General features: G+C 34.8%; 1 long non-coding RNA gene across 1 annotated transcript; it reads right to left on the bottom strand.

Annotated features, from left to right (window-relative positions):
* Positions 1 to 18,413: 18,413 nt before the first annotated feature.
* Positions 18,414 to 45,672, bottom strand: LOC148651992 (uncharacterized). The gene is made up of 4 exons (XR_015925207.1): positions 45,477 to 45,672; positions 42,589 to 42,780; positions 32,536 to 32,673; positions 18,414 to 20,895 (listed from the first exon to the last, which is right to left on the bottom strand). It is a non-coding gene; the product is annotated as an uncharacterized LOC148651992 (long non-coding RNA).
* Between the last annotated feature and the right edge of the window lie 26,417 nt (positions 45,673 to 72,089).

The following is a 72,089-nucleotide window of genomic DNA, read 5'->3' as shown; positions in this document are numbered from 1 at the left end:
CACACAAGATGTTTCTGTACACTTCTGAAGTCATTCTGCTTCTACAATCATTAATAATTGCCATCAATATCATCATCAATAAAGATGAGTCATCAATAATATCATCCAGATGGATCATCAATAAAGATGAGTGAATCCGTTGCAGAGGTGACCCAGGCCAAGACACTGCCTCCACCATGTTTCACAGATGAAGAGGTACAGTATGCTTTGGATCATCTGCATTTCTTTCCTTTCTCCACGCTTTCACCTTGCCTTCACTATGGTAGAGGTTTATCTTTGTCTTATCTGTTCATAGCACTTTGTTCATAATCCAACTGGGTCCTCTCTGCACTTTTTAGCAAGTTTCAATCTGGCCTTTCTATTTTCGGTGCCGATGAGAGGTTTACATCTTGCCTTTATAATCCTGCTGTTGCAGTTTTAAGTGAACAGTAGATTGTGACACCTCTACCCCCTGCACTACAGAGGTTGTTGGTGATTGTAGCGACAGTTGTTTTTCTTTACAGATCTGATTTTTCTATCATTATCTGTCGTTGTTTTGCTCAGCTGATGTGGTCGTTGCCAAATGCCAAATCCGAAGTACTCTAGTCTTCATCATCTAGACCTACAGACAGTAAAAGGAGGACAAAAGGTTAAATCCAACACTACACATTCATAGCTCTTTTATGTCTGCACAATCAATGCAACAGGAAACATCCAACCAGTAAGAAACATGTGGCAGCCATTTGTCCCAGTAACACAAGAAGAGCTACAAAAATTCCCAGAAATACAAGTACACATTCTATATTTTTGCCTCGTATTAATCTTTTCATCTCAAATCTGAATTGCTTGAGTTTACACCAAAAATAGTCATTAGGACTTCACTGTCCCAGTACCTATGGAGGGCACTGCATATGGACTTTTTTTTTTATAAAAGGAGATTTTTATTTTGTAAGTCTAGGACACAGACAGAAGTTTTTTTTTTCCTTTGTCATTACAACACTCAACCAATAGATGGAGGAATAACACTACACTTTGAATCTGGGAATTTGGAAGTATGTTTTTACAAATGAATACAATACAAATGAATCAAATTCATGATACAAATGAATCTGTAAAGAAACACGGTTGTTGCCAGTTTTGCATTACATATAATGATCTTTTAAAAAACACTGCAGAATACAAAACAAAAAAAAACATAGAGACAATAATGGTAAATTTAAGAGACAAAAAGGGAGTTTGATTTTTGGAGTCTTATAAGAATATAAGAACACTTACAAACAGGAGTGTTCATCTAGCCTATTTGGTAGTTATTAGCTTATTGATATTATGATCCTCTCTAGCTGTTTCTTGAGAGAAGCCAGACTTAGCTTTGACAACATGGCTGAACAGCTTGTTCCAGATGCCTGCAAGGCTCTGTGTAAAAATGCTTTCAGTTCTCAGTTTAAATATACATACACTTCCTTATAGTTTCCACCTGAGTCCTCTGGTGTGTCCTATAGGGTTGATATTGTTAGTTCATTCAAGGACATTAATACTTGAACCAGTCTCCTTGTAGGTTTCTCTCTTCAAGACTTAAAAAGCTTCAGTTCTTTTAGGCTGTCACTACAGTGCATTCCCTTAAGCCCCAAAATATATCTGGTTTCTCTTCTCTTGTATGACTTTTGAGTAGCAATATCTTTTTATAACTTATTTCTTGATTTAAATTCTACCATTGTAAAGATACTGTATATCCTAACATCCAGTTTTCCTTAGTATTGCAGTCCCAGTTTGTCTAGAAGATGTAAATAGTTAATTGGCATAAGCATCCAAATCAGGGATGTCCAAACATGACATCTTGATTATTTGCCATTCAAAGCTTTTTCTACAGTTAATCTTTAATTGTCACAGTGTTCTGCAGCACCCGGATTAATTGAGAAATTAAGAATCAAATCTGTACTTAATTTACTGGAAAGTCCTGTACTGGTATCCAGGAGTCAAGGATGACCAGCCTTGTCATTCTTGTGTACTATCCTCTTTCCAGAGAGCAAAAATCTAAATATACCATGTCATAAAATTAACACAAATCAAGTTTGATATACAATATACAAGCATAAGATGGGCTTGACAGAGGCAGTATGAGCCATAGATCTGGAATCTCTGGTGTAAAACATCCTGGGGGCATAACAATTTCACAATCAGGGTCCAAGGCACATTTTTAATTCATCAACTTCCAACTGTCTGAATTTGCATTCAGCTGCCAGAAAGCATTATTCCCGAAAACAATTGTAATTCAAATATGCAGTATACTCCTACCTCCTTTTACCAGTTTTGAGTGGTTTATTGTTTTCTGTTATACTGTTTAGAAAAGTCAGAATGAATAGAAAACAAATACAATACAGTGATTTAACTTGTTAATAAAGGTAGCACAACAGATTGATACAGTTTTTTTAATTTACTACACAGTGTACTGTGATTGATGGAAGAGGAGCTGCATTTAGGCTATTCTATCCACAATAAAAATGCATATATCTTTCAGTCAAAAAAACGAAAAGTCCGCAATCAAGGAAACTCGGCTGCTGATCAGTAAGAGCAACAAACAGGAATTCATTGCATTTTTGTTTCTTCCCGAATGCAATTTGAATGTGATGAAGGTGCTTTAACAAACCATATTTGTGGTTGTCAATTCTCAGGAGATTGCTGACGTCTTGTATTTAATTTATTTCAACACACCTCCATTATTATGTACATTTCAAATTTATCTTGGATTCTTTAAAATGACAAGATTATTCCTGCTATCATTGCTTATCTTCAAATTCTGTCTCTGTCTCTCAATAGCGCCTAAATTATGTTGTTTTTTTTTTCTTAATACTACAATTATCTGTTTAGTACATGTTCAAATAATGGCACAAACAATGGAATATTTTTCTGTTGTAATTATCTAGACATAAACTTTCAACATAAATATTTTTTGCAGTGGATAGTTGTGTATTTCTGAATTAAAAATTAGGTATTTTATTTAGGAAATTGCTGTTTCTTTTAAGCTATAATTGGGTTGATACCTTTTGTAAGGACAAGGCTTAGGCAGATGAATGGTTGAAGTTCAAAACTAATTTTAGCAGTTAGGAATTCTGCTGTTTCAATGTTTTCACAAGCTCTTACATGTTCAGGCAAAAATGAACTAATTTCATTTTTGCACTAAAATAAATAATTAATTTAAGACAGTTTGAACACCTTGTCCTACAAATTTAAAATACATATATTGGGTGGTTACCTTTTGGAAAGAGCACTTTAAAGTTTCATTATTGACAATTCCAGCACCTAAACTGACAGATAATGAACAATGAAGTTTCAACATGCACTGAAAACAAGCATTCGTACAGTGTGTTTGGTGGCCAGTAAAAATAATGCTTAGCACCAATAATATCTTTTTTCACAGTACATTGGCTAACGGGACTCAAGTAAAAACCAATGTGTTTAATCTGAAGATATTCTTACAATGTGACTATTCCTCTGCACATACTAAAATAAAGCCATTTACTGTGTATATATATAAAAGAAAAATCTGAAAATATTATCAGAATTTCTATTTGAATTCTTCTCTGAATTAGCTTCTCTTAATTTCTTCCAACTTTCATTGGAAGTTTTCAATTAAATTATTTTTACTTCAGAAGCTGGTAAGGCAATTAACTATCATAACCGTAACCCTCAAGGTTTCTACTGCATTTTTTCAAGTCAGTAATTTATGAACATACAGTACATTGAGTTCTTTATATGAAGATAAAAAAGAGGACTTAAAAAAGAGGTGTAAAGTATTATCTACATTTTTGGTTGAATGACATGCTTTAGATTATCACAAAAAGCAACAGAGCAGATTAAGTATTGGTATTTAAAACCTCAGTAAATTAAAAGACTCCCCTGCCAGATTGTGCAGAGAACTGCACATTATTTACACTGTTCTGCATTTCAGAGGAAAATTAAAGTCACATTCCAGGCCGACTTGGTAACGCACACACAGCACATGAACGATTTTCAAAGTAAAGCAGGGAATTCGCTAGAAGTATTTGTGGTTTGGATTTTATCTCAGGAAATGCAGTTAATGTTGCTCTTACTTATTTAGAGCTACTAATAGCCTAAAGAAACAGATAACCTAAAGATAATTAAAACCCATCATATTGTATATTGTACTGAAGGTACTGAAGATGTTCACAATGTCTTTTGTGTGATGTGCTCAAACTGTGCCGTTTTAAAAAGCGTTTTATGTTGTCTAAGTTATTTCGTCTTGAGATGTTTCCGTCTAGTTAAATATATAACCCTTATTTTACAATAGAGGTTAACAATACATTGTTTTTGATGAGAATGGACAGTGTTTCTTAATCAATTTGAATTCAGAAATACTGTAGTTCCCTTGCTGATTCTTCCTAACATATGACACTGTTCCATCCAACCACCTATACAAAGAAAAACAATTCATAAGGACCAAAATGTATGTAACAATAATAATTCTTTATGCTTATATAGCACTTTTCTGGACACAACACAAAGCGCTTTACAGGTAATGGGGACTCCCCTCCACCACCACCAATCTGCAACATCCACCTGGATGATGCGACAGCAGCCATAGTGCACACAGTATGCTCACCACACAGCTATCATTGGGGAGGAGAATAGAGTGATGAAGCCAATTCATTGATGAGGATTATTGGGAGGCCATGATGGGTAAAGGCCAATGGGAAATTTGGCCAGGATGCCGGGGTAACAGGACAGTACCTTTTTACAGTCTAGTGTCCCTGTCACTATACTGAGGCATTAGGATCCACACAGACTGCAGGGTGAGTGCCCACTACTGGCCCCACTTATACATCTTCTAGCAGCAACCTTAGTTTTGCCCAGGAGGTCTCCTATCCGGGTACTGATCAGGCTCACACCTGCTTAGCTTCAGTTTGTGTGCCATGTGATAGACTGCCTTCCCATCAGGGTGTATCCTGCCTTGTGCATGTTGCTTGGATAAATGGATTGACATGCATTATACAGTATACAGTATACAGTATACTGTATATATAATTTACCAGTAACCTCACAGGGTTATTTGGTAAAAACAAAAAGACTTGCTTACCTTAATTTAATTTAATAGAGGATGATTGATTTAAACATTTTCTCCAGATTCCCTTCTGGAGAGAAGAGTTAAATGATATGGGATGCTGTTTTTTGTTTGTTTCACTGTTTTGCTTTAGTCACAGGATCTTTCCTAGTCCTATGATGCACTGCTGTTACTGTACATATGACACATAGGTGAAACACAGTGATGATCAATAGATTCCCTGACTGCAATGGGGCTTTTTGCACTTCTGTTCATCTCACATGTTCACACAGGGCTGCTGGATGTTTTGAGATGCCATTTCTACTCCAGACAGTGTCTGTCACTCTTAGTTTTGTTTTTTTTTAGATTGAGTTTGAGACTATGCTGAATATTTTTATTGCATGCCATGTGTCTTTGTATTGTCCTTGATACATATTTGGATCAATAAGACGCACATGCTATTCTTGCCTGTAATATAGATTTTATATGAAAAACATCAATACAACTGTAGCCACAAAAAGAAATAAAAACCAGATATTTTAAATATGAGCATCTTATTTGTTGTTCTAAATTCAGTCATTTTAAATTCATTATCTTCATATAGACAATCTAGATATGTTTTCACCTTTATGTACATATACTGTAGTACATACTGTGCTGTACGCAATAGTAGTATATACCATGCTGTACGCAATACCATCCTTCAGATGGTTAATTGCATTTACTGTACATATTATAGCAATTTACAGCCTTTATACTGAAATCCAGTACCCAATGGCACATGTTGGCCATTTTAAACCAAGAACTCCACTGCATAGCTGATCAGGGGAAGGAAAAACTGCTTCACTAATTGAGGGGGAACTTGAAGTATGTCATATTGTTTAAGCTCAGTGTGGAATTTAGTCAGGGCACTGGGGTGACATTCCTACTCTAACAAACATGGCACACCCCTTAACAAAGTGTTGCCATGTCATGATACTAAGGCATTGGTTGGGACATTCTGGGGTAGAGAGACGACAGCCACCTGCTGGTCCCCAACACTGCTTACACCTGCAACCACCTGCTTACAACTACTGTACCATCCTAGTATTGATCATGCTCTCTCTTGATTAGCTTCTGTGGAATGATGATATCAAGCTAGAAGATGGTAACACTGTTATGTCATTGAACCACAATTCTGATTACTTGTAGTCATTAAAGAGCTCATTCCACTGGGCTGTTAACACCAGTTTAGTGGCTGAATCACACTTAAGTCTTACATCTCTACCTGATCTGCTGTGTAATGAGGCTGCTGATCTGAAAAGAGTGCAGTGGGTCCTTTCCTACTGTATGTATAGAGACAGAAATGCAAGAAATTTAGTCATATTTGCAGATATAAGTAAGTTTTGTCTTCTCACAGACCCAGCAGAAATGCAATACTGGCGTCATATGCCAGCAAATCTCTACCGGCAAACCCACTGAATCTCAACAGGTGTGAGCCTGATCAGTACCCGAATGGGAGACCTCCTGGGCAAAAAAAACGTTTTCTGCTAGAAGAGTTTTAAGTGGGGCTAGTAGTGGGCACCCACCCTGTAATCCGTGTGGGTCCTAATGCCTCAGTATAGTGACAGGGACACTAGATCATAAACAGGCACTGTCTTTCAGATGCTAGTGAAAAAATACAAATCTTAAAACTTTAGATCTAAATCCATATGTCATAAAAGCATTTCTTTTTTTCAAAGAAAACTTCGATTCGTTTTTTTTTTTGCTTTTTTGCATTTCTTTTTGCACCTGAAAAACTAAAAGGGAACACATAACAATAACTAGATTAGCTCAGTTAATGTTATTTTAATGAAGTCATATTTTTATATTCAACTGTACAAACTCACAAAGGTCATTCTACTTGCAGTAGAAAGGGAGAAATTACAGTAAATGCATTAATCCCCAAATATATTGTACTTGAAGTACTTCATAGTATACAGTATATATAGTACCTTACATCTTAACCCTAAACATCTCAATTGAACATTTTAAATCTGAAAAATCAGTAATAAAAGTTCAGCAATATTTTTTCCCTTTAAAAGTCACATTTGTGGAAAAATCTTAGCTCTTAGTACAAACTCTATGGAGTTAACTTACAATTACACCAGGACGTTGCTTGTTTTACAGCAATACAACAACATAGAAGTTATCAAGCAAAACCTGTGTACTAATTAAACAAAAGTGAGATTATGTGGGCACCTAGTCTTAAACTTATTTTTTCAGTCCAGTTTTGTCAATATTATGGCAGTGCAGTGTCACAACGGTTAGCATTGCTGTCATATAATGCGGGTGCCCTGGGTTCAATTCCAGTGGCGCTATCTGTGTGGGGTTTGTATATTCTCCCTGTGTTCACGTGGATTTCCTCCAGATGCTCCAGTTTCCTCCTACAGTTCAAAAACACAATTGAAAGTTGACTGACTTCTGTAAAATTGGCCATTCTGCGAGAGTGTGTTTGTGTGCCCAGTCATGGACTGTTGTCCCATGCAGGGTTTATTCTGCCTGGTGCCCATTGCTTACCAGGATAGGCTCTGGTGTCTCCAAAACCCTGTACTGGATAGAGTGGTTTAGTGCCTATCACTGCTTTTTCTGGTCTTTGACTAGCTCTACACATGAACTCTCATCTCACATTTGGAATATTTCCCTGAATAATCAGTAACCGATTCATTACAAAGTCTGACATACAATTCTGTACAATCAAGGGAGACATAAGATATGAAATCCAAGAGTGCTACTAAATTTTAATAGTAGAAAGCATATTTTCTGGTTTATAAAATCATGTTTAGGGGTTTTTAACAAAGAAAAAGTAAGGAAATATGAATTGTAAAAAAATGCATCCGGAAATGTAGTTTTGTGATCGTATTTATGGGAATACTGTAATGGGATATTTAACTTAAATGCATATGTACAGTAGCAGTCATTTGCGAAAATATATGATAGGGACCCTAACATTTTAAAAGGTAACAACTGTATATTTATTAGAGACAAATGAGGAAGATAATTGCTTTATTGGAAGATAATGGTTTATTGTTTGCATCTTTTTTCAAGAAATAAAATTTGCTTTAAACAAACCTTGTATATACTGTAGCATCTTAATTTACAAAGCATATCATTTGAGATACATTTATAGATTCCAATATGGATTTTTAGTCTTTAAAAAAGAATTCAAGTAAGACGATCAAGTAGGATGAAGATTTTCTACTTACTGTATGTATAATTTTACCAAACCACTTTTTTATAGAATTGTTTTTTTACAAGAACACCAACAGCAAAATGACTCAAAGCATTTAAAGGGACACAAAAAGCATATTATCAAAGTCTTTCAACCAGCAGCCAATTTGGAGTAGTGTACCATGTAACACTGTGATTCTTATTCAGCTCTCTAGATTTCTAGTGTAAAGCATACACATTTGACATTATTGATGATTATTCAATATCATTGTGAACATGTAGTGGAAAACAAACATAAAATTCAGGCATAAAATAAAGTATGACTCAACACAGAATTCTCATTTATTTAAAACCTCCTTTATTTAAAAAGTCCCAACTCATGAAAGATAAATTAATTCTCATATACAGTACGTTCAAGTTTGATGGTGACTGGATTATGTGCCTGTATGAATTTGCCCCGTTTTAAATGCACTTTTTCAATTCAATTTTTATAATGAATGCACTCAATTTGCAAGCTTTTATTCTCTGCACGGCTACATTCAAAACACGTTCTTGGCCTAACTGACTAGATACAAGTTGACGTTATAAAGTACCATACAGCTAAAAGCTATAAAGGACTTTTGCTTGATAAAGACACATCATTGTAAATGGGAAAAAAAGCACATTCCAGATTTGAACTAGGTGGATATGAAATGGTTATTTAAATAAACACACAAAAAAGATTTAAATACAATATAAACAGACATTACCCACCTGTTATCCTGAACATATTGTATGTTCCTTACAGTATGTACAATGTAAATTGCAGTTCATCGAAGAAACATGGACTTTGACTGGTTGTTGACTACATGTCATTCAATGCAGATAATTTTGGTTGTTAATAACATTGGTTTATAAAAAAATATAAAAATATTTTACCACAGAATTATTTTTCAAATATATTTAAATATCTTAATTTACAGCAATGATACCTAATATATAGCAATACAATAAAAAAAATCTGATGGACATATCAAATATTTCAAAATATCCTTGGTCTTTCTGCTTAAACACCTTTTTTTCCAAACCACGTTTTTTTGTGAAGTACTGTGGGAATAAGTTGCAAATTCAAGTTTACTAGTAATGCACTGCTCACAGACATGCACATCAAACCTAAATGTATTTTATTGCCTATGAGGTATAATAAAATGTATTACCAACAATATTTCCGTTCAGTTAGTACATGTTGACATCATTTGGTCCTCAAGTAAAAGACACACACACATAATAAAAATTAAAAAAGGGACATTTTCAAATGATATACATGGTGTTTGTTGTTTTTCCAGTTTCATACCAAATACTCCCAACAATGATGATATAACAAGATCAAAATCTTATTATTTCCGTGTAGAAATGTAGATCATTGGAAATAAAGATCGGCACATCCACACATTACATTTGAGAAGAAATAAGCGGCTGAAATCTGGGACACAGTTGCATTCATTGTTCAGTGAGCTTTTCCACACAGTTAAACCCACCGACAGCAATGAATGTTGATTGTGACCTTTGCTGAAATTTGTTCGGGGGGGGAAACAAGGTCTTCCCCATCGTTAGTAGCTGTCCAGTCTCATAGGCTCCAGAGCTGAAAGTCACCGCCCGCGCACTTGCCACGAAGCACATGAAGGCTGGCCGCAGGGTACAATCAACGGTCGATGGTTTTCTCAATTTATCTCAAACTCACCGACAGCGTTGAATGTTCACTGAAGCAAACATCACATAAATACAAACAGATCTGACATCTGCTTAAAGATCCAGAAGAGACAAGGAACACAATTTGTATAATGAATTCAATCTTTTGAGCAGGATGGACAAACAAGGGCACTGCATCCATGTGAAACAACGTGCTTAGCGCTGCATGAGAAATAAAACCGTTCATCTTTCCCCGTTATGAAAATCAAGAAAAAAATTCAAAGAAAATCTTTGTAAGGGAAGTTGAAATCTGGCGGAGGCCTCGCATCTTTAAAGATAAACCAATTGGGTTTTGTATGTTAAAAATTATTTAAAGTGAAAAGGGTGGCAATTCGAAGGTTTCATCACTGGAACACATTTAGATTTTCAGATAACAGAAAAGGGTTTTGTGATAGTCGGAAGGGTTTAATGACTGAAAGTTGTAAAGACGTTTTTCATTTCTTACCATTTGCTGTACCATATGATGTTTAATAGACTGTGATCTGAGCACAGAGATAAACGTAGTGATTGAGGGTTAATGCTTTAAGTGTTTTCAAAGCATTCAATTCACAGCTGTGCCAGTGTAGCAAGAAGTAATAATTACACTAGTGGGTGTTCAGGGAAGCACAAGCAGGTGATGTTATTAAACTGATTCAAATAAAAGCAGCAACATTCTTAAGCTTGTCTGTTTTGCTCCTGTAATCTTCCATGGACACAGGTCAACTTTTTACACCTGCAAAGCCAGAATAAAATACGCACAGTTTTCAAAATCAGATATCACCAAAAATGAATTAAATGGTAAAACATTCCTACTTAATTGAAAAACACAGAGCCTTGATTTTCCATGAAAGTGTTTTCAAAGTGCCATATTCTGTGGGCCAGGGGCTCTGCACTGATCACAACACAAAAAAATATATTTTACATATCTAATAAAATATTGTACAAAATAAATAAATCTTAATTATCATGTTATCATGGAGGAAGTAATGTCTGTGTTTCTATATCGACTGTAAAAAATGTAATATAATATATATTGTAGTACACATATTGTATTTTGTAGCATAAATATTTAACTGAATGACAAAAAATACAAAAAATGAAGTAAACCAAACATGAAACAAGGGCAAAAGTTTGGGCAACTGAACCAAGCATCCTCCTTAAGTTGATATCTAAATCCGAGCATTTCTCATTCTGACCATGTTATTTCCTTTCCTAAGATACACTTAAGAACACACAGATGAAAAGTCAAAAGCACAATTGTCTTGAAAAATGAAATTTCTCACATATTTAGTTAAAGTACCAGATGCTCAGTCATATTCAACTCATAAAAAAGCATGGTCAGCACATTCTGTTATACTCTACCCTTCCGTTATCAGATCGGAATTTCAAACTGCCTGAAGGTGTGTCAGATTTCTCACTTTCAATCTGTCTCATGCTTTAAATTTATGTTTTAATTACCATGAGCGGCAATTGCTAACTTTTAGACAAACATATCTTGGAAACAAAACTCTAATCTTGGAAATGGTTTTTGGTTTTATTTAACAATGCTATGCCACATTTAGAAATAATTCAAAAGACCCTACGTCTTGACAAAACAAACTTTCTGCTTTGAAAATGATTTCAGTTAAACTTGAATTAAGGTAACCTATATTTAGGTCATGCACTATACTTGTCATAATTATGGACTGTAATAAATGTTTTCCCAGAGGTGTCCTTTGAAGAAAATAATAAAATATATATTTGTTTTTCTGGCTACTGTTGAGTCAGCTTGAAACTCCTGACTCACAATTTTCATAAACAGCTAGCTATACCTATTTCTGAGGATCGTCAATGTGGTATCTGTGGCATATTGATATACACTCCCTGCCTTGAATCACATAAATACAGACGTTGTAAAATTGCTAGTATTTGCAAAAAGGCAAGATAGATGCATCATTAGTAAATAAGTCTTAGCACAAGCCACATCATTTCTATAACATGCTGAGTCACAGAAGTGTTATATGTTTTTGTACCATTTTGTAGGGGTGGCTGAGTAAGAGATTGGGCAAGCTTAAGCTATTTTTCTGGAAAGGGTTATGTGGTTGAATGCTTTTGTTTTACCCATTATTATGTGCACATAACAAGAAAACCATTTTTATTAATAATACATCTGGAATTATAAAATATTATTGCATATTTAGCACTATTTGTTTTTAAAAAAGGGAATGGATGCAAATCTTAAACTGAAAAAAAGCTGACACACCTAGTCACCAATGATTCAATTTGAGACACAGATCAGACTGGTGTTCTTTTGAACAAGTGGCACTTACCTTATACCTACAACAATTTATTACATATATTGGACAGTACCTTTAGTTGTATAAAATAATTTAAAATGGTGGAATCCAAATGCAAAACTACAAGAAAGTCAAACTTCAAGAAGGATTAAAGTCATTCCGGCCTCCAGTTAGTGAACCATAAATAATACAGAACACTCTCCGCATCATACTTGGAATACTGATCGCCAGAAACCCTCAACCTAACAAGGATTGACAGACTTGGATTAGGAAGTAGTTTATTGTGTCACTGGGAAAGGCCAGAGGGATTCAGGCTGCTGAAGTCATCCGTACTGAGAGCAGATTGGGTCTCCCGCCTGACGACCTGCCCTTAATTTAAGTCACTGACTTTGTCTGCCCTTCTAGAGGGCAAGTATGTGAAATAGAGCATTTCATCACAATCTCCAAGCACTAAACAACCTAACCTAAACTGTATATACAGGTCTGGTGCTCAATATTTTTTTACCTGTTATCTTCCAGAAGTAGGATACAGTACTCACTTGTAAAGTGTTTCCTGTGAATAAACCACAGAGAAATTGAAGAAAATGCTTTCTTGCAGAATGTAATACTTCAAAACTGCTGTATTTTGTCAAATCCATTATGTATGTGAAAAAACAAACAGATGAACTGTACTGGCTGCCTTCTGGAAGAATTCAATGTCTTATTAAGATCATCACTAAAGCACTTAAAATAACACTTTTTTACATTCTTAAAATGTTAAAATATTTTGATAATATTTCCTGGGGTCCTCTCTCAGAAAGGCGGGCATACTGTAGATGAACTACATTGCTTTTGGTTATTTTGTATTTTTGCTGTCCCCAAAATAGGAAAATGTTATAAAGCACATATCACTAAAATGTAAACATAACAATTTTAGCCAATGTACTACTATAAAATTACTTAGTGGACTAATGTACTAACAGCATGAAGAAAAATGTTGACTAAAACCTGGTGTATAGTGCACGCCATAATATATCCATATTGTATTGTAGTCTAATTACATGAAGTCAGACATTTACAGCACTTTCAATTTTAAAACCTGTGCTTTCATTATACAGTTGTAACCCAATACCCCCTGGCACAGTAAGTTTGTACTTAGATGTAAACAAAACAGGGAATCTTCTTACAAGTTTACTAAACAATTTATGACCAACCTACAATTAATAGTTAAAAGGTTATTGCAGTTAAACTAAAATTTGAGTAATCTGAAAAGAAAAGAAGATCAGAACCAGCTTAAAACTAGAACATCTGATTCACCACTTAAGAGCAAACTAGTCATGAAATGTGAATTTAGATGCGTTACGATACACTTGGACTGATAATGTGATTAGTCACTATTTTGGAGATGAGGTTAGCTGGATCTTAGCAGGTATCCTATACAAAACACATCTATTTACAATAATTACCCTTCAATTTTGTTGACTTTTCAGAGTCAATCGAACTGGCTAGAGCACAGTTGTAAACCACAACATGAGCTTTAAAACCTGTAAAATAAAACAGTAAAGGTTACTCATTAAATAAAAATTAAAGATTATAACTTCATATGTAACATCATTTTAAACTGCAGCAGGCTTGTCTTCAACATCTGTCAGATCGCAAATGAATTGTGAATTCATGGTACAATAATAAATGTAGCTTTAATAAAGGTTGCTAGTATGGAAATAGGGGATTTCACACAGTAAGACTGTACTTTCTCATTATTACTGATTGACTGAATGGCGTGTTACTAAAAAGTCCCCATTTAAAAAATGTAAATATATTTTTTCTTATTGTCGATTTGAATAGCAATTAGTTAAAATGATACCTACAGTATTTCTGTAGATTGTCTTAATTGTTAAAAGCAACACTTGAAACATACTTGTTGAAAAATAATAAAGTACCCATCATAGCATAAATGCAAATTGAAATGACCCGACCGAGCCATATTTTGCCACATGCATAATTTTACAACCGTTTTTGTGCAATATATGTCAGGGACTTTTTGTGTACTGTTCTGGTTTGTTCTTTGTATATTCTGGACTATGAGTAACTCTTCTTAGTGCACTTCTTACTGACTGTACTGATTGTACTGTATTGTATGTATTGTATTATTGTATCATTTTACTACACTGTGCTGTGTTGACTGTGTTAAGCTGCTGTTACACTGCAATTTCCCTCATGGGATCAATAAAGTATCTATCTAATGCACACATCACAAGCTTTATAAAAATAAGGTCCATCATGCTATACTGCAACCAGCAATGTTCCCAAAATTCACATTGTGGTGGTTGGGACACAATTCTGACACAAATTTTACTAGAAATTTTTACTTTAAATTGTTTAAATTGACTTTAAATCAATTCCAGCTCTGTCTCTAACAATTTTCAGTATGTCTAGGTTTTTTTGTGGAAGTGAAGGCAGCCCTTCACAAAACATTATATTATATTCTATAATGGTAGAATGCAGTAGGTTCTATTCAGGTTAACTGATGTTAAATTGGCAGCCTTACACACAGTTGTATCCTGAGGAAGAACTTTAAGAACAATGAGTTAAGATTTCTCTCTTGATCAACTCTATACTGTAGATGTGCTGCTCAATGCTTCAGTTTCAAAGCATACGTCCTGAGATGTTAAGGTCCAATCCCGATCTAAACATAAAGTTGTATTGTTTGTCATTGTGGTAGAAACATCACTCCAGACTCTCTTTATCTCTCAGTTTAAGCACTCATGCAAGCTGGATCCCCTGGTGGTACAGTATAATTCAATCAAAAATGTCCAACTCTCTACAATCTTGGCGTGGAGAAACACCCTAATTCATTATGCAATACTACGCTACTGTTCTTCAGTATAAGTACATTTATTTTTCATTCATTAGACACGTATGTCAAAAACATTTAACACTCAAGCCTTACTCTTTTCCTATACACTTTGCTGCTTCACAGCCATTTCCAGTCATTTTAAGTCTCATACTTCAATTTGCTTTAATGTTCACTGCTCACAGTCTGTTGCACCACCACTTTCAACACACCCTTTTATCAGACTATTCCTCAAAGGAATTACAATGCCTGAAAGTACACCTATTTTCAATTTCTAATGTAAGGGAAGTCTCACACTGGCTGACGTGGCAGACACTGAGGTGATGTATTTTATCATGTAGATTAGGGACCCGGTTCCTCCAGGGAAAATCAGTGTCAAAGAAGATTCTGTCAATGTCAGTGATCAGTGGGTTTAAATTTATGGTTTTCTGCTTTTCTGTCCAGGATGTTCTGAATTTCATTCTTCATCAGGGGGAGCCTGCCAACATAACTTTGGGATGCTAATAACTATAACTACAATAGCATGATAGGTGTTTTGGCTATGGGACTTTTATTATGGACATTTATTAGCATTTAATGAAAAAAAATCAGCAAGCACTAAACAGCTTACCTGAGAATAGCAGGTGTATTGATATTGATTGAGTTGGTAACCTACATATTTCCTACTATTAAAAACTTTTGTCGATTGTCTTATGCATCCATCAGCAACAGACTTTATCTTTCACTAATGTGAACCACTTCAAAGCTAATCCCATGAGATCCCTTCTTCGAAGAAGGCTCCACGGCCGAAACGTTGTGTTTTTTCTCTCTTCTTTTTTTTAACATAGAATAAACCTATTACTTGTTCCTAAATATTACTTAAATGTGTTAATGTACATTCAAAATGTCCTGACTGAATTTAGTAGTGACAACAGTATTTCAAAGAAATCTATACAAATCCAGTGAATTGGACTACCAAACAAGGCTTATTCATTCTTACCTGAAACAGCTCCCTTGATGTTCGTTGTTATTCTTGGTCTCCTTCTCAGCCCCACGGTTCACCTTAAATCACAATGCTGTTCGCCGATATGGTGCCGGATGCTGCATGTGGGCTTTGAGAGATGTTCCCATTAGGACATATGGAGGTATGACATATGGCTTCCTTATACTACAGCACTGGTAATGAAGTTTTGCAAAAGTCTGGTTTTTAACATGGATTTACTCCTTACCATTAACTACACCCTTATATTCCTCCCGGTCTAGCTGCCTCCTGCTTTGATCTAGGAGATTACTGTAATTGCAACTGTAAGATGTTTCTGAGCAAACTCAGCTTGAACACTGAGAAAGATGTTCAAATTAATTCTGTCAACTAGTATTTCATGACTGCACCACAAAGTGCTAGAGTGGTCTGATCCTGATTAGAGGTCCTAATTGAACATAAGAAAACTGCAAATAAAGAATCCTTCTAATCAGAATATTAAATGGTGTCATTAATCATTAATGACACACATACTGACTGGCTGTTGAAACACACAGGCAGCTGTTTTGATTGTATAATAAGTGCTGGGATAGACTCAGTGAAATCTCCGACTGGGCCTGGCAATATGAAGACAGCATGTATATTTATCAGCCTATTGAAGGCTGATCTGACATATAAGGGGCAGAGCGTGACTAGACACACAAGCTTATAGCATATCATCTTCTACTGTAACTATGCTGTGAAACAGCAGGCAGGAAAATGGCCTGTATAATAGAGGAAAAAGAAAAGCTTGACTAAATCCTCAAATTGTAAATTGAAGGCAATCAAAATTTAAATGAACATGTCACTTGTATGTGCAATATGCTTACAAATCAAATGTAAAATGTCATAAGAAATTAAGTATACGTATTCAAATTCTTCACAGTTTTACATTAAAAAAAGTCTACCAAAGACTTGAATATTTACAATACTTTTCCGTTTCTGATGTTTTGTCTAAGGTAAAATTAGCCAAATGGTATATTTGAAGACTTTTGATCTAGCATATCTGTCTCCCTTTATGCAGGAGGAATAATCTCCACCTCAGTAATCCATATAGAGGACTCTTTGTTTCTTTAAATCCATCACATAAAACATTACAGCGACCACATTGCAGTCACACCACATGTAGCAAAAAGAACCCAAGACAAAATAAATGAACAGTTGACAAAGCATTTCCTTCAAACAATTCTCCCTTTTAGCTATCCCATCCTCCAAAAAAAGATGCTGTTTTAAACATTTTTCTTAAAGAACAAAAATAACGGTCCATTTTCACATACTTTATTGATGTCATTATTGAAGTCTTTCCAGAAACAGCACAAAATATTACAATTTGAACATTTAAGCAAGGCCTTTCCTCAGGAAATTCACAGGTGATAGTTTTACTTCATAAAGGTTATTTCTTTATTTTTTCAAGTAAACCCTCACTGTACAGTATGTTTATCTACAAGTACCATTCTGAAATAAATGTATTAACTTCAGTATAATTTAACCTGCAGGGGGCTGGTTAATGCTTTCATGGCATATTGAACAAACAACTACTGTAGATTGTTTTTAGTCTGACTTTACATGTATAGCTCAAAAAGCAATTTTATTTTTTCAAGATATGGTACATAAAACTATAGTGATTCAATTGTCTGCAATTTGTTTGATATTTCTGGAGGAATTTTGCTACAATATTTGATATTTGCAACAACCTAACAATCTGAAAATGTGCACCTTATTAGATCCGCATAACGCATAGACCTTTATGTAAGAATGCATATTGTACAATCTGTGTACATTCTGTGTATTGAGTCACTCTAAAATACTTTCGTCATGAATGGAAAGTTCAAGTAAACTAAAGTGAAATGATCAACTCCATTAGATATAACTCATAAAAAAAACGTAAGCTTTATTGCAGTAAATGTAAGCATTATTGCAGTAGGCCACTCATCTTTTGTCACTGCATAGCTTGTTGCCCATTTTTCCTATGCTTATAAAAGAAAGTATCCAAAATAACAAAACAAATGGACATATCCTTAATCATCCTTTTTTACTGCAGCTAATTACAGACTGACTTATTCACTGCCCTAACAGGTTTGTTGCTCTGCACCAAATAGAAATGCAATTGCTTCTTTTAAAAATCACACCAGTAATTAATCTTCCTCTATGATTCTTTGCTATGTCTGCATGTTTATCATCTGCTACAATGAGCTTAGCAATAGCTTTGTCTCCAGATGAGAACGGCTTTATTTTATTATCTAAGTGGTGTATAGTGACTACATCCTTCTCACAGTGAGAGAAAATCAGTGTTATTTAAGGAACATGGGAGAGAAACAAAAAGATTTTAGCAAATTTAATGCTCAGACATACATGAATTAAATCAGGAATGTAGAATGCTATAGCTTTCAAGGAATGTTGAAAGAACAAATAAGTATGAAACGAACAGAACAAGAACAGTTTTTCTTAATGGTTAACATTTTAAGTAATAAGAAGTTTTTGAAGCTGGCAGATTTAAAAATTGCAATTTTATTCAAAACCATATTCATTTAATTTGATTTTTCTGTGTGGAAGATTGGTTCCTTTTTGACTTATTAAGTACGAGAGCTATACTGTATATTTAAAAATCGGCAATCCTTAGTGTAGCATGGGATATTTATAGGCACTGCTATTAATTTATACAAAGGCCTCAGGGTATGAAATAACAATCGAAACTGCCACACAAAGCATTGGATGATGGTCGTTTTATGAATACAATTATCCTTTAACCTGTCCAGTGAACATATTAAATGTAACACTATTATAATTTGTGCCTGGAAATCTGAGAGAATATACTTCATACATTTTGGATTGTGTGACATATAAAATAAAGAGCCTCACACAGCATAAAATGAGAAACAGACACAGAAATGCAAGTTAAAGATTTTCCCATGGCAACCCCACTTTCACAGAGGCATTCTTTAATCTCACAGTGTTGCTCTTGTGGGAAGCATAGTGGAGGACTTCAGCCTAGTCTGAACATTTCCATTGTGTGGAGGAATATCATAATTTCTCATGAATAACTGCTTGGCCACAAGCCACTGTGTTTCAGCATTAAACAAGAGATACCACAGAGCAAAACTCACACTTTGAGCTTGGAGGTGGCCACCAACAGCAGTTCACAAAAAGAATGGATACAAATTAAACTCTTCTGCTTCTGAATTATTGATTAAAATGATCTGAAATGTATGCATAAAGACTTTATTTTACTCACTTTTACATTTAATGTTGGGTTCTACACTTTGCTGTCACTGATCATTAGAGTGGTATAAAAGTAGGCCTCCTTAATTTAAAGTCCCATGTCTAAACTTGCACAGTTTCAATCATGTGTTACTTACAGTGGGTCGTTTCTTTCAAAAATGCAGTTTCTTTCTGTCTTTACATCACATTGAATTACTTTCTCATTAAGCTGAAGAATCTTAATGAAAAGTCTTGTGTTAGGAGTTTTGTGACTGTATAGTTTTGAGATGGTGACAAGGAACACGCTAATTCAAGTGTATCAACGTAAATCACCACCACTTAAATCTAGATTTATTTTTATAAAAAACATACAGGTTGAAAGAACTCTCTTTACCATTATTAGATTTTTCTATTAAATTTTTTTTTTACACATTATTAAACTATTTTTGAACTGTACATTTTCCATCCATATGCATCAGAAACCTACTGTAGTTATTGATGGCAAGTGTGCAACTTAGTACCTATGCCATAAGAATAGGATGCAAGGTAGGACTACACCCTGGATATGATACCAGTTATCCAATTCAAGAATCAAACCCAGAATCCATGTGACATAATGCAACAAGATTAACAGGCATACCATTTTCAGTGCACTAGTTTAAGCACATGAATAATAACGTCAATACTAAATAGTTTAAGTAAAAATGAAAACAAGTATACACTTTTTTACCACAAAGCTAAAATCGATACTTGTCGGGAGAATTAACAGTACAATGGTTTCTTAAGGCAAGTACAGTAAAGAAATCTAATTTGAATTTCCAATACATGTCAGTCATTTGAAACGTCTACAGTACATCCATAGCATTTCCCAGCTTAGATCTAAATTATCTTTAACTTTTGGCCAGTTATAAAGACCTTGCTTTTGAAATTACTTTGAAATTTTATATTTAGGAGGTGTATCATTAAGCTGTACAAATACTATTATATCAACTCAGCATGAAATGCAATTACATTTACATTTATCTTATGACTTTCAATTCTGAAACCACTTCTTTTGTGCACAAATGTAATATCATACATATTTCTTAAAACTGAATTAGACAGTATGAGACTGGGAGGTATGACAGGCTGGAACAGACTCAGGGTTTTATTTTTCCTGGGGTAAAACTGGGCAAATTTCCCATTCTAATTCACTCCTATAGATGGGCAATTTGCCCATAGTTTACCCAGTGGGAAAATCAGACCCTTGATGAATAAATTGCTTCAAGGCACTGTACGACATTTACTTTCTTCCCCTGGTCATTTCCTATTAATCCGTCTTTACAACAGCTACTTCAACTTGAATAGCTACTTACCAAATTTTTCAAGCGACACTGTCAAACCTCATAGAACAGGATTAATAAGAAATACATTTAGAAGTAGGGAGCAGTCTTCTTCTAACAAGACACTTCAGTTGAAAAATTATTCATTTTTTCTTTTTAGAACCTTCCCTCTGCATGATGATTTTTTTCCCCGATACACCTTAATTTTAGCAAAAGCAGGAACACTCACCTGATATACAGTACTTGTCAAACCGTGGCATACAATAGATACAGCGTTTCCTCACATGCTGCACTTGACACTGTTCAACTGAGAAGCTGTAACATCTTTCCGAACACATCTGAAATAAGGAGGAAATTATAAAAAAATGAAGCATATACAGAGTTTCCAATGAAAACAAAAAAACATTTTAAACATTATTAAAACAAAACACTAGTATACTAGTGTCCAACAGGATATATTTCCATGGAAGGAGTATGATGTGAATGCCATAACGTTTCTCATAGTTTGTGAGAACTGTTCAGGTCTTTAATTTCCAAAGCACAGAAAATTATTTTAACGCCCCCTGGAAAAAAAAGAAAGCCCTTTCTTGTAAGTTTAATCAAGAAAGGTCTGTGTAGTAGTAGAAGAAACAGTCCAGTTCTATTAATTGTCAATTTAAATGAAGTTGAACACCACCAGTTATTCAAGAAAAAAACTTGAAACATTCTGAAGAAGGTCATACAATGCCTTTCTGTAGGTAATACACAAAAAGCTGAGCAAAGGAAGTCCTACTTTCGTAGTTTTAACATCAGTATCATCTGACACGCACGTCCATATAAACATCCAGGGTGGTCTAGTGTAGAATGAACTGCAAGTATGTGCCAAATATACATTTTAATGGGTTTCAGATTTATTTACATGTATTTAAAGTACCATAATAATGCCAGGTTGTGTCAAATAACATGCTCACATCTTGACAGAGTCTTTTTGCATTCATACAGTCACTTGTCAAAGCACATCTTGTCCTCATTAGTTTGCTGTTAGGCAATTGTCTTGCTTTTCAGATATTTTTACTTTCTCTGAACTGTTGATTTTTTCTAATAAACTAATTAAAAAAGGACACTAGTCTATAAAACATGCATACTATCAGACTTGTAATAGGTTTGATACAGTTAAAGACTAAATTTCCATTATATATCAGAACTACCAAATGTTACATAAATTAGAAGAACATATTGTATAAATCATTATTTGATTTATGTAACTAGTATTTCATAGTAAAGCACTCTGACAACATTTTTTTTCTTTGGAACTGCTCTGAAAGCCTTTCATTGTAGTGGTGAAAAATAATACTTTTAGAAGTTGTGTAACATTTACTGTTATGTCTTGGTGAATGCAATTCAGACTTCATCTAGTTAATGCTGGAAGACTATAATAAAAAGATAGACCAAATGCAATCAATAATGCAAAGGAAAAAAGGTGCATTTATTTCTTCAAGACAAACATGAAAAAAAAAACATCAGATGCTGCAAAAACATGGAAACCATTTTGAGAATTTAAATTAAGTAGTTTGAGCTGAACTTTTCTACAAGTGCTTCTTTGTAATGTAAAGAAGCACTCACTTGTTTGTGAACTACTAAGATACACAGTACATTAAGGGTTTTTTTTTAAAAAGCTTTCATACTTTGTAGATTCACTCAAAAAAAAGCCACATCAACAGTAATTATTCCTGAAAAAAAACTAAACAACATTCCAACATTCCAAACACAACGGAACCACAACCCTGTCAGTCCGGACACTTTAATGCTACAATAAGTCACTACTACAATTCTCTAGAAGAGTCCTTTTCCTGCCTAACTAACACATAACATAAAAAACGCTTTTATTCAAAGGTTCTTTTCTGTCCTAGGATAAACTACACTTGTAAAAACAAGCAGCGCTCAATGACACAAATAACAAACACTTTAGACAAGCTAAGAAGGAAACAGGACTTCGAAGGTAGGATTGTTGCTTCCACAGCAAATTCAACATATTATATACAATGCAAAACAGCTGATTTCCACATGTAAACTGGGAACTCTTGAAACTGCACTGCGCATACAAAAAAGGAGAGAAGTCACTTATACTGCAATCAACTTCATGAACTTGAACCTTTCTAAAAAAGTTGCTTCTTCTGTCTAGGCAGTCTGTATCTGAACAGGGGGCTCTAGCAGCTGTTTTGGGAAAGAGCTTATTTCTCTCTCTGGACTGACAAGCCATGAAACTCTCCCTTTGGAGCAGTGACAGCTCCCAGGTGATGGGGCTCCCAGCCAAGCTTCACAGCATTGCCCCAAGGGAAGAGCTAACTCCAAGCAGCCAGTTCTCCCGAGGCTCTGAACCAAAATCCCAGACAGTAAGTCTGCCCTGATAAGGGATTCAGCTGCTCCTGCTACTGCTGATAGCATCACAGATCAACTGTCTAGTTCACAGCCATGCTCTGGGGTTAGATGCGTACCGCCCCTTAGGAAGTCTTAAGTGTCTGTAGGTTGGGTTTAGCTGGCTCAAGTTAATTATAGCATTATGATGCCTTCCTTTCCTATGTTTTGTTCTTTCTGGGAGTATTAATTTCAGACCTTTACGGTTTCAGTTTCTGGAAGAATTGCACACTTCCTGAAAAAAAACGATTGGCTGACAATTAACAGTTTCCGTTCAATAACGCTGCTTAGACACTACAGAATTTATAAGGATTTATAATTTTTTAGACTGAAACATCGGTTCTTTATTTACTTATAAAAAGACACACACACACTGTACACTAAGAATAGGTAAGGAGTCTCAGGCAGGTTACAGAATGTTTAAAAAGCCTAAATGTTTCTATTGTCAAGGGAAGGCTTACTAATCTGCAATTCAATGATCAAACTGCTTTAAGGTTTACTTTAAATATACTAGGATGCAACATATTTAATGTTTAAACTACTTAAAACAAACCACAAGAGCATTCACAAAACATTAGCTTTATCCTGTTTATATATACATATAAGTACCCACTGTACATGGATAGTTTTCTATGAATTCGCACATGTGATGAAAAAACCCAACCCTTTAAAGTTAAATAGAATATTTTCAAAAACACTCTTGAGGACAAAATATGACAACAGTTAGTTTCACCTAAGGTCAGTTATAATCATGTGACTAATAGAAATGGGAAATTTGTGAATGAACTGTTTACTTATAGCAGGAACAAAATACTAACCTATTCTATGAATGTATTACACTGACTCAGTTACGCTGAACCATTGTTTTAACTGGGACTGATACCAACTATGCATATCGATACAATCCTTAATTAAAAAGGAAGGTTATTTGGTACTCTGGAAATAAACCCTAAATAAAATGTAATAACCCGCTGAAAGATGTTAAAAGAGGGACACAAATCTTGTGAAATGATTTTCAGAAATATGCTTTCCATTAAAAAAATATTTGAAATATCTCAGAATAAAAATAGCATTTATTTAGTTTTTTTGTGGTGGTCGATTAAGCATGTTAAGATGCTAAAACACTAATGTGACCAGGAAAGGACATTCAACCCCTAGAATGACAGTCTTTGGACAAACAGAAAGTGTTACAGTTAAAAAAGAGAAATTTTTAATTTGCTCAGTAGCTTTTCAGTTTGACTATTATTTACATGCTTTTTGCAATCACTGACAATTTTTTTATGATTTAAATCAGTCATATGTGAACACACATTGAAAATAATTGCCATTGGGAATATGCCATTCTTTGAAACATTTTGCATTTTTCATTTCTAAACTGGAAAAGCCAGCACACATTTAATTATTGATGGATATAAATGGAAACTAGCCACAGTACGGAATACAATTTTTTAAACCACAAGGATCAAGCACACAATGTCACACAAATACTATAGAAGAAAGGTGTGTGAAATACATGTGTAAGGCTCTGCAAATAAAACAGCACCTACACTGCCCATATCACCCCCCTATAGCAGTTTGGGGTGCCGCTGTGCAAACCCAACATACAGAACAGAAAACACCCTGAAAATCTGTTTAGTGCTTCTGTGACAAAGTCTCTGCAAGGACACTTTTTTACTTTGTAGACAAAGACATGGGATACTTTTATATTAAGAATATATTTTAAAGTAGAAGATGGGAGATTTTAAACATATAGGCTTTCAGTACACCAACCATCAAACTGTACATACTGTATACATAGTTTCATAAGCCTTACAGAAAATATAGCAGGAATAAAGATCTTCAGCTTAAAAACATTATTATTATTAAAAACAATTATTTTTAAGCCAATTAGCAAACAAGAGAAAATATGATGGAGGTTTTTTTTTAAAAGCCAGAATTATATTTGTAGACATTTATAGGCCCATTCTAATGTCTAGCTTGAAGGTACAAATGGCTGCCCTATCTCATAAATCATTTGCAAGTAATATGGACAAATAGAATTGTCATCTTGCTCTTGGCAGTACAAAAACGTTATCTTCTCTGACTACTAACAGCAATCTACATAGATTTATCTCTAAACCAAATAAAGAACCTTTAAAAAAATCTGTTTTTCCTTTTTGCCCCAACATCGATGCAGTTATATTAACAAAAAGGCCTTTTTTACAATGGGATGAGCTATGAAACGACTGTTTTTCTTACTAATAATATGTACCTTATTGTATGAAAACTAAAAGGAAATAATAGGGTGATACTGTATTTCTCCAAAATAAATCTCTCATAACTTTCTGAAAGTAACTATGTTTAAAGTTGTAAAAGGAATACAGTACACATGTGTAAAAAAAAGATCTACTGTATATATAGTACTGTATATGCATCAAAAATTTCCTTGCCTGTCATTTGGCCACTGGGACACAAAAGCAAATTCTGCAATGGAGTAATGATCCTTGAAGACTCCCCTACAACCTTATATGGCTCCTTATAAAGACCATAAGCATTCTTGCTACTTCACCTTGAGTGCTATCTAAATACTGTAAGTTCTTAATACATGCATATCCACAAAGAACATACTTATAATCTTAGTGATTCCAACAGAACCATAAATCGCAACTGCTTTTCTTTTTCAAATAGCAGTACTTACTTTTTGCATAAGTAACTGGGGAACAAAAATAAAGAAAGACACTTCACAAGTATCACTTACTAGTTGTACACAAATGAATATTAGAATTGTTCTTGAAATGGGTTCTTTCATTACTAATTCAATTTTGACATCTTCTCATTCCAATCTTGGAAAAGCAGCGGGGTACTTATTTAGTAATTATACCAGGTTTTAGCGCTGGCAATTTGAGCTAAAACTTACATATCAAATTCAAAAGGTTTTGAGTGTGAAATTTCAGTGAGATTTTTTTGTTTCTTTTCTGCAAAAAGATTGTTAGCTCAATGAACATAAAGCACTCAATATTTTTCCTGTGAGTAAATTGTAGGCAAATTACCTGCCTAATTGAGATACTATGAATTGGGAAGATTACCTACTGTGAAAATAAAGACCACATTGTATTATATTTAATTCTACAATTATTATTATTATTAGTAGTAGTAGTGATATTAATAGTAAGCACTCTCGATTATTTTTTTGTTGTAAAACTTAATTCCAGATTTTGAATGCTGTTTTAATGGTCACACACTGTACATGGCTTAATACCACTGGACATTTCCACTAGTGCAACTAAGTCAAACCAATGTCTAACATGAACCTTACTGAGCATTCCTGGTGCAGGCCCAATATTTATTCACTGCACGATCCAAGCTGTGGCCCATGATGTCACACACAGTGTATGTGCAGTTTCTGGGAGAGAGCCCCGGTTTCAATTTTAAAAAAATCTACTCAAACCTTTTTTGCAGGTTTTCTTTTTTTTCTTTTTCACCGCACTGCTACAAGTTTGGGCTTATGCCCATTTTTCTTATCTCCAAACTACATCCACCATATATCTTTTCCATTTGAGACCGAAGATCCCAGATCTCACTGAAGAGCCCTCACTTCTTCAGCGGGCCAGGTCTGAACTTTTCTTTCTTCGTCTGTACTTAGGGACACCTCTTTGTTTCTTTCTCGTGCAGTGATTGGGAAAACATGGTGAAACAAAGTCAATTATCCCTCCCCTTGATCATCTTATTACCAAGCCAGTAACAGATAGAATGTGAAGCTGAAGTTTCACAGATTGGTTCTCACTTAGTTTGTGAAAACAGTCAGCGGAAAGCAAAGCCAGAATCTTACCATATGGCAATATGGAAACTGAAAAAATACAATGATGGTTATAATTACCCTGAAAAAGGGAAGGAATACTTTGGAGGCTGGAGATAAATCCATATAGCAAAGATGGTAACCAAAAGCAGAATGCTGACAACAACTAAAACAGAAGACAAGCAGGTTGTTTCCGAATGTTGAAGGCTGGTTGTTTTCATACCACCATTTAACATTGTGTTTGATTTTGATTCTTCATCTCATCACACCACATCAAAGGAATCTTTGAAGAGACAATGCAATACTTTGAATGAGAACTGAACTATTATTGGTCAAAGGAACTGTAAAGAGAGTAAGGCACAGACCAATCAATGTTTGAACTTCTTTCTCAAGAGGAAATGGTATGCCAGGTCATGGGCCTGGTACAGGAGATTGAGGGCAGCAAAAGCAATCCCCTTGGTGTCATTGGCCCCACTAGGATACCTATGCTCCCCATAAAAAGGGGGAAAGCAAAACTAACTCTTGAAGAGCATAATGACTATTTTCGAGAGAGAAATAAATTGGAAGGTGGTTCCATAATGTTCTGTAAGACCCACTAAAACACAGAGTGCTGTTTGCCTTTGTTCCATAAACTGGAGAGACAGGAATAATCCCATTCTACCTTAAAAGTCATGCTTTATCCTCTGGGATACCACTTTATCCTTAATTGTTAACTAAGGCTTATACTGTATGTGTAAAATGTCAACAAATGTGTATATGATTATTACAAATCAAATTCAACACAATAATGTGACCTAGAATTCCATTATACATCAAATAACATCAACGTATGGATATATTTTATTTAACAAATGGCTAGCTTTTAAAAAAAATACATTTTAAATTATTCTCTGCCTTTGAACTGAATAAGAATGCAAAGGGCTTTAAAAGATGCCAATAAATGTGCCCAAAAATAATTATTCTAAGTGCAAAACATACAAAGTTCAGTCATTACAAAGTCCTGTTTATCTCAGTCACAGCAGGAAATATTTAGAAGAATGTATTTTACACATACTGTAGTACCACAAAAGTGTAGTCCCTGTATGATAACTAAATTAAACTTTTATGACAAAAAAGTATTAATATTTTGCTGATAGTTATAGTCGGATAGCTGCATGTGCAGTAACAACGGATACATTATGACTGTAACCAAACTCTACCAAAGACATTTTAGCAGATTACCAACTGTAAGGTGAATTATCTATTGTAAGAGGCTACAACAGATTTCTAAAAATTAAATCACTAAAAATAGGTGATCAAATGGTTTTACTTCAAAGAACTGACTTGAAATGCTTGCTAAATCAAACAGAGCAGAGGTAGGCAACAAGATGAAAGGGTGGTTACAATAAAGAAGCAGACATTGTAATAAAAGAACGTCTGCTCAAATTAGGTGTTGTTTTGACTGCATGGCTTCTCAAAGTCTGTAATTTAAATGGCAATAATGGGACAGCAAAGTAAAAGGATACAGACAAGTAGCATGACAGGCCCTAGCGGTCTGTATTTAAAGGGTTCATCCACTAAATTGCAACCTTTGATCCTTTGCCAAATGAATTAGACATTTTGTCTGAAAAAGGTTAAGATGATTCGTTAAAAAAACAGTACCTCCACATACAAAAAGACATTCTGCCGAAAGCTTTTTTTCTAATAAGTCATATGGATAGAAATTTCATGTGAAAACACACAGAAAACTCTCTTAATTTCCTGCAAAAACACCTTTATGATAGTTTGAATCACTTTTGGATCAGGTTGTAACTGCAGCTACTAACAAAACCACAATGTACTGCATGATAAAAAAACACATTTAAGGCCCATTTCAAGTAAGGTTTAGAAAAAAAAAACTCAATACACCTTTTCTAAGACTAAAGACAAATTCAGAAAAATCTATGTCTAAAATCATATCTAGAAGATGCTAGCCCAATGTTTTAAACGTGAAAATTCATTTATAGGATATACAGTACTGTATGAAGCTCTCTAATCAGATCCATGGTCAAATAGTTAATGCAAAGTACTTCTGTTATAGCACTCTTATTTTATGGAGAGATGTATTGTTTCTTTGTTCCATTTCTAAAAAAATGATTCACAAAAAGGAATACATGATAAGGAATTTTGTTTTTTACTTTCTACAAAACAAAATCCTCCCTTTTTCTTGCAAGAAAAGCACTACGAAGATGGTAAGATACTGCCCTTAGGTCACACTGGCAGCAAGGGCTCGAATCCAAGGGTGGTGTTCTTTTTGAAATATCATGTCTCCTTCTTCTGCTTCGTAATGTTGTTCTATGCAACTGTTCAGCCAGAGGGATTAATCCATTTCCATTGTAGCTTAGCACAGATGTTATCAGAACCCATTTATTAGAAGCAATGTAGGTAATGACCCTGAACTGATATAAGCTGTTCCTGGCACTGTTACAAGAAAAGGTCAGTAATCTAATATATTCTATGTGTAGAGCACTGATGAGCGTAAACAGGCAGGACTGTAAGTACATTATGGAGTTATGTTCAGAAGTAATTCAGTCTATACAGCTTTCAGTGTTAGAAAAACAAAACATGGGGAAACCATGAAATGATGAAGGAATTGCATTTTGTATTGGGAAACAAGCAAAGAAATGTGTCTGTAATAGAACAGGCATTCTCATCTTATTTTGACCTTCAAGTCCTATCTGTGTATTTTTTTCTGATTACTAAAGGGGAAGTGGTTGTTTTTTGGGGGAATGCCCTGGCTTCCTCTTGCTAAAATGGTACAATAAGAGCTTTTGTCTTTCAGGCACTTTAAAGAAGCTTTTAAATTATTATATCAAGTCTTCATCGAATAAGCAGAATGTGATGGCTCTAAAAAATAACTTGTCACTGTTCACATAGAAAACTGCTCATTTCTCATAAAATAAGACTATAAAACAACATAAAGAGTCTTTGCAGTTAATACTGAACTGAAAATATATCTCCCAGACTAATCAGATTAGAGAAGAATGAGTTAAGAGAGGTTCTTTTGAAATGGAACTGTAGTTCATATGACAGACAAAAAGAAATCACCCTGTTAATCCCCTTTAAAGCCAAACACCTGCTGATGGTACTGGAACCATAAAACTGAGCCTAAGGCAGTTAAGAATCCAGGATTTAAAGCTGACAATTACAGAGCAGGTATGCTATACAATCCAATTAGCAAAGGGCCAGGAAACAGAAGTTTTTATGGTCTTATAAAAGGTCTGATGAAAACTATTTTTTTTAAACAGGTTGTTTATGATACCTTGGCGCTAACCATAAAATCCCAAAACCTGTATGCCCTTGGCTATCAGTGGATATTAAATGTAAACTGAAACTGAACAAAAACTGTGTCTGAAATGTCAAGTTTAGCAATGTCATGCTAAAGTTAGTGAGATGTTTTTTTTGTGTAAAGGAACTATAAACCTATTGTTACTATGTGGACTTCCTCTATATTCTTCAAACCAAGTTGTATTCAATTGCATTTCATTACAAAATACTGTGAAATGTATCTGCATTTTTATTCTCTAGAAAAAAAAAGCTAACATATATTTCCATACACAATATACATGGTATTTTATGTTTTGAAACATGTAGACAACATACAGAAATCTCAAAAGCTATGCTTAAAACCATATTAACCCAAGTAAATGCATAAATGCACACTGTCGTGCCCTGGCTCTGACTACTACCTATAATATGAAGAAATACATTCAAAAAATGTACTAGACTGCCATTTTTTAATTTTTATTTTACTGTTTGTTTTATTTACAAAGGCTTTTTTCACACATTCAAGTAGATTCTGCATCATGTACAGTACTTGCCTTCAGATGTCCTCTGCGATGGAAAATTGAAAAATGGGTTTCTTGGTAATTCAGTGTTCTAAAAATACTTTCCTTGTATGGTTCTACTCATTTTCATGTTAAGCATGTTATTTCACTGGGTCAACAATGGCAAAATTAAAAGAAATGTAATTCTTAATGTCATTAAACATTAAGGTCCCAAATAATATTTGCTTTGTATGGACAAGATGGACATCTGAGTGTTCTTCGATTTCAAATGTCGAGGCTCCATCTCTATAAAATGTAGACAGGCTGATCTAACAAGTTCTATAAACACCTGTTTCTGTGCTCAGCAAGAGCTGCCCAATTCAAGTTAGCTTCAGTCAAGTGTGAGAGAAGGTCTCCTGTCTCAGTATGTATTCCGTGACCCATGCTGGAGGATTAATTTAAGCAGCAGTTCAACATGCTGCAGCACAGATTGCTGAACTGAGTTAAAGAATAGAAGAGCTAGACCTTAGGTTCATGCAAGACAGAAGGGTACGTTAAATGCTCAGCTGACAAAAAAAAACTTGCTTAAAAGTTATTTGTTCAACATGCTTGCTTAGGAGGTTTCCCATTGTAAAAGGGGTGCCACTACACCCTAACTCTTTTCATGATCCTCCTTAAAACAGACTCTTTTGTTTGCATGGGATTGGAATCACCCAGCACGGAACAGTAGTCAAAGGCCTGAGAATTACTGTTAACACAGTGGGACAAAAAGAGTAGAGGAGAAAGACAGGAATCGAATCCCTGTGTGAATGAGGGACAGGAAGCAGAAGCAGCTGGAAGAATTGAAGCTTGTAAAATACAAGTGGCTTCTGAGCAGTTATTAAATCTAAAAAAGAGGGAGGAAAAGGGGGACATGCAATTTGTTTCAGGGACCACTGCAAGGACCTATCACCAGAATAGCAGGCCTTTAAGCTGCAATGTCTTTAATTTACCCCTATGTGACAGCTGCTTCAGCGGTTACCACAGAAAAAGAAAGACTCCGAAAAAGAAAAAAAATTATAGCTTTCTGGCCTCTACTTTCATATCCATGTTACCTATAATCCTCCAGTTCCAGCTTGTCTGACCACTTGACAGACTGAAAATTATTTACTGCTCCTTTTAGTGAGGATAAAATATGCAATGATTCTAAGTGGTTGTGGAGTCATCTTGGGAATACAAAATGGCAGCTGAATTCACAGAGCACTAATTTCCACATTTTTGCCTCCTGCCCTTTCAATTACTCTTATTTTAAGGTTGTTTGATTGAAAGTGCCAACAAAATTCCTTTAATACTGTAAGGGGAAGAAAACATTCGAGAACTGAAATAAAGTAAAAAGGGCAAACAGACTCAAACAGGACAGAACATTCTCCCCACATTAGAAATAAAACTCAATAACAAAACAAATCATCTTTGAACTACACCTAAGATTTATATGAAAGTTTATATCAAGTGAGATATCTGAAGTTCCCTGAAAATGATACAGATAAAAAAAAATAAAAGTGTAGTGGAATGAAAACACTGATTTCTGTTTACAGGTCCACACAAATTGTATAGCATGTACTGTTATTTACACAATCTTTTCAGCTACAGAAAATGTTGTTTTACTCTCCAGTATTAAGCACTTAAATAGCTTTAGTTATCTTTGTATGACTTGAATTCTGACTAGTTAATTTAGAAAATGGTAGATGTCCTACTCAAGTAATGTACAAACTGAGCTTTATATATGACTTAATAACTATTATTTTATCATGCAGAATTGCCAAATATTTCAGGAAAAGGCAGGTGGGGATGAACTCATGTGGTAAACATTTCTCATCTCTCCAGAGAAGCTCTGGTGTGCTCTAACCAGGCCTCTAATGGCAGACATGACTAACATGTGGTTGTACAGTGGCAAAGAAAGATGCACACTAATGAGCGGACAGCTTTGTCAGAATATCCTTCCAATTTGACAGGCCTTTCCAGCTATGAAGGCACCCTAAACTTACCTTAATTATTTCTTAATTTTGTGGCACACCCACCCAATCTTTTAGCTCAGCCTGAGGGACGTTTCTTCTTACAGTATGTTTCACGAAGCACTGAGGCAAAGAGCTGTAACATTTCTGGTCACGTTCCATCTATTTTTCCTAAAAGACAAAATGGAAAAAAAATATATATATATTCCTTTACAGATTTTAGGCAATTTGGTGAAAGCTTTTCAGAAACAAATGACAACTTTGCTTGTTAAGATATCATTTTTGAAAAATATAAGAATGGCAAGCGTTTCAAAACCAGTGCAACAGAATCAGCCATAAAAATTAACACCTCTTCATTTGTAAAGCTGCCCTTATTTTCCTCATTCTCCTTCCACCTTCACAAGATATTTGTAAAAAGCAGATCACTCAATAAGAGTGGAAGTCATAGATTTTTTAGAACCGTAAATTAGCATACATGAACATGATGTACTGTAAGAAAGAAGTATTCCAGAAAAGGGTTAATAATTTTAATTTCAGTTGGTAATTTTATAAATTCCAATTTCTTCTCAAACTATCAGGAGTTGTGTTATGCAACTAAAAAATGCAATGTAAATTCCAGAGTGGTGGACATTACCTTACAAACTTGACAACTGTGACTTCTCTCGAGCTATGCTAATAACACAATTTAAATTTAAACACACACACACAAAAAAACTAACCCTACTTTTGTTTAAAATGACAAGCTGCAAACAGAAAATACATCAATAGCTCAACCTGTATATTGGTATGTGCAGACAGGTATCTTAAAGCAAGGAAAGGATAAATCTGATCCTGCTATTTATATTTCAAAAATTGCATCCAGCTGTATTTCCATTCAAATTATTTTTTTAGGTACAGCTGCACAGATAAAGGAACAGAGTTAAGCAAATACAGCACAATGAACATAATACCAAAGCTTCCTGCCATTCAATTAGGAAGTTATCGTGCATAAGGCTAAATATGTGCAATTGCTCACAGGTTGTCCTATTTATCACTCTCTGTAGACCTTTCCATATTTAATCTACATTCTCAGCACAGAAAAAAAATGGTGACAGTGAGCCTTTGTTTCTCTGAGTCTCTCTCTCTGTTAGTTGTGAGGCATGTCTCGGCAGCCGCTCAGACTGAGAAGGCACACGGAGGAGGGGTCTCTCAGTTATTTTTCAGGTTCTCCCATTTCTGCAGTTTTCTGTCAACTCAGCAATACCAGAGGGGCTTAAAAAGGGGGACAGCTAAACTCCTACCTCAACAGCAACTCCTAAATTATAACTACTACTACCACTGCTAGGCTCACATGCATACAGAAAAAGATAACAAGAAAGCAAATACCAATAAAAAAAGAGCAAATGAAAGGACTTATTTAAATGCTCAGAAATGCTCCCCTTATACAGCAAACTAATCACAGGGAAAAAAATAATTGCTTATATTTATTTTATAAAAAGGAAATGGTCAAAAATCATTTAAACATCATTTTCCAAGTGTTGATTCAAATTTACTTTGGATAATGCCATTAAGGAAACAAAGTTTGTAGTAACTGGAAGTCCATTCAAGTTTGACTCCTAATTCATAACTCTGATCAAAAGCTCTCACGTATACTATTAAGTGCTCCAGAAGAGCTGGTAAATATCCTTGAACTCAAATGAAGGCTACTGAAGAAATGTGCTCTTAATTTCTTACGTTAATTCTACAGAATTTCAGCATCTTATTTCAGTATCACTTTCTTGCAACTGTTCAGAACATCAAATGTGTGCAGATATGCTAAGCTTTTTAAAATGGCTGTCTAGCACTTCAGCTGTCAGATCAATAACTAAAACTAATTAATAAACATTACATTTTCATGCATGTTTCTGCTTAATCCTTGAGATCTCATTAACATGTTTGTCTAATATATACTGGCACTGAAACTCTCTGAAGCCTTGATCACACTACCCTGGCACTTTCCACAAAACGCGATCGCACTGTGATCTGTTAATTAATCAATGAGACAGATGAAGAAAGTGTCACGCTATGAAGAAAATGCGAGTTGGACAGACTACAATCGTGGGGGATGGGTGCAAGTATCCTGGCTACTTAACATATACAACAGTCCCGTGCAGAGGAAGACAGTCTTATTTTAGCAAGGGCTATTTCATTTTTCAACACTCAATGAACTAGATATCGCCCCCAAGAATATAATTTTATCCTTTTTTTTTAAACAGACAGACTGCCAAGAGGGATCATCACTGCTTTTACAGCAATAATTATGTAAGCATTTACTACACAGCTCATCACTATTTGTTTAAAAGGAGTTGTTTTTGTTTTGATAAGATTAATACCTTTAAAGTATTTGAAAAACAGCTGGCTCAATACTTTTTTGGAGAAGTAAGTGTGACTTCTGCTGATTTTTGTTTTTTTACTGACTCACTTAATGCAGTATCAAGTTATCAAGACAAAATGATAGCCTGTTGAAGCAACAGTTACTATAAACCAAATACATTATACAGAAAACAAATAATTCTATAGACTGAGATAGTCTCAAAATCCTTAAAATCCAGGCTTATTTGGAAATAAAATAAAAAATTGCCTTCTCAAACAAGAAGACATTTAATTCAAATTCATAAAGGATAGTATGAAAAAAATAGTCTTTAGCCTGAAAATGTTTTTTTTTTCAAATGCAGCTCATAATATAGCAGATAATATTCTCTTCAGATATTCTCCAAAGTCCATCTGACAAATTATTCAAACACTCAAAACTATAAATTAAAACTTCTGATTTAAAATGTTAAGCTAGTGAGATTAATAAATGAACTTTAAAGACTTCACAACATGCTTGTAGAAAGCATCCAGAAACTTAAATGCAAATAATTCTGGTAGAGTTCTTAAAATGTTGTGTTTTTTTTTTTTTTTTAGGGAGTGATAATTCATAATAATGAATAGCATTCATATCATTCTATTTATCCCAAAGCATTTTAGATGTAGGAGGGGACCCACTTCATTTACCACTGAAGTGCAGCACATAGCTGGGTGCTGGGTGGCTGCTGTTATGTGCCAGCAACCCCACTACACAGCAGATCACGTGGATAGTGAGACACCGATTCACCCAATTAATTAATTAATTTTTTCAAACCTAGAGTGAAATTTAACCAGGACACAATTAACACCCCTACACTCTCAAACAGTGCCATGGAAGCTTTAACGACCAAGTCATCAGAATATTCCAAATCTAAAGAATGGCATCTTCTACAGCAGGTGGCCACAGCCACCAAAGTGGTGAATGAGTTTGGAAATTATGGCCCAGAATGTCTGTCCATCACTTAAACCAGAAACAGGGCATTAGAAGCCACCCATGATCCTGTGTACTGGCCAGCTCCCAACTTGCTTTGCTTCAGAAATCAGATAAAATCAGGCTACAAGGTGATAATGCTTCTGTCAAGAAGTAACCAAAAATGTGACTAAGAACCTGGCCCTTGGAAAGCAACTGACAAGAGGAAAGGCCAAGCCAATTAGGAGAACTGAATTGTGCATAGTACTTTTAATAATGCATTCTTCAAATGATCTCTACAGGTAAAATGCTATTAAACAGGCAATTAACCTAAACTCCAAAATTAACTCTAAGCATCTCTAAATTATGCAGTTTTAGTCCTTATTCATATTGATTAAAGTTATCCTTCACATTTTTTGTAAGATAAATTGAAATAAATACATAATATAAACAAGCACTTCACTCACAAATGAGTAATGTAATTTGTTTTTCAATGCAATTAAAATATGATATGTTTAGCATGTCAAACTTTTACAATTCCATAAAGAATTTAAAAGCAAGATGTTGTAGCGCACTTCACTTTAAGCTATTTGGAGGGTATTTGATTTGTGAGATTTACAAATGTGCCAGTGCAAACACAAGAAATAAAAGATCAAGAGTTCATAAGAAAAAAAAAGATCATGAGGTTTTAATTAGTTATACAGCAAAAACGGAGTCCTATACATATTTGAAACTGCAATTGAAGCAGGAAGTGTGGATTTGAGTTTATTTTTGAATTTGCCAGAAAGAATGTGTGTCATTTCCTGGTATTCCTATTTCCATATGAACCTACATTTCAAGACAAAAGAGCACAATTTCCAGATCGAAATAATTCCAAATGGTAACCTGCATTCTTAATATTCATACTGCCAATATAAATCTACTTTTAGTCAAAACTACTAATATATCTTCTGTTTTAAAGTACGCTTGAACATGCAGTTTTCTTTAATAGTGGACTGAATGAAACCAGCTCGCTGAATATGAACTATTTTGTTGGCAGAAAAGAGAGCAGAAAAAAATATACTTTTGTAATCCCATCAGGATTCTATGATAGCTTGGAAGACAGGACTGCTTTAATTCATCACTCACTAACTAATTTCTTTAAGACTTTCTTGTCTTTTGATGTTGTGATTTGACATTTGTATATTTCTAACCCAAGCTTTGAGTTAAATATGAAAGCGCAATTGACAGCTAGCTAGAAAACTACACGGAACATGAGATACAATTTAAGAGAGAAAGAAACTTTCAAAAATCATTCAAAGCCCAACCATTCTTTGGAATGCAGGAGAACAGGGTGATGCTTGTTCTTGTCAATATATAAAGCAAAATCACGCACTAACATTTTACTATAAAGCTTAAGACCAAAGAACTGGATTAGTAAAACCTAACATTTCCATATTATTTTTGTTTTGTAGAGATGAAAGTTCTTCAGAGAAATAAAACCCCATCACAACTCTTGCTTTTCAATTATTTTTTCTTTCCTAATACAGCAAAATGGTCTTGAAAATTACTGTACGTTTCGCATAATAACAATTTAAAATATACATAAGATCTAGCTTTATTACACTATACAGTAGCATACATGGAACAATTTAGAATACATTATGGATACTGCAAAATAGCCACCAATGTCTAAAAACTTGTACACACTGAAGAGACGGCAGTAAATCAGGGAAATTACACAAAGGAAGTCCGTAAGCCTCTGAGAAAGCTGAATTGTTAAAGCAATCTGAATCTATTTCAAGAAACAAATGCATTTGGAAAAACTTATCCAGATTGAATTTAGGAAGGTGACAGGGCAAGTATGCAGGAAGGCAGTATGCTCAGTAATCAGGTCCACAAACCTCATGGGATAATTCAATTCTCCGCTTTCACAAATACATTGTGTTTTATAGTGTGTACTGAAGCAATGAATGGCCTCCAGGGAACTACATTTACTATCCTCCCATCTCAATTAAACAAGTGGGAACAAATTATTCTGATTTTTATTACAGGCTACCACATTACATATGCTCTTGGTCATTGTAAAAAAAACCTGGTTTACCATGTATGAGAATTCACCAAGCAGATACTGTGTTACTAAAGCACACACAAAATAATATTTCCAGTTAAATAAACACTAAGGGTTGGTTTCACAAACAAAGATTAGCTATACTCCTAGATGTGTTTACTTGAAATAACATTAGCCAGTCTAAGATTAGTACTAATCAGTGTCTGGGAAACCACTGGTGAATACTTGGCATTTCTTTGGCTTTACTTTTTAGATTATTTTTACACTTTTATGCAATAATGGGGAAGCACTTAATCTCCACACTAATAGAAACTACAAAGTTTTCACTTGGGGAATATTATATAGTTGCTTTGAATGATAATGCTACGTAAATAATCACACATTGGCTTGGATTGAAGAAGCCATCAATTTTTGGATCTCAAATACAGAACCACTAACTGTTGCAGTTAAAAATATCAATATAAATATAATAAGCCCTAAAACCACATGTTGTACAACTTCCATTTAAAATTTAATACTAATTGTCTGATAGGACACTTTCATTCTCTTTTGAGGCAATTACTATTTGAGTGCAACATTTGAGGTATTTTCCTGTCCTAGAAATAGCTTGTCTTATGAACTGATGAAAAGCTAAGACCTGCAAAATGCACCTGACCGGCTGAATTGATTGCGCCAAATGGGTATAGCAAGCTGGAAGGCAAAGGTCAAGCACCCTTTCAAAAAGACAACCAATGTGGCCTTCAAAAAAGAGCAGAATGCCATTTGTTTATTTACATTTGTCGGAAATACATAAAGATTTAGTTTAAAGCACTTTATTTCTATATTAGTCTGTTCCAAGTATCAGTTCCCCTAGATGTCAGTGACTTGCCAATGTTGTTCTCGTAAACGGTTTACTGTATCTAACACCTGCATTGAATGAAAGAAGTCATGCTACAGAAGAGCGATGTAACTTGTTCCTTAACTCCTTTCTGTGTTTTAGTGCGCACATCTCCTGCTGCAACAGGCCAAATCATTTTCCCAGCAGTCCCCAAGGAGTACAACTACAAAGAGAAAACTGATATCATCTCTGTTCATTTCAGAGGAATATAAGTAATGATAACACCCACTTCTTCAATTTTCTGAGACCCCAGTCTGATTCCAATTAATTCAGTAATTAAATGAAATCAGACTGAATAAAGTGTTTTTACAGTTCCTTTGTTGGATGGTGATGCAGTTTAAAATGGTAATATAACCACACTAAATTATTTTCATTACATTTTAAAGATATGTGAAAAATGGTCAAAGCTTGTCCTCTGTTACAATCTTTGAACTGTATTACTGTCCACTATGTGTATTAACACTACCATTTTCTAACTGCTTTCTTTAATACAGGGCTGTGGGGATGCTGGTGCCTATCCTGGCAAGCCATTGCAGAACAATGAAAGGAAAATGAATTGTTAACTATGTGGATAAGTGCTATAACTACTAACTACAATATGTCATATGATGTAAAACAAATGTAGGCCTTTTGAACGTGAACTTTAACAAATTCATAATTTCCTAAAAGAATGCAGGCCTAATAAAGGATCCTTGTGTATTTTTTGTTGAATTGCTGAGCTCTCCTGTAGCTGAAAAAATAATACTTGTTTAATCTTTACTAACATTGTAATTCACATTCAGAATATTTCTGCTGCTATAATTTTTCTAAGTCACTATGCCGATTACTTTGAATTTTATATCCTCTTGGACTGCCTAATAGATGCCAGTGCTTTACTGGTACAGTACATTAAAACAACATGCTTACTTTACCAGAAAATGGGTAAACTTGAATAAAAAATGGTATTGATTGCAAGAACACAGTTATCTATGTAAAATGCACATATAAGCTAGAATTAATTTAATACAACCATATCTCTAGGGTTGCCCTTAACTAGACCTCAATCTAACTGATATCATTTCAGACAAGAGTATCATATACAGTTAAAAGTGACTATAAATACAGAGCTCAGTGTTATTGTTTTTAAGTTCTAGAATTTCACTACTCAAAAAGTTTATGGATATAATTTAGCAAAATACAAAACCGGGTAGGAATCCTGGTGAGATTCACTGAAAAATATCTTAATGATGATGCTGTTTACTAAGCTACCATTCACAGAACACCTTTTGGTCAGAACTCTAAACAGTACCTGTAGACCTAGCAAATACAATATTTTAGCAATAATACCTTTCATCTCTGTGCTTCATTGCATCTTAACTGTTCCTTTTCACATAAAATAGCTAATCTGAGACAAACACTCATACTGCTTCTGACATGTTGTCAAATTTAAATGGGATAATTTTTTTTAATCACGTAAACTCGCACTGAATTAGAATTCACATCCCAAGCTAAGAAGACAGGGCATTAATCCTTTGCATCCCTCTGTCAATACACTAAGTCTAGTTTAGTCACCTCCTACTGAATAATTCCCTTCCTACGTTTGCTAAATGCACTGCTCTTGAATGCAGCAAAATGGTACCCAAATGTTTGGTTTTCGCATCCAACAATTAAATCTGTTATTTCTAGAAGCCAGTAGCAAACTTGTATATTCCAGATTGTGCTACATATCAATGAGAAAGGAATATAAAATGACTCAGTAGGTCCTGGGTAGCTTTATCTGAACAGTAGCAGACAGAAGGGACCTGGAACATGTCTGGCCCCTTTGATTTTTAAATGCATCTCTTTGCAGAATTCAATAGCCCTATGCTCCATTATTGATTGTCAGGGAGGCCTCACTTTGTCTTTCCCGGACAAAGAGTGTTAAAATTAATTGTTTGTAACAGAGCTGAGATGAGAAAAGACATTAGTGGACTCGCTGGTAATTCTGTCCATAGTAAATTTCATTGACTTCAACCAGCAGATCTACAAATGCCAAGGGTAAAATTACTCTGGCGAAATGATTGGAGTGCTAAAAACCTAAATGCAGCAATTACAAACCAGAGACCTAAGCACCTGTTAATCTCAATTCAGCCCTCACAAATATAAAAAGTAACAAGTTTACCTTCAACACATAAAATTGTAACTACATTAATTCTTAGTCAATGCAACAAGAAATAGCTAATTCATTTAATTATTGAATGAGAATAATGCGAATACCAAAACAACTTTCGAGTTCCTGAGAGGACAAATAAATTAAACACACCTAGCCAACAAAATTCAGTTTTCTTTTTGAATAACTAGCTCTCTACCAATAAATGTGTAGTTTTTTTTACGAATTCAACCCAGATGTTGAGAAAAATTATGTAAATTTCCACATAAATCACTTAACTAGGCACATTGAAGGTTAAGGACAAGTGGGTCTTTCATTCTGGCATTTAAGTGTAGACCACAAATACCATTAGACTCAATCATTGATCCAAGAGAGGCTTTGCAGTATTATTGTCAATTTCCATTTTGCAGTTGTTTTTGTCAATTTTGACAAATGAATATTGATTTGGAAAGAAAGACTTAGCTTGAAAGAAGATTTTATAATCAAATAAAGTTAAAAATCTCTAAACCTAAAATGTTTTAATCCCGTTCCTTTGGGGTCTCAACCACACATGAGGTGTGAAATCTGCACATTTCTTCTGCTTGGTGAGGGACTGCACCTGGAGCAGGGAGGAGCATTAGAGGCCAAAGGTCATTCCTAGCAGAGGCATTGACTAAACAAGACTTTACACTCTCTGAAAAGTCCAGACAACCCCTGCGGCGTCTTCTCACAACATGTGCTTTCTTCTTTTCTAGACACAGTAATCCATAAATACACTCAAATCACCAGCAGCTCAATTATCCTGCAGTTTTCCATTTTCTGCCCTTACATAAAGATTTGGAAACAATTAACCTCTTCATTGCCATGGTATTTATCAAAAAAGGAATGGGAGAACTATAGTTTAATACGTCCAAAGTAATTTTACACCTCGGAATATAAATATAATGGAAGATTGCATGCCTGTGCCGCGTTCTTTAATGTTAAATGTAAATCTCATTACCAATTGATTTATGAAGAATACATTTTTTACTTGAGGCTTATTGATTTTTTTTTCTACTTGGTTTTTCATTGTTTTGCTGCTTCTCTTCATTCATTATACATTCTGGTAAAATGTTGGGAAATGCTCAACTGCTTTTATGGATTTAAAAATTGTTAACAACTGAGAAATATATACATTCCCCCACTAATGCATTTATACTTACAACTCCCAAGAGAAGCATAAAAAATACATTTTTCTTTGTTATTTAACTTTTCAAAGGAGATAAATCAAACCATTTTCAATCAAATAACTCTTGAACACCACACAGGAAACCATATTTTTGGGGCACTGTGATGAAAAAGAAATTTAAAAACGACACTTCTAACATGGACACAATTTAATTTAAGGGGATTTCCAAGATTTTAACCAATAACCTTTTCTCATGCAGAACAACATAAATATGAAAGCAACTATTAATTCGTCAACAGAAACAAGCTAAGCTGATATAAACGGAATTAACAGATTAAGTATACCATTTTTGATTTGCAACAAGCATGGTAACAGACTGTTTTTTTTTCCAGTACATGACCAACGATACGCAAATATATTGTTTTTGGTTTTACCAATTGTTTCATCCAAAGGAATACAACTTTTTAACCTTTCTTTTCAAGCCTGCAAAAAAGTCAAGTTACATGCATGTAAAACCAAAAGGTGAAACTGAAATATTAATGCAAACTCCATAATGAATCACAGGGTTCATCTGTAACTTACAAATACTTAACATTACGGTCTTTACCTTTGTCTCATGAAATCTGCTCACATGGGCAGTGATCAAGCCGTTGGTACAATGTGCTCAGTACTGCTAGTGCTTTCCTTTGCCTGTCTGCCCTCTTTGACTATTCAGCTTTTTCCCCTTAGTCTCAATCAACGGCCTCTTCTGGAAAGCACTTGAGGGCCTCCTATTCAGTTTCAGGTAGAGTGCTTCGAACTATAAGAAAAGGGAGAGAAAAAAAAAGGTTGTGGCTTTCATTGTGCAGTGAGGGTTGGAAAAGATCATGGCAGACTAAAAAAACTGGACAGTCTATTGTGCCGGCAAATTCATTTTAATGCCCATGTGTTCCAGGCTTCCCCCCCCCGATAAAAGTCCATTTCAGTCTTGCCCTAATGCAGCTTCTCCAATGTATATTCTCTTCAGTCAACCAGTATGAAGTTTTTATTTTTATTTTCGGTCTTTCACAGTTTCCACTTGAACAAAGTAAATCGAAGAAGAGTTTTACGGCGTGACCCCTAACAAAACATAAACATATTTTTAGCACATTCACATTACTTCTTGCTACACATTGGGTTGTCTAAAACCCTTTGTTAGGTAGCAAAGAAACGAGAACTTTACAAGCCTCTTTAAAAATGGGACATTTCAATCGTAGCTTTCTGTGTAAAAAGACCTAAAGGTGCAATTTTAAGATCTGCACATGGATTCCATACAGGCAAAGGCATGTTCAGTTGTAATGTATTTTTCTTGAATAAAGCGAGAGGCTTAGAAAAAATGTATCGGACTTTCTATAGTAACAGTTCCTATGGAAAAAAAAGCCAGTTTCATCTGGTTTTGATCACCATACAATCAAATCTTTTTCTTACAGTTTCCCCGAGCATTGCTCTGCTAGAGTAATAATATAAATGAGTTGTCTAAAAACGGTCTCAAAATAAAGCATGTCAGCACTGAGAAAATGTTTAAATGTTTCCTCATTTTTCATTTCACAGTGTTGCAGTCTCCACAAAGATGAGATTGATGCATGGGGGTCTCACAAAGACTCTACTGATTTCTGCACTGGGCCTTCCTCTACGCACGGTAAATTAGAATTGAAATTCCTCCGAAGATTTCATTTAGTGGAATTTTTAAGCAGACCAGGAAGAAAGATGTTATTGAAAAGGTAAAAGCTCATCTAAATAAGAAAAGAGTCACGTGGCCATCTGTTTTTTGCGACGTCTTTTAAAACTTTTGTATGAACGAGGACATTTTAAGTACAGATACCCCACAACTGTGTGTGACTTCTTATAATTCACTCAAGTAAATATCCATATGTATGCCACCATGTAAATCTTAGACGAAAACAGCAAAAATGGTGATAGACAGGCTGGAGTCACAAAGCTAAATATGATCAAAGGGTAAGATGATAAAACAGCAACAAATTGGTAACAAGAGAAACCTAGCGCACTATTACACCATCTGTGAATGAACATATTACAGCCATTGCCAATAAAAACTGAATGGTGAACATGCTTTGGTCGCACAACTTTTGATGACATATTGTGTGGAAAATGTACAGGACATCCCACCATTCGGAGCACTCAAAGCTGAAATACTGCAGAGGGGTGTCAAAAGATCTGGTATGAAAAGAAGGGGAGAGGGGGGACGGGACACTGCTGTCTTTAATATTTCCACAGCATGTTTAAGACTGCCATTCCTGATCCACACACAGCAGTGGAACAGGCCTGCCTTGCGTGCTGGCTCCTTGATTGTAGAGGGGGGGGGGGGGAAAACTGGCTGCAGTCCAGACAGACTCCAGCTCTGTTGATCATTATGTCTAGCCTTCAGGTGTCTCAGCTCGCAGTGGGCGGTGGTTGGGGGGAGGTGTAGATAGCAGAAGAGCCAGACAAAGAAGGAATAGACCAAGCATTAAAAAAATACAGATATACAATTTTAATTAGGAGATTCACCGCTGAAGTGACTTTCTGTGTTCTTATGCTTTATTCAGTGCACCAGCAGGGACTGGATAGACAGATTTTATAAGACATAATAATTAAACACATCTGGATCCTTTCAACATCAAACACCCTGACAGTTAATTCCAATTAAATTAAAATCTGAAGAATCAGAATTTTAAATAGAGGTTTACTGTTGTCCCTACATGTTCTTAATATAGTTTACTTTCGGTAGTATACATTTACAGTCGTTTTTCGTTTTTCTTAGATAAAACTAAAATTATATTTCTTAAGTTAAGAGGTCAGGTGTCTAACACTATTAAAATGCATTCCCGCTAGAATCCACTCTTTGCGTACCATGGAAAAGGACGTCAATTTCTATAAATTAACACATATTTTTTGTCTTAAAAAAGCTTATTCCATGCAGTAGGTAGTTGTTTCAATCTCTACAGCATAAATGTTATTTCAAAGCTCTCTAGTACCCCAGATGTAAATGGCCCGTTTTTAAACAAGGCAGACAAGATACACCCTGCATTTGCTAAGTAATTTTAGAGCTATGTGCCCTCAAGTGCTCCTGCCTTCTTGTGCAGCTAATTATAATAACTCAACCATGTCGACCGGCTGGACAGTTCAGCACCCTTGCGAGAAGGGTCAGCGAGTTTATCGTTATTTTTTAATGAGTATGGTAGCAAGATTCCCATTACATCCAAGCACCGACTGCAATAAAATACCGGGAACATGTCTTATCTTCTCTGTCTGAACAAAGAATCACACTGAGTACAAAATCGACGGAATATGTTCACTGCACGCAGCTCCTGGTTTTTTTTTTCTTTTCGGGGAATCGCAGCGTATTCTTGCAATATCCGACCCTCTCTTCCGCTGTCCGATTGTGATTTAACACTTTCTCTAAACCGATGTCGTTTAAACAGCAGACAAATCGCAGGGAAGTAAATCCAACTATTGAATAAAAAGAGTAATACTTACAATGCGTTGCCAGTTTACCATTTTAATATAGTCTGAGTGTGCAAGATGTGAACACCACAGCAAGGCGAAACTCCACTGGAAACAAGGCTCAAAAGATGTTTCACTTGGAATTGTAACTCTTTAATAGTTACTTGTTCACAACACATCCCATTGCTGTAGTTTTAGCTTCTGTCTGCGGCTCTGAAGTGAAGTCTAATCTGTCCATGTAAAAAGACAAGAGAAAAAGTGGTCATGTGAGGTTTGAAGAGTCGCACTATTGGCTAGACAGACATATTTTGATAAGGCTGTTCTGTTCCCTATTGGGCCAGGACGAAAACTGTAGAAGTGCAGTTCCTCCTAGAAGCTCAAGCTGCTGGTATGTGCAAGAATGTATGAGTGATGGGATATTTTTTTCAAGAAGCGAGAGAGCTGAAATCATTTTTAGGCAGGGGTCAGGAGGGAGGAGAATCTTTAACCGCTCCAAATTCATAATGTTGTTGCGTTTGCTTTTGTTTTCAATGAAGCAATGAAAATGAAAGAACACACAGCTCGACAAGATAAAATTCGTGATCTTTCAGACTGCCTTGAGAAGCAAATACATTCTTAATGTTCTAAGGTATAGTAATGATGATACACTCAAAATAGCTGAAAGCGTTTCCATTTTCATGCATCTGTTTTTTTTGTCAATTTCCTTTAGTCTCTTAACTGAAAACTATTACAAAGCAAGCAAATCATTAGTTCTAATTGTCCTCAGTAGCGTTCTTCTTTCGAAACATTAGCGAGTAGCTACTGTATAGTGCACCAGCGGTTTTGCAATTTACTTTTGAATCTAACAAGGATATTTTCATTCAGTGTTATTTCTTTTAATTTCGTGTAGTATGTAATCGTAATCTAAAGTGAAATTAGCTCTTTCTTGCACTTGTCCTTTTTTGAGGATTTGGCAAGGAAAAGCATCTTCGTCTGGATTTTCATTTGCACGAAATTGTTAGATTAGGAAGAGTGCAGGCTGATACAGTACAGTACATCAATTTACCACATCTTTGTCTTAAATCGTGATGTTCAACATAAAAGAGAAACGTTTGAAAGACTTTGAAAGTCCTAAAGATTTTATACAAACTACATGTGAAATGGATAATGTTACTATATGTATAGTATATGCAAATTCTTAATAGACAGTAATAGACAGGTTGAAACATTAATACAATTTCTTGTTCCAAAAAAAAGAAGTGAAATAATCAAAAAGATCTCAATAATCTCTGTGTTTTTATTTCATTGAAACTAGAAAGCTTTTAATTTTCTTCAGTCATTAGTTCTGTGACAGTTTTCTAATTTTAGCATAATACACATGTAATTAATTTTCATGTTTTCCCACAACATGGAGTGCTATTTTATACAGTGGGCTTAGAGCCATCAGATAGAAAGCCACATAAATAAACCATCACAATTCTGGAAAAAAAACTGTGTAGACAGTAATGCCCTTACTTGTTATCATCCGACCATTACAAATGCTAAAAAAAGGAAAGATGTTTAGAAAATAATCCTTGTTAATGTTTTTTTTTTTTTTTTTTTTTTGCATTTTGTAAGCCACCCTTATTACTTGCACACAAAGTTCTAAGTGTTTATCCTGCTTGGGTCATAGACCAGTTCTGACTATTTTTTTTTTCATAGGCAAGGAAAGAAAGTCCCCTATATTATTTTTTATTCTAATTTATTCAGGATCAGTGGGAAAATGTCAGTGCACTTGTCCTCACATGCTGAAGACACGCTCTTAGAATTAGGATGATGCCATCAGAACTCAAGAGTGATGGAAATGTTCAGCTTTGAAAGGAAGCCACTCACAGATTTGATAAAAAGCTAACGCATGAGGGAAATTGTGTCTCTTGGTCTCAAAAGGCCATAAGTGAGTATGGGTTTAAAGAGATGACAGAGGAGCACAAATGGTACAGTATTTAATGTGCCATGTGCTGTATGCTAATTGTATTGCACCTGAGAATTTGTGGATTATTTAAATAGTAACAATAAATCACATACTGTTTATTGAATTGATGTATTATAAAGCTGAAGAACACTATATAAAATAGTAAATACATATTAATCTCTTGCAGCACTCATATTAATTTACAAGAACTCAGTGTCATAGGCAGGGCTTATATAAAAGGATAGACCTACAGTAAGTGATGCAGTCAACCTTACTTAGTCTACTAAAATGGACCCATAAAGGAACAGTATGTTTGCTGGAAGCTCATTCCATGCATATTCAAGTGTAAAATATTCATAGTCTTTCTTTTTATATAAAGAAAATTCCATAAATTATACTGGAGATTCACTACATAAATCAATAATGTTATGACGAAGAAGTACACCAATCACTTGCTTCTGCTCTAAAATGCAAGATGTTAATTAAAGGGATAAAAGGGAAAAAACACAATAATACCAGGTTACTTGTATGATCAAAATAAACAGGTGTTTACTTTCTGCAACAAATATCAGCTGGTTGTTTGAACAGTGCTCTAACTTGGCAAAGCTGCTTTTTTCCAAATGATAGATGTAAGTAGTAATTCTGTATGATCAGTAATGGATCATCATCTATAAATTATCACAATAATTGCAATAATTGGCTGTGTATTAAAAATGTATTGTTAAAGTACATCAGATTTAAAGTTATTTACTTAAGCAGTAAAGATTGTCTTCACAAGTCACTGAGAAACAAAGAAGAGGTTTATGGAAAATCTTCATGCACATTGCAAACTGACAGTTTTGTGACTGAACTCTTTCAATTCAGATTTTTGTCATGACAATAGGCAAAGACAATTTTGCTTTTCCACTTACGGTAACAAACAGTTGTGAATAATTGTCACTAAATAATTTATTGTCAAAGAAAATTTTCAATAATATTGGTGATTGATTATTAGCCCTTCCTCACCCTGGAGAAAAAAGGGTCCACATATTAAGTTAAGGCCCACAAAAGTGGGTTCTTTCTTTTTTTGTAGTTTCACCCAACATATTAAAAGCAGCATTGTAAAAGAAGAAAAAAACTATTAAATGTAGATGAAAGAAGTAAAACAAAACATAACATAAAACAGTTCTTTAATTAATTACAGATATAAAACTGAGTTACTTCTACTAATAGCTGGAAAAAAATCACTGTGGGAAATTCCTTGGTTAACTATGCTCTTTGTTTTGAAAAACATAACAAGAAGCATACTATTACTTTTCCCAGTCTGAGAAAGCACTGTCAGAAGAACATAAATACTGATCCATAGTCTAAATCACTTAGTATGCATAAACCATAGCTGCAATGCAAGTAGCATGACATATACTGCTCGTCAGGCACTTAGATGCAAATCTCTCTTACTGTTTTAGTGACTGAGAAACAGTTCTCCTGTTCTGATCAACAGAAGAGAGTCCTTTCGGACTCAATAAATTTCAAAACTTGCTCATCCAGAACTATCTGGCTGCTCTGATCTGGCTTCTACAAATTTCCATAAATTTCAGGGAGCATTGTAGTTCTTTTTGCTACAGTACCTTCATATTTACCTGAATTTTTATTTGAAATGTACTCAGTTAATTAAAAATGCACTTGGGATGGGAATGCAAACACCTGCAGATTTGGAGATAGGAATTCATGCCTCTTAAAGTATGTGGTTCCTACAAAGTGTGTTAAGTAATGTCATATTCATGCCGTCAATGTGGCAGAAGTGGTTTTAATGGTTGCTATAAAAAAAATGGTTTAAAAAAAGAATCTAACTAGTTGCAATTTTGTAGTGCAAGGAAATAATACAGGAAATTCAGTTCAGTGAAATTATCTTAAAAAGGAATTTCTGGTAGTATATATGAAAATGTATCGTCATTAAAGATTATATGGAATATCCATGTTATTTTTTTCTTGGTCTTGTTCCTTTGAGAGGTGAAGGAAAGTAATGTCCATGCTAAGAGGAAACAGAGCATGGATAATTTAGATTCCAGATAGTCTACCGCTTGAGTGGTGCATTAAATCAATATTCTGCAAAGCTTTCTCTTGTTACGTTATGCACTTGGCTGCTGCCATGACGCAGCATTCAGGTCATGCAGTTGTTTTCTGATTTTTATGACACTTTCTCTTTTCAGTGACCTAATTTAGGTTGCTCTGAAGGGCTTAAGTTGACTTCATGTGCCTTTTTGAAAGCTCAAAACGTCTACAGGAAAAACTATAAACCAATGCACCCCAAAACCAATCAGCATTAAATTAATGTTCTCTTCCATTTCCTATGCTTCCTGAATCACATGCTAACGAAGTCTCATTTGTAAGGTGATGTTTTGCTCTCAACAGCTGCCATAAAATACTTCGCTTAATTAAAGGTGTATAACTGTACAGATTAAAACTGATTTCAGAACATACTTCATCTATTGTTATTACAGGAGCACAACTGTGGTGTTGATGCAATTTGCTCCTTCGTAGGCCTTGGTTTTTTACTTCTAATTTTAGATTTGAACCATATGCCTCTTGTGAGTTAATATTCATTAAATTTCTATTGGTCAATTCACACTTGCTCACCACACTAAAAATTACTGTGCTGCAGCATTTACCAGAAGCTTGCTCTCCACTTCCTTTCATGACTTAATTCTTTCACAGTGCATCATTCCTGGACTTGCAACTTGTTAGCAGATATGAGCTGCAAAGAGATAATCCTAATAAAAGCAGAGCTGCAATTCTGTTAAAAGCACTTTTCAATAGTCCCTTTGGTATTTTAAAATCATTTCTGTGGAGAAATAAAGCAATGTACTAGATTTTGTTTTGCCAGCATCAATAGCCTAGAGTTTGTGTAAGAAGTGTGATATAAATGTCAGCACAAATCAAATTTAAAATAAGAATTTCAAAGTTTCTGATATAATTCCACACAGTACTATGACATTTGTGGTGGGATTTGAAAAATCTTTGACATCCAGTGCTTTGCAATGATTCTGCAAATTACATTTTACACACCACGTTGTTTTAAAGCATAAACTGTGAATTTTATAAACCTAACAATAACCAACTTGGATACAGCAGTTAATGACATTCATTTAATATACATTTAATTGTCTGATTGTAAAACTTCAGACAGAAAACAGAATTGTATCAATATCTTTAGTACATTGCAGACATATAGTATGCTTTATACATGTCATATATCCTAACACACAGAAGTTTTAGGAGTACAAAACACCAGGTTTTTAACTGTTATTTTCTCCCTGTGTTTTCCTGTTATTAAAGACTTTAATATCTTTAACAATCTCCAACAGTCTTCTACAAGCAGGTGCATAGAATTGCTGCAAAAACCCTTTGTAACAGGAGGAACTACACCATTTACTTTGTACGTGTGAGTGAGAGAGGGGCTAATATGATTATTTTTGTACATGTGTTTTGAACATTTTTAGAATTTTTAACAACGTTTTACTACATAAAGTATTGCAGAGAAGTTAAAGCACACATTCTCACCGAAGAAAAACAGTTCATTGTGGTCTATAGACTCAGTGTTGTAGTACTGTATAATCAGTAAATGTAACACTCAGTAGCATGTGTTGTTATGCGAATGTTTACTTAATCTATCCAAGTGTTCTTAGAATTTTTGTTCTGATGAGTGTCATGGCTTAAGTGTTGATATAACTGCATAATACATTTACAACATTTATGATTCTTGTTAGGAATGTACTGTAATTAGTATAAATGTAATTCATCCGGTAAAGATACACTGATTGACTATTATATTTATTATACTGTAGTTGTTGATGTTTTGGTTCATGATGATGCAAGAAGCCAAAGTAATTTTATTAATCTTGATGTGCCAAATAATTTCTAGCTGAAAACATGTTATATGTCCTTTTTTCCCCTCACTGTTGATGATGTAATATATTAAGGATTGTGTTTTGCTGTGCATATCTCTTCGGGAATCTTTTATCAATTTCTATTACTTTCAGAACCTAAGATCTGAACACAGCCTTCCTGGTTTTAGGAAGCACAAACAATATGAATGGGCTTTGTTCACTATTTTTGACTGCAACTAGGGTTAAAAAAATATAATGTAAATACAGTATCAATTTTGGTCTTATAAAATTAAGGTAACAGCAAAAGAAAACTATTCCTACCTTTCTGACAGATCCTAAAACAATGCCAAAAAACATTAAAAAGGATCAACTCTTAAAATGTCAAAAATGTATATTTAAACGTCAAATATAAAAATATAATAAATGCAATAACTAAACTGATAAAATATATGTTGATACATTATATTATATAATATACATTATATTATACGATCTATATTGATTTCTCAATATTTACTCATTTCCTTTTTAAAATCCTATTGTTTTTAATAACCATTTATCTAAAATAATACTGTATTGGTTTGTCAGATTAGCTACAATAGATTTCCATGGCAACAAATTAAAGCAAAAGATTACACTGTGTTCATGCTATATAATAAACATTAAAATCAGCTCCCACTGTCACTACTTAGAGATTACATATTACAGTATACAGTACATATTATTTTATTATGTATTATGTATTTAATATATTGGATGAACTTTTTGAACCCTTTTAAATATAAATACCAACATGTGCAAAACCTGCTGAATATGTTTTTAAAAAACCATACAGCAAAGAGAAATTCATAGCTGATAAATCCTATTGCTTGAATATGGTAGCTGCACTGCCTTGAATCTTCTAATTGAGGCTTGGTCACTGAAGATCACTGAATTAAAATGGAAGCATATGCATTATACTACTGTATGTGCTCAATCATCTCACCAAACAAAGCTGTTTTAGTTAGTATCCACTACCACAAGATTGATGCAAACACCATATGGATGGAAGTGTAGTGCGTAGAATGAAAGATTTCCTTATTAAAATGCATGTGTTATGGTATTGTTGCTCAATGTAAAAGCATTCATTAAAAACACATCTGAGGGCTATTTATGACATTTGATAGGCCTGCTTAAACCTTAAAGAATACCATACATAAACACACTTTAAAATAATATTGAGTCTGCCTACTAATTGTCTGATAAGATGAAGTTGTAGAATGTTTTGGGGATTTTGGTCTGCACCTCAATCAGTTTAGTGAAATAGCCAGACTTAGTACAGAGGTTGTACGTCATTCACTATATGCTAGCATATTATAGTATTCACACATAATTAACACTTGTCTTATAATGTATCCTTACCAAAGTGTTACCACAAACCTTTTCCATATTTGATCTTGTGTATGTGACAAAGCTATATTTTTTTTGCACAGAATAATTAATTTATTTCTGTGCATTAATATATATGCAAATCCTCTATACAGTGCCTTTGAATTTTACAAAGATAGCTCAAATATTATTTTTTGGACATTTGACATTTAGCAATAAAAAAATCTTTACCTCTCATCATAAGATATATGGTTAAACATTTCTCATGATTATCTTTGGTAAAACAAATACAAATTGCAGGAATTTTGGAGGAATGAAGGTGACTATTCCATATTGAATATTTCCTTTTAGAGTCTATATTTTTTTTAGCTTTCAATTCTTTTTAAAGGGTTGTATCTTCTCTTTAATTCTGGCATAGAGCAGCCTTTGTTTTGAACTGTATATATAGTGCGTGACCTGCCCAAAGAAAATATATTTTTCTGTTTAAATTGATCCCAATCTTTAAAAGGTGACATTGTGAGCATGATGAATGAGTGCCCACATATTGAACTAATTATAAGCAACATATTTATACACTCTTTACTTTTAGTATTTTAAAGTTACCATGTTATGCTAACATACAAATATAGTTATTTTCTTAAATACAAAAAAATCCCTTCCACTATACTTTATGTAAACTACATTTAATCACATACTCAAATCTTTGAGCCAACACTTAAGCTCTTACACTTCAGCATAAGGTGTGCTTTTTCACATTTTGCTTAATGAAGCTATAATTCTCATTTTCACGCAAGCAGTTTAAAATGAATACATATATATAACCACCACTGTGAGGAAACATAGGTGGGCTATTTTTTATTCTGCTGATTTCTAACTGTGAACAATAATTCAGGCACTGCTCTATAAATGGTTTTAATTCAGTGTTTATTTTAGGTTTTAAGACAGAAGGCCTATTTCATCTGGTCAATTAACCATTCTAAGCAAAATCCTCCACTTCATTTTTAAAGCTGTTCGTTTGATTGTCTTCATGCTCACTGTATATAAAGAGTTGTAATAAAATTTGATTCTCTACATCAACACGGTTTTTAATGTTCAGTTTATCCCAAGTCAGTTTCTGTCCACGGTGACGTGTTTCAATGCAATTAATCACTGAGCTGAATCAAATGAATTCTTGGTACAAGGCATACTTTGGGAGTGTTAGATAATAATAATGGATAATTACATGCATCCAATGGCATGGCTATATTAACAGCAGATGTCTTGTAATTACTGTTATTACATTGAAAAGACTGAGGCAGAATAATAGCCGTTTCTGGAGCTAGCTGAATCCCTGTCAAATTCTGGTGCTTCGCAGATTTTTGGTTTTATTTGTCTCCAAAGGTGCTAAGAGTGTGATATTTATTCTAACAAGGGTTTTTCCCACTCATTTGATTCTTTTAAAATAAAAAAAAATTAAAACTTGAGCAGGAACATGACTTCTACAGAGCAAAACAATATTGCTTCTTGTTTTGCCATTGAAATACTATGATCAATGTGTTTCAGATGCTGAGAGCTTTCCATTAAGCTTTGAAAAAGTTGGGAAAGGTATTGCACAGACTGCTAGTGAAAAAAAGACTGCAGTATTATATTGCTTTTATTTTAAAAGCACTACTCTCTGTAATGATTTGTTTTTAAAACTTCCTCCATCTAGGATGGTAAAGAGAAGCATTGCAGTAGCTTGACATAACACATTCACCTTTAATTTGCTCCTAAATGAGTCAGAAAATATATACAACCTAAATCCACAATGATAACTCTGGCACAGATGGGCCAAGTGTTGGAAAGGAGGACAAATCCAGGTAGGTTGCTTGATCCCTGAGCCCCAGCTGTAGAGGAGCCCATTCCAACTCAAGATGCTAAAGCCCTTCGACCACTGAGCAAAAAGGGAATAGATGAATGCATAGAATTCTGTCATGCGTGTACTGCTACGTGAATTCATTGTGACAGACTCAGCTCAGAATTAACATGTTTTTCTCCTCAGTTAATCATAAAAAAAACCTCATATAAAACCAAGGCCTATAAAAACAACATACAGTCATCACAAAATATATTGAAAATGTGTTTTATATATAATGAACATCTAAATCAATCATGTATGAGATGCTTTTCTGAATTTTTTTCACACTGCACCTCAAAGCTACCTAGATATATATCTTCTTAAATGCTGTACGTCCAGTAATACTTCACTTCAGCATAGGACATTTTTATTCACAATGATATCAAAATACAACACAATAGAGAAATCTCTTAATGTTATTATTAATACATATACATATTTGGAAGCACATTTATTGTGTGTTTCACAAATGGTCTGAGAAACTGGTTTCCATATTTGTCATGTTATGTGTTGACATTTATGATCTACTGTATATTGCAAGAACGTGAAGAATTTAGAATATTTCATATACTGTAGATGTAGCCCTTCAGCCTTCAGCAGAGCTTCAGTGATAAGACTGAAGCAGTTCCTCCATTAGTGCCTGTGAATAATTCATTTAGTATTGCTATTTGTATCTGTGAAGCAACCATATCCCCGTTTGGGGCCATCCACCATTCTATATTTAATTTATATGCCTGTTGATGGTACAATATACAGCACATTAATTTGTGACAAGTTTTGTTATTGTTATAGACTTATCGGTCCTTGTTTGAAAATGTATGTCAACAATACAAATGTCAACAAATTGAAAAAGTACTCTGTTTTTATCAATGAAATGTGTTATGTTTTTAAAGCAGTAATGACAACAATAATACAAATGTATTTAATGTATGTATATTTTATTTGCTTGGGAATTTTGTTGGAAGCTACAGTACAAGCACTAAGTATCTGTGGTCAAAACGTCTCTATTGGTTGTTTCGTTGTGATAAATAAAGCATTTTTGTTGAAGTGTGATTTTAAGTTTCCTGTATTATTGTGTCGTTCTTGTTAGCCTTACAGTAATTTCCATGATTATTCTAGCAAACACATAAAACTTGGATGTTTTTGAACATACAAATAACTGGGTTTCCAGTTTTTGTAGATTACATATAAGGAAAAACTTAATCTCAGCACGGCCTTTAAAAACAAATTTCACAACCATTGTGATAAAACGTTTTGTTGCAGTTGAGTTTCAATTGAACGTAAAGTACTGCAGAATCTGACGCCAGGCCTCAAAATTCTGTTTAAATGTAATTCTTCGCAGGTTGGCTTTCTTTCTTAGCGTTATGAATTGCAAAAAAAAATAAGATTCATGATGGCAGTAGCTGAAAAAATATACTGCACATGACATGCTAAATATTCTGCTCTAGCAGTGTCCAGTATGTGCAAGGGTGCAAGACTACTTTGTAACTTAAAAATTAAAAGTCCCTTCCATGTGGATGTGATTAGTTAATACAGCAAATCTGAGCTGCCATCAGCACAACACACCCTTCTAATGGTTCAGTTTTGAGTTTTTACAAACAGGCAGAAGTTAAAAGCTAGAATGTTATTAGCGATGAGTTTGATCTTTCTGCTGTTTTTGTAAGCCACAGGAAATATGCTGCTATTTTAATGAAACAATCATTATGAAAAAGCATTCCTGCCTAATGAACCAACAAAACAATCTGTCACGTTTCCTGCTTTTCTTATTTTATTTCTTTTAAATCCAGAAGAGAAGAAACACCTCTACACAGACTCATGCAGTATTAATATGGTGATTCAAGCTCCCATCCTGAAACAGAGGAATAATATTACATTAGTTAATTCAATGTACTTGTATTTTAACAGATGCTGATCCTGTCTCTCATCCAGAGATCACAGCTTGAGTCTTGATGAATATATCACATTTTGAATTGAAATTGTCTACTAGCTTCCTGATTCAAAAAGCCCTGACTTAAGACATTTCTCCGCTAAATCTTGGACACATGGTATAGGAGCCCATAAAACAGGAAGATCTGAACATCTGCCCAATGTGAATTCCAATATCTCTACTTTGCAGGCAGCCTAAGAGCTGGCTTAGTGCTTGATTCTTTCTTGTACACTGACTGTGAAGTTAAGTCTGAGATGTCATATTTTACATAGTCTGCGTACTGATGGTGCAACTGTGCTACAAGGAAAAGGCTGTAAAAGAAAGATAAGCCCCTGAACATAAACATGTATATCCAAGAATGTAAAGTAAACAGCACCTAAGGATTACATATATTATACCTTATGGATCATTTTTAGAATATCTAAGCGAAGAGCTCATCATTACCATAATGTGTAAAATGAAAAACTAAATAAATCAGAAAACTGCAAACTGAGAATGAATTATACTTGAAATAATATATATACAGTAGTCATTCTATAATACAATATGTGATATTTTTAGCAAATAATATTGTCAAGTGTTAAAATCTATTAGAAATATACAATTAAGGATTGAAACAGGAAAATTTGGCTAGCATGCTTTTTATTTTCATTTGTTCAAAGTACTGTATTTTTTTAGTTTTGAAACTGAAACACATAAAACAGTACATTCTTAATATGGGAAATTTACAAAAACAAAACAGAAATTACAGTGGAATGGAACAAATAATAATGTCCTTAATACATTACTGTCCTTATTAATCCTTATGACATACATTCAAGGGAGAAGCTTGAAATTCATACTTTATTGTGACATTGTGATTAAATCGAGGTACTACTTTTATAAATACACATTTTTTATAGCCCCCAACAGACAGTTTTCATGTTCTTAATAATAAAGAAATGCTTTCCAAGTGCTTTCCATATGAAAATTTAACATGACTGTACTTAGAAATAGAAGTCAGAACAATACCAATCTTCATTTTAGATAATATCATTAGTACTGAGTATTTTAATAATAGAACTAATGCACACCCACGTTCTCAGTGGTGATTTATTTCTGTAAAATGGAAAGAATTATGTATTAAAACAAATTATTTTCATCTTTTGATGTAGTGTATAAGTCAATCTTTGAGATAGTGATCAAAAGTCTGTGATATTATACATCACACAGATTTTAGTCATTGACTTAAATATGCTTTTATCATGTTAATTTTTCTATACCATAAAATGGGCAAAATTGTCCTTTATCAGTTCTGAGTTTAATTTCACCATGAAATGTTGTCTTAATGTTTTTCAATAGTGTATAAATCAGTAGCCATAAAGAAAAATCTAAGCATCAAAAGAAATAGACACATTTCTGGAGCATTTTGTTTATGTCCATGTACAATTGCCTGCTGAAGCTTTAAACAAATTCTGAACACATTGTCACTCATGATGAAAAATGTTGGCACTCAATTAGGAGAACTATCTGTATTAAAAGAAATGTAGTCAGGCACAAGTCACAGAAATATAGTCAAGCACAAAGAAAGTTGAATTAATCAGAAATGTTTTCTGTTGGAAAGTTATGCTGTACAAGGAAAAGAAAAAGGTCTATGCTTGTAAATATATAGGCAAGTTAGAATTGATTCCATAATTCAACATTCAAAAGGATGTGTCACTCTGTATTATACCACACAACATACAGTATGTAGAAATGTAATGTCACATACAGTAGAAGGCAAATTTTATTTCCCTTTAATGACAAGTTGTTCTACTTCTACTTTGCACAAATCGGCTTCCATTCTATTACTTGGGTTTGTGTGAAAAAAGCCTACTACCCAGGGGGCTGGCTACACTATTGTACTTGAAAGCATGTATGTAAATGGTCCTTTGAGAAAAGAAACAAATCTTTACAAAAAGACAATATCATCAGTTGGATAGATGCCTGCTGTACTGTATATGCATTTGCACTTAGATTTCTGTTTTCCATTTTCTCCTTTTTCCCTTAACTCGTTTGTAAACGTACCTACAGTACTATACATTTTGACAATTTTGAACCTACAATTTTATATAATCTTTTCCTATCTAATAGGATATGTTCAATATATGTGGTGTGGTGGCTCTGTGGCTAAGGATCTGTGCCTAGAAGGTTGCTGGTTCGTATCCTGCGGCCAGCAGAGGAATCCTACTCTGTTGGGCCCCTGAGCAAGGCCCTTAACCCCATCTGCTCCAGGGGTGCTGTATAAATGGCTGACCCTGTACTCTGACCCCAAGCTTCTCTCCCTGTCTGTGTGTCTCATGGAGAGCAAGTTGGGGGATGTGAAAAAACAAATTCCTAATACACGAAATTGCATATAATAAAGTGATATGGCTGAAGTTATGGGCATCCTATTAGGTAAATCAGCTAACTCTATAAATATTATTCCATTCAGGAAAAACAAGTGTGTTTTGCCCACTAAATGATATACTTGAAACAAAATAAATTTAAATTGTCCTACAGAATACATCTGGGGATCCTGACAAGTAGGCAAAGGTATCTAATGTTGACAGATGTACTGTATGTAAGGCTTTTAAGGTCTACATACAGTGAATAACTAAAATTAAGACAAATAACATACTGTAATACACAGCAGGTACTGGAAAAGAGATGAAAAGTGACAAAGGTCATTGTAGCAGTTCTCTTACTGCAAGGAAAAGCCTGCACAGGGTGGCCTCTTACACACCCTTCTGAAGTGGGATAGCTTCATCATCTTGTGCTGATCAGTACATGCCTTTCCATCCCCAGTGTCTCTGTGTCCCAAATGTCCAGGCCCGGGTGCATAAGCACGACAATATGTTTAATTAGGCATTCCCTGATGAATGGATTGCAGAGACTGGGGAGAAAGCGATGGTTATTTCATCTGAGACAACAAGCCAAAGCAGATCAATGTCAAGAAAAATCACCACTTGTTTGGGTCAGCCTGAACCTTTAGAAATATCTCTAAAATCTCGTAAAATCACAAAGACAATAAAGCCACTGGCAAAGAGCCTGGAATGTCCTGTATCCACACTAGCTTTATTTCATGTTTTAAAGGAGGAACAGTTCTTAAATTTTCTGTGGATTCCCATCCAAGAAAAGACAGACTAGAACATAACGTAAACTACTTCTGTGAACATTCATGGAGTGGGGCTCGATCTTTGCTTCTGACCCCAAATCAAATGGTATTACAAAATAAAAATACAATTTAACAATAATAAATAAGATTGTCCTGTTTTTTTTCTATTTGTTTTTTTTTTTTCAGTTCCTCTGGAAAAGTGTGTGATTTACAAGACCGATTTACAGTATGATATCCTGTGGCAGGAAATGACAGGCTGGCTTCATTGGGTTACAGGGTGTTCTGTGGGGTTGAATCTTGCAGAGCACACTGCCTCTGAGCAGACACTCCAGACAGAGAATGGAACCACTGTGCAGGAACTAGCCACCAGACGGAGTGGGATTTGGGAGGAGGTAGGGAGGGGCCTAGGCATACTTCTAAAACAGATTAAAGTAAACAAGAAGACCAAAATAGATTCTGTGGGCTCTGGTAGGTGAAGTGAGTGGGTAAGTACAGTAGGTAAAAGAAAATGGGATGACATTACAAAAAACAGACACATGAAAAAGATATTTTATGGATGAACAGGAAAGGCAAATGCACATATTTTTAAAACCATATGTATATGTTCTCCATCATTGACATGTTCATCTACTCAGTCCTGTCCAGTCTTGTCGTATTATAATAACCATTCCTTCCAAAATGTTCTCACAGTGCATCATAGTGTCAGTTTCGTTCTTCTGCATAATCGTCTTCTGTCAGGTTTTCCCTGACACACATGCTAAGCCAAGTTACCAAAAATGAATGTATGTGCGTTCTATTTTATGCTGGTGTTTGAGTGGCAGAATGACGTAGGGATTATTGCTCTAGACTATTGGTTGGAGGGTTGTGGAGGTACTGTAAATCCAAGGTGTGAAAGCTGCTACAGTACCCTTTAGCAATGTACTGTACTTTATCCTGATTGCTCTAATAAATCCATTAGTATAAAGGTAACTCTTGTTTGTTGTTGGCTATAATAAAATCATCAGCCAACTAATAATGATGAAGTAGAATTAGATTAATTATCTCTTTAACAATAATGCTGGTTTGAGACCTGTTTAAGCTGTCATACGTATTAATTAATGCTCTCTCTGTAAGTATAAAACATCAATTAATGAAATTCACTTTTTTCTTTCAAATAAAGCTTTTAAAACATTAGATGAATTTTAATGAATTCTGAATTTTAATGTAATAAGGGAACACACATACAGGCAGCTTATGGCCTTAAACTGTTGTCTTTCGTGACCATTAATTTACCTTAGATTGTTTTTTTTTTACAGTTGTGGTTAAGTGCCCTGCTACTGTAAAAGATTTGCATTTCATGCTATTCTGTATACCCTGAACCTATAATTTGACAGTGTTAAGTTCTATTGGGATACAATATGGATTAAAAAGTAAAGATGTTGAAAACATGGGTGGGACAGTGGCACAGTGGTTAGCATTGCTGCCTTGCAATACATGTTCCCTGACTTCAATTACAGATCAGTGTGCATGTTCGTGTGAGTTTCCTCCTACTGACCAAAGACATACTGGTAGGTTTATTGGCTTCTGGAAAACTTTGACCTGGTGTGAGTGAGTCCGTGTCTGTATGTGCCAAGTGATGGACTGAGGTCCTGTCCAGCATGTATCCTGCCTTGTCCCTGTTGCTTGCCTGGATAGGCTCCAGTTCCCCTGCACCCTTGAATTAGATGAACTGGTAAGAAAATGGATGGATGGAAATATTGAAACCAGTGACTTTTTTTTGTTAAAGTAGTCAGCACTTTATAGAGGCAATTAAAAAAATAGGTGTGTGTAGGAAAGGGAGAGCACTGAGCTCCTTTTGCTCAACTTATGAATAAAGCAAGACTGAACTGATTTACTGTAATGCTCTACACCCATTTCATGAATATGACAGGAGTTGATTTAACGCTCTAAATAGAGCTCATGAATATGGCAGAGGTTTCCTTATTAATGCTGAACCTTGTTGCAGTGGTCTTTCACTTCTTCGGCTGTGACCACTCCATTTTAAAACATCTTTTTGGGGCCTATGTGAATATACCAAAGTGGTCTTGGTATAATCCCTGAATAAAACTTCTCAAATAGATTAAAACTAGCATTGTTGGGCACTCATTTGGTAGACCAACAATGTTCTCATAAAAGGCTAGTTTGAATGTAAACTGGATTTAGGTTGCATGTAAACATTATAATTATCTTAAAAGTGTAAAAACAACTACTATATACTGTACTTACATATACTGTATGACTTTAAAATATTGTTCTGTTTGTTACACTCGTTTGCTTTATGTTACATTTGACAAAATTATTTATAAAGTGTAGATTCAAACCATTTTACCTCTTAATAATAAATAAAGGTAATATCTGAAAGTCTTGCAATACGTTTTGTTCAGGCACATCATTTTAAGTTTAGATTTACATGATCCTGTTTTAATATGTTTAAAAAATATACAGTATACAGTATATACTCTACTTCAGAAATTTCTGACAGTTTTAGATCCAAGTGTTCAAAGAAGTGTCTGCTTCCTGTAACCTTGCTTATTAAAAGATAAGGTAGAACAAAACAGACTTTACTTACCAGAAGACTACCTGATGGACGATGACCAATTCAAATGTAAACCTGGGATATGAAGCACGACTATCTTCAACTGAGGCTCTGTCTTGGGGTACAAAAGAGCATGGCATACATTAAAATACTCTGTAGGTCTTTTGTTTGAGATCAGACCTTGAGATGGAGTACTGGTTGCCACACAATTGTGATTCTTGAAAGTGTAAGTGGTAAAAGGGATTTAAGAAATGATTGCACAATTTTTGTTAAGTGCTTAAGTCACCCAGCTTTCAAAGAAATTAGTACAGTAAGAATTCCAGAAGCATGCCAAGAATTTATTTTTCTTTTCTGTGATATTCTTGAACTTTAATTGTACAGAGTTGCTCTCTGTGGAAATAAAGTACCATGACGCTTAAAAGGAAAACTGTTCCTGTGTGTTCCTCTGCTCCTTACACTTAAGCAGGGGAGCCAAACTTGCTTGTGTACAGCCACACTCCAGGTCTTAAAAGTAGGCTCAGGTGGTCAGAATGTGTTCAGAAATTGTCTTTAAGGCTGATTTAAAAAACAGTCTGCATTGTTGTTTGCCAGGACCAGGGTAGGCCACTAAAGGACAAAGCTAAAAGAGCTCTCTCTGCCAGCTGTGATGTGGCACCTCAAATTGCCACTTGCCCAAAAAAGAAACAGTGCATGATAGATTTATCAGCATACATAATTTGATTCACATGTAGTGTAACAAGCACATATTTCACGTAAATATAGTAATAAAGCAAAGTGTTTAAGTTTCTTTTTCTTTGGAATTAGCAGCGCGTGCTCATCTTGAATATGTACAATTTATTCATTGTGCTATCTTAAATGCATAGTACGTATTTGAGATCCTACCAACAAATACAAGTATATAATTAAAAGATACCACATAGGGTAATGTTTTTATCATCGCATAAGGCACATTAAGAATGTCCACAGGTAATATTGTTGGAACAGGACAAACACAACAGGATCGCACATCACCTTCAGCTGGCAGCTGCAATGGCCAGAATCAGCAAACAATCAGCAGGTTTTGTGAACGTGTTATTTGTGGCTGGCCAACTGCGTGACTTGTGTTGACATCCCCTTATGGATTTGTTATGGTCAAACTGCTCACAGCTTTGTATGCTGAAATCGTGGGAACTTGACCTGAAGTAGAGTTTTGTGAGTCTTGGGACTGACTGCAAAATTAGGCACGACAAAAGTCTAAACAAGCCGGAGTATCAATTAGCACTGGTAATTTAGAGCATAGTTGTAACAAATACAGCAGACATTGGAAGAGCAAAACAGTGTCTGCGGTCCCCATGGGATCAGGGAACAGAGCCACTGAATTAGAAGAGGTTCGAGTAGGGAGCTGTGTCAGCATGTGTTGGCTGCAAAGGAACAGGTTATGTTTCAATCCATGCTGAAAAGTAAAGAAAAGAAACACAATATTTTGGCTGTGGAGCCTTCTTCAGGTGTGAGGGAAAGAGAAAAAATTGCAAAGAAATAAGGCGTAGGAGACAGAGTAGGTGAGAGTGGGCGGAGAGCAGGGGAGCAGGAATACGCATATAGCAGGTGAGAATGAGTGTCCAAACTGGAGGAGAGGTGTAGAAAGCAGAAAACTACAAATTAATGAAGAGGATTTCGAAGGAGATTAGTCTGTCGTTGAAAGAAGTGGGAGGTGTGATCCAAGTTTAAGAATAATTTTGGTTTCAGATGTCTTTCTGCAATAAGAATCTCATGCAGACAGTGAGATCAGAAAGATCATCGCTGTTAGAGGTGCAATGAAGAACTATCGGCTATCTTTGATTCTCATGGCTCTGACATGCTCAATGAAATGGTCTATCAGCCTTCTTCCTGTCTCACCAATGTAAATGGCTGGGCATTTTCTGCATGCAATGCAGAAAATGAGGTTGGTGGATATATACAACATCCTCTGGGTGATTTGAAACTGTCCAGAGGTGCCTTGAATGTGCATTGTGTTGGATATACTGTATTTTTGTAGGTGATGCAATAAATTCTATTGCAAGGGAAGCTGCCTGGTGTGTTTGGTTGCTGTGGGCAGTTAAAGAAGCTATGGACAAGAAGACTGCACAGATGAAGAGAAAGCAGAAGGATCATCTTGTAAAATGGGGAAGTTGTCATTGATGGTCCTGGGAATGGAAAGGGTGTCAGGGTGGATGGGGAGCACCAATGGATTGCTGGTTGATGATCTGAGGGCTATTTGTGGCTTGGATTAAGGTCTTATTAATAACATGTTTTGGGTATCCCCTGTCAACAAGTGCATTTTGAAGGCTTGGTTGTGGAAGTCCATGTCCTCATTGCATAGTTGTTGGAGTCTGAGGAATCTGTGAACAAGGGAGAGAGCTTTTAGCATGTTTGGGGTGGAAAAGGCTGATAGTTGTGTGACTCAGTAGGTTTGTTATAGACAGAGGTTGAGAGTCGTGGATGGGTAATGGAGAGGTTTATGTCCAGAAATGGAAGAGAACTGGAAGATATGTTAACTGTGAACTTAAGAATTGGTAAATTGATGCAGGAAATGCTCTAGTTGGTCATTAGAGCTTGTGATGGCACCAACGGAGTCATCAATGTATCACTTGTTGAGGTCAGGACAAAACCGGTAGAAGAAGCAAAGAAGTATTCTGTCCAGCTGACAAAAATAAATATATATACAATAGCTGGGTCCCATCCTGGTACACCAGGCAACTCCTTAATCTGCCAGTAAAAAAAGATTAGTGAAAGTGAAGGCATAAATGGGTAATATATAAATTTTAAAATAGGTGAGTAAAAAGTTTTTGAAAGAGTATTTGAAATCCTACTCTGTATTGGTTTGCCTTTCTCATGTGATGAAAAGCTTTATTTTGTTCCATTTATTCTCTAAGACAACAGGGTTGTGAAATACATTTAAACTGATAAGTTTCCAGATAAGCCTTTTTGGCTGCACACTCTGAAGTAAGCATGTATTACCTTAACACTTGTGGCCATGGGTGATAAATCAATCAATAAATTAAGACAACAAAAGCATTGCAATGGTATTTCCTGTACTGAGCTTAAAGTGGTCTCATTAGATAAAGTCATGTGCCCACAAATTATTCACACCTCCATTTGATTTATGACTATTATTTTATTATTCATTTAACTAAAGCAAAATTCGAAACAATTACTGAACTGTAAATATTGACATACTGTAATTGAGTAAGAGGAGAGAAGGAGAAAGACTGCTACTTTTGCACAACATTTTGATGTATGACCAGATATTAAAAAACGATTCACACTTAATGTAAGAAAATATGAAAGAAAATGTGTAATTACATTGAACTCATTAAACAAAACTCTGATGATATTTTCCAATTTAACAGAAATTTTCGACTGCTACAGAATGTTATTTTATGAAACTTGATAGAATAAGTGCTATTTTTCTTATTTTCACAAAAACACTAAGAATGGAGTAAATGTACTAGTTTTATTATTTGCAATAAAGGTTAAGCTAATTTACCAACGTTTGGAAATTCAGCACTATATTCTTTAATGCAAAACTAATGCATTACCATTGCTACTTTGTGCACAACTGTATTCATCAGGCTTGATAAATGTGTTAATGTTTCCTACACTTGTTCATTTTTAAGGAAACTTAAATCGTTTAAATTTACATGCAGGATTTTTTCCAAAATGTGTCAAGAATATTCATGTACATATTGGCACGTTTTAGAATGCTAAAACTTCATGTTACAACTGGCATAACCAATGCATTTCAACCTTATGCTTAATTAACTTTATTTTTTTTCCTGGCATGTAATGATATGGCAGTGAATGATTTCACAAACTACAATCAAAAGTTCTTTAGAAAACTGAACTTTGCAATGACCTAAATAAAAGAAATGACTGTGATTGGCAGGTTCCCAGGCTTAGCACATCTGTGTCAGTTTTTAAGTACTGTACACATGGTTAACTCTAGTATTTCCATGCACCAGCTTTAAGACTTCAGAATCTTTTGTCCTTCATGATCTTATCTGTCCTGTCAGCTTGGCAGCGATATCATTTATGCAGCCCCTATCCAAACGTACAGTGCTATGCACAAAACGCATAAGGTGGAAGTGGTTAGAAACCGTTAAAGTGGTGGTTGTGAAGGTAGGGCTCTGTGGGTAGTGATGGGAAATAGTCGTTAGGGGAAAAGCAACCACCCAACAGAGGAAGCAGCTCACAATCTTCAAAGCATTTTAGTCAGCTGTTGCGGAAGAGCAGTTTACAGAGCAGAGACCCTTCAGTCTGCAGATTTTAGAGAGTACTTCACTTACCTCACCAGTGAAAGCTCTGGAAGTCTAGCTTTGCCACAAGAAGTTGCCTTTCTAGATTTTCTAGAGCAAATGTTAATGTTCTGGGGCAAATCAATGTATTTACACACTGGCGTTAAAGTGACCCCTTCTTGAAGCACAAAGCCAAAGCAACGTCTCTTAAGACAGAATCTGTTACTATTTTAACATAACAAAATATAGTGTTCAAATTGTAACTATACAATATGTTGCCTCTTCATATATCACCATTAGATAGATCAAAGCATGTAGAAAATTTAAAAAATATGTTTAAAAAATAATGCTAAAAATTAAAAGGCAATCCAAGTTTTAGGGCTCAAATACATCTAAATTCTTTCATGCCATAAAAACATTGGCATTTTAAGAGAGTAAGATGTTAAAGATAATGGGATTTTTTTTTCTATCCAGCTTGTTTGGTTGCTAGAAGTTAAGTGAACTGAATATTTCATCCAACAGTTTTTTTAAAAGAGGCCAGGTTGTCAGTTTTGACAACATGGTTGGGTCAGCCCCCGTTTCTGCATAGTCCTGAGGCCACAGAGAATTATAATAGCCTAAGCAATGAGGTGCAAACATGCGTTCTAAACAAGACAAAAACTGTCGAACCATTTCAGTTGATGACAGTTTTGACAAGTAAACGCAGACAACAAAGAAAGGATAGCAGTCAAGCTTAGTTTTTTTTTATGCTGTTTTTTAAAACGTTGATCAGAGCCACAGAACACAGGTGCTATTGGTAACCAACCTGGTTGTGGCAGGAAACCCAAGCTAACCGACCGTGATATTAGCTCAGATACAAGATTAAGTAGGGGAACATCTTAAGAAAGATCAACAAGTTCTATATTTACATGCATTCATTCAAAGTTAAAAAGGGAACTGTTCCTGAATAACTTAGTCTTTCCTATAAAAACACATTCAAGGGAAATTTAGCTCTTTTAATTTTTATACTAAACTAAATAACCACGAACCATTATTGACAAAAGACAAGGAAATGAAGCTTTCTTTAACTCAAAACCTGCCTTACCCTAGTTCAAACACCACGCATTTCTCAGAAAAGTGTTTTCACACAGTATGCGGCCTACAGAGCCCTACAATAAAGCATTCTATTTTCCGTAACAGATCACTGGGTATAAACACATAACCCCTTCTGAGCTGTGCTGTGTGGTAAATAGTCTTGTTCATTAAAGTAGATTTTCAAATATTTTCAATTAATGTAGCTTGGGGTGTACACCAATGAATTGCATCACAACAAGTAGTGAACATTACAATCTGAGAGTACATATATCTATAGGAAAAGATCCACCCTATTTCCAAGTGCATGGAGGATGAGGAAAAGTAGATGAGCTGATTAACTCAACAATGATAAATACAGTATAAGGTCTTGAGAACTGGTTTGTGAGAGAAATAATTGATTTATGTTAGGAGGAACTCCTAAAAGAAAAAAAGTAGTAATTTAAGTAAACATTTTATGAAAACATGTAGAATAAGTCTAGTTTAAGTCGAGAAAAACATCTGTTTTGAATGACTACAGGACTGTGAACTGTGTGGGCCTCTAACTCAAAACCCCTGCACTTTTCTATGGGCTTGGGCAAACATTACTCACTTTTCTTTACTTGCCTTTTTGAGACTATAGAAGAGGTCTACCAATCATCAATGCAAACCCAAAGATAAAATAAGGAACATGTATGCCTAAAAGCCTTGTAAGAGAAAATTATAGTCTAATGAAGTGCATTGAAGATATTTGTTGTTTCTTGCATTTGATATTGTGTACCCTTTTCACACAAGCAATGTTACATAAAGCAATCCAAGTCACATATTATTTACCTTTATTATCTTTTTTATATTCTTTACTCCCTTTTATTTTCTCTGTTGTTGTGTATCATATCATCTTCATATTATTAAGCCTAAACTACTATATTGTCCCAGATGGAAGATTTGCTTTGCAGGCAGTTGAAACACATAATACAGTACATAATACATTTAACACAAAATGAACCCATTATCAAATTAGAGACAAATATGTACAGTATGGTGATAAAAAATATAAATACAGTAAAATATACAGTCAATTGTTCAATAGCTAGTTAATAGCTGTGAGAATAAAAGATAATTCTCTTACATTTGAATCTAGGTAGTCTAAACTAACGACCAGATGGTGTCAGGACAGACTAAATGAAAGTTCTATGGAATAAAGTTGTTGTAGTACACACATTAAAAGAGTGGGGTTTTCTTAAGAAGATCACTGTTGGCTCATATTAAGTCTATAATATTTTACATCAGCATTCTTGTGCTCATGCTAAAAAGTTTTATTCTTTGGAGAGAAACACCACACTCACATTTTTAACTAAGTTTTAGCCATTATTCTGATACTATTAGTGTCTCAGAGAAAAGTTGGAAGCAGAAGACGTCGACAGTAATTACCAGGGTTTTTTGTGTATAATAGTATGAGACTGTTTCAATAAGTAAAGACATTTTATCTGTTTATCTATATCTTTTCTTACAATTAGCAGGGGTACTGCTGAAGGATCAAACATGACAGCAAATCTAGGAGAAACAATGCCAGCTGGGCCCCACAGATGTTCACTGAAGACAAAAACAGGCTGAAGATACAGTATGTGCTGATTTGTCCATAACGTTTTTTTAGTATACAGTCATAATTAACAACATTTGGGTCCACACCAGTACAAACTATAGAACAGAAACCTCCAAATTGACAAAATTGTATTATTTCATGAGAAAACTGGAAGTCATTAATAACTTATTCATCCAACTCAGAGCTGTGGAGGAGCCAGAGTCTATCTAAGCAATCAACAAGCTGTAGGTTACACCCTGGACAGGACAACAGTCTGTCACAGGACACACATAGACACACAGCAGGTCTTTGGACTGTGTGAAGAAACCAGAGCACCTGGAGGAAACCCATGCAATCATGGGCAGAACATACAAACTCCACACAGAGCACCCCAGGTCTCGAACTGAACCCAGTGCCCCAGTGCTGCAAGACAACAATTTTAACTACTGCATCAATATGCCTCCAAGACTTTTTACACTAAGTACAATTTACTGCTACATAGCATGTGAAGGAATATGTTGCGTTGTAACTGTATCATTTCGTTAAGAAGGAAATAAAACCTAACCGGAAACTGTAGACAAAATAGTCTCGCTTCTGTTACTGTATTTACATTTGAATACATATTTGTAGAATATCTAGGAAATAATAGTATTTGGAAAGACTGTCAATAGGGTTTTAGAAAAGGCAGACCTTGTTTATCCAAATTCATGTAACAAGGACAGTTAATCCCTCTAAAGTGGCATCTTCTGATTTGCAGAAAGTGTTGGATAAAATCCTCAGGAAAGAGTGATTTCCAAATGAAAAACATAGGCATAAAAATAGGCAAACAAAGAGTCATCTTAAAGGCCATAAACTCTAATTGGGCAGGAGTGTCCACTGGTATACTGCAGGATTCCATTTTAGGCTTGTTGCTCTTCCTGATCTGTATCAGTGATTTAGATTCTGGAATAGTTAGCAACCTAGTTCAATTTGTAGAAGATACAAAACAGTGGGAGTGGTAAACAGAAGCAGCTGCAAGTGACTTAAAAAAAGCCTGAGGCAAAATTATGGTTTGGGTAGATATTTAGCAAGTGCAAAGTGATCTGTGCAGGAAGTAGAATATACAGTACTCTAAACATACTGTAACACAGGTGATATTGAAATGCAGGAAGCTGTACATAAAAGGGATCTGGATGTTTATGTAGATTCTTGAATGTCATCAAAGGAATGTGGGAAAGAAACAAAAATACAAACAGAATGTTTGGGTATACACAGTAAAAAGTGAAACATCTAAATGAAACAAAATTTTACAGTGTACAGTGCACTACTTTGGCCTTGTTTAGAATATTGTGTTCAGTTTTGGTCACTTCACTATAAAAAAGATATTATATCATAAAGAGTTCAAAGAGAAATAAGAAATATTCCTGGTCACAAGGGATTGTCATATACAGGCAGATTAAATGAATAAAATGTTTTTAGTCTACAACTAAGGATATTTGATTCACCTAAATAAAGTCTTAAAAGCTGTACATAAAAGAGTCAACCCAGGTGAAAACTAGTGACTCAGTAAATAAACAAGGAAATAGACTCACAACTGGAAACCAAAAGAGAATTAATTTAGGATAGAATTTCAGATAGGGAATTGGAAACTCTCTTGTACAGGGAGTTGTAGGTTTCTGGATCATGCTTCCCAGTTAAGTCCTTGAGGGTAAAACTATGGGCTCCTACAAGAAGAGACAGGTCAACATTTTAGATTCACTAAGCAACTAAACAACGAAGCTAAATAGCTCCAAATGCCCCCTCTTGTCTGTAACCTTTCTTATCCATAAGTCTGTATTAAATCACAGAAACGCACTTCAGGAAACTTAAACTAAGCAGGCTTTTTTTTGTCTCTTTGCTTATGAAAACCCACATGTATTTCCAACTGTAGTACTTAATGATTGCTTTAAAATTGCCCTCTTTACTCCCCATTGGCTAATAACATTTCACAGACTAATGTTACTGTGTACAAATGTATTTTATATGGTGCTTGCACAGGGTAGCATTGTGGTGTGGTACTATGGGCTGCTGCCTTTTGGCTCCTGCATCTTGTTTTCAGTTCTGGCCTGGGCTGCCTTCTGCCCTGGGCAAGTCTTCTCTATGGGCTCAGTGTGACCCTTAAAGAATTAAAATTATTACTGAGAATGGATGGTCCATACTTACACACTAAGATATCACATTCTTCTCAACCTGTTTTCTTTTGTTTTATTTATTTATTTTTTTGCCTATACACAATTCTGAAAATAACCAATACCGGGGTTATTTGGTGATTTAGAAAAGGGAAAATAAAAAGTAATTTGGCATTCATATGACACAAATATTTGTACTGTACCTGTATATAGAGCAAATGTAACTTCAAAAACCGTTTCAAAGACATTTAAAAATGAAAAAAACAAAATGCTTAATGAGACAGAAAATAGTAATTAATGTCAGTAGGAACAAAGCTGAGTAAACAGCACATCATAGACAGTTTCCGTGGTTTGCTAAGAGAGACTATTGTTAATACATGATTCAATCAATAAGCTTTCTCAGTGACCACAAAGAATAAATCAGTTAAAACTCAACCTACAGCAAGTAAAGGACATCAGCATGAACATTGCTAGTGCTACCTTTGTGAAAATAAATGCACACATGAAAGCAATGTAAAAGATTCTGTCTGAATTTTTTATTGCATAAAATATTCATTAAGAATAACTAGTAATATCTTTGATAACAGTGAAACACCAAGTACAGTAGTTAAAATATTTTTTTTGTTAAGAAGCTAATAAAATAATATACAGTATAAACCCATCTGTCCAGTTAAATAATAAATATCAAGATATGTTATTCATAATTATGTACAAAAGACCAAAAATAAATTTCCGTGAGTAGGTGAAGGAAAAGGAAATTATTTGAATATTTTTAAGCTAAATGCTAATTTTTTCTTTTTAGGATGGGTTAGTTTCCAGCAAAATATCTTCTTTAAACAAATTTGTTTTGGCCTTCATTGATCTTCTGAGAATTTGTTACAGTAGTTGTGAAGGAGAAAAAAATACCAGTATGCATAATAAAAGGGATAATAATGACTCGTCCTTTTCTTTTGCTTCATTCAAACATTCTATTCATTT

This window comes from Lepisosteus platostomus, chromosome 11 (assembly GCF_059453375.1).
Source record: "Lepisosteus platostomus isolate fLepPlt1 chromosome 11, fLepPlt1.hap1, whole genome shotgun sequence".
In the NCBI taxonomy this organism is placed as follows: Eukaryota; Metazoa; Chordata; class Actinopteri; order Semionotiformes; family Lepisosteidae; genus Lepisosteus; species Lepisosteus platostomus.
Note: the sequence above shows the minus strand (reverse complement) of the source record. Positions and strands in the feature narration are given on the sequence as shown.